Here is a 72089-nt window from a genome sequence, read left to right as displayed (position 1 = left end):
GCAAAATTCTTGCTATTATTTATGCAACAATACCCATTATGCTTTGTGCACTTTTCCTATATTTAGTATTCATGAACTGACTGCAGCAGTTCTACTAGAGTCCAAGCAGAAGAGTATATTGAACTGACCTCTAGGGCTCTTCTTGGGTGGCCTGTTCCATTGTCACACATAAAATATGAGGTACGCAGAGATAAAGCCAAAGCTGTCTCGAACAATGAATTGTAGGGTTTTCCTGAATCGTAATGAGTGACATTCTATTCACAAGAATGTGCGTTTTAGGAAAGAGCTACAAAATTGTTCAAATTCAGTGTAAGAAAGGGAAACTTATGAATGGGAGTTAGATGATTAGTGCAAGTGAAAAAGACAGTTTGAGTGGTTTACCTTTTGTGAATGTTCTGTTACAATACTGGAAGCCTGTAATGTCCCTCTTATCGTAGGAACTTGAGGGCAAAGTCTAGATACGTTTGCCACCATATACAGGATATCAGAAGGATCAGTGGACTGGTAACAAATTACATATCAGATGACGAGATGGTTATACATTATGTTTCTGAATTTCAGAAGGTTACCTATCGTGTAGAACACATGATTTATGTGAGTGGTTGTCTAGTATATAGGAGCAACACAGGCAAGAGCATAAACTTCATTTCTAGATATTAGACTTTCAATAATGATGCTTTCATTGGTAGGATGAGGAATGAGACAAGCATGCTTGATTGGGGTCATAGCCTGGGCCTGTTAGGGGCTGCTACCTCTACTACATTCTATTGCTGTGCTATTGCTGACATTTTCCTGAAGATATACTTCAGTATGGATATCAATGAGATTATTGTTTTTTGTTTAACCACTCACCATACAGAGGTAGAACCAAAATGTTGCATTTTCACTGTACAGTAGAAGTCACTACTTCACACAGCTATTTATTACCTATCATATTCCCCAAACCTTACAGTAATAAAAAAAATACACAAAAGACCATAGTGGGAAGGTTTACATTTGTTTACATTCAGAGCTGTGGGTTAGCTACCTCTCAGTATTGATTCATACACTGCCAGTAAAATGTCCAGTACTCTCTTGTCTACCGCAAGTGATGAACTGCCATGAGAAAAGACATGTTCCCAAATCATTATACTGATTGCAGAGTGTTTGTCTAATTTATGATTGGTAAGATTTAATGTTGACATGCTTTCAGAAACTCTTGTTGCTTGCCTGCCTCAATGGAAATTAGTGGTTAGAAGCCCCTAAAATGAAGAATCCACCATTGATGTACAGTAAATTGGATTTCAAGGAGACTCTACAAGACCCACATATTTAAGGCATTGTTATAATGATTCCTAAGCATTACTTGGATAGGGGGACATTAATGAAAAGGGAAAAGTGGATGTGTTTCTATGGAAACCAGATCCCAAGTAGCATTTTTCAAAATGCAAAGATGAATCTGACGGGTTCATGTGGGCAACTACTTCACCTATTTGGTAACCTCCTATAGTATTGGTTAGAAAGGTTTGTTACAGAGTTGCAAAGGTTCAACAAGAAGCCATAACAATCCAAAACAAGTTGATTTAGTTAATGGTACAAAAGTACTTTGCCAAGGGGGGGGTAAAGCAAAACACTGTATACCCTTTATGAAGCACATATATCATTATTTATCTGTTTTATTGCAGCTATACTGCATTTGTATTTTACACATATATAAACTCACCATACGTATTACTGTAGGGTCATTAGCCTTTTTGTATACAGTTCTTTATTATTTTTTTTTTTACAGCACAGAGCAGTGACCAGTGCTAGAGCTAAATGATGCAAAATATGTGCTTAATCAGTCTACACCATAGATATAAATGTATGTCAGTGCCTTCCAGGCTATGTTGTCATTGTATTGCTTATTAGCATTAAATTTGGTTAATCCATAAGTATCAAAGGGAGGGGATGTGGCACACTGTACTCATGTATGGGCCACACATTATGATGCTACATTGTGCTGGAAACTCTGCATAGGCTCTGACTGGTATTCAATGAAATAACATAATGTAGTCACATGGACTACATGGCTTCCTCTAACCTTCTTCTACTAAAAAGTTATTGTTTACTATATGCCACCACTTCTTTTGGTGTTATTTAGGAAATGATTCAGTTCACCTGTGTTATTCTGCCACCACATTGTATCTGTATTTATAGAAAGTGCCTTTGTGTGTCTGGGTCATGTCATTAGATGAGACCAGTTGAAGTTTCACAGTGTCTGTTCCATAACAAGACAAACTTAGTTTTCTGGGGTAAGGTTTTTATGATAATTGCTATGCAAGGATTTAAATAAAGTATTGTTTCTTCAAAACATGGCTTCCCCTCTCCTTACACATTGATTTAGTGCTTCGTGCAGACAGATCCATCTGAGACTAGCAGGTGCACGCAGCCTGTGTTACTATTATTATCCCTGTGCTGACTTTTTCCTACTGGAGTATTTTAGTTATCATCATCAGCTATTCTTGCTAGGAAATAAAGCCCTTTTCCATTCGCACTAGCTGCCATGCAAGGCTTTGTTTCTGAGGGAGGCCAATTAGTGTTACATAGGAAATGTACATGTAAAGATATAAAAATCTTCATACGGTCATTTGGTTATTATTTAAGGCAAAGCAATAAGTTAACTTTAAAGGCCAACTCCAGTTTATATATAAAAAAGACTCTCCGTTATGTGGAAAATAGTTTGCAAAGCACTACTCACCCTCTCAAGGCTCCAGTCCAACCCTCTGTGTCATCATTTGTTCCGATCACTGCCTACTACTGGACTGAATGAAGACATTTACTGTGAGCTATGGCTATGATGGACACACCCCCTGGGCTAGCCAACAGGTGGTTTTAATAGTTTTATAGTGAGCTACTAGTGGTAAAGCACTCATCAAATGGAACCACAGCATGAAGCAGTAGGTGGAGCTCTAGAGTTAAAGTTACTCAAACAAGGAATAGTGAGAACACCAGTCCTCATGAGTTAAATCTAGTCTTTTGGACAGATGGGCAACCTGATAGCCAGGGGTAGAAGGAATAATGGGACTTTTGACAAGTCAGTAAAATCTGTTTCCTGGAGTACAGTACAGGACAGAAGCTTCTTTAAATCAATACAACTGGGTTATATGCAGCTACCTCGAAGTGATTGAACACTAGCAAAATAAATACATTAATTAAAAAAAAAAAAAAGCTGCTGGTACATCTCCCGAATAATTTTTCCCATTTTCAGATTTTCAGTTTTTTAGCAAACAATAGGGAGAGCATAAGATCAGAGAGGGTGGGTCCTATACTGTACTCCAGGAAATGGGTTTTTACTACTAGGACAAAAATCCTTTTTTTCCTGATCGTACAGTGTAGGACATGGGCTTCATTAAATCATTATGACTAGCGTGTCCAATAGCGGTCCAAGGGAGGGGTGGGCAACAAAGCAAACAAAGGCAACATGCCCACATAACAAGCAAGTAAAAAAAAAAGCCTGACATACTCAGAGCGGTTTGTAGCACTTTATGCCAAAAACTGACATCAGAAGAGGCCTGAAGGTGCATCTCAAAGAACTTATAAAATATAGGAACAGAATCCCTGGTGGTAGCTTTGTAAATCTGAGACACAGATTCCCAATGCCGAAAAGCCCACTAACTGATCTGGTAGAATGTGCCTTAACAGTTAGGAGAGGAACCCTATTCTGCAGATCACAGGCTCTAACAATAACTTGTCTGATCCAGCTATTAATAGCCAAGCAAGATTATCATTATTATTATACAGAATTTATTTAGTGCCAACTGTTTGCGCAGCGCTTTACAATATAAAAGGGAGACAGTACAGTTACAATATAAAACAAGAGGGCCCGGCTCATAAGGGCTTACAATCTAATAGGGTGGGGCAAGTGGTAAAAAAAAGGTAATGACCGTGAGGTATCAGCTAAAGGAAGAAGTTCAGTTAAGTGGAGGTGGGATAGGCTTCCCTGAAGAGATGAGTTCTTAAGGATTTGTCTAAAGGTGGCCAGAGTAGGCGATAGCCAGCAGATTGAGGTAGAGAGTTTCAACAGATGGGAGAGGCTCTGGATCTGCAGATGGGCATGGGAGGCAAGAGAGCCAGAGAGTAGGAGGTTTGGGAGTAGTGGAAAGGACAGTTTGGGTGATAGATCCAGAGAAACCCTTGCAGGAGCCCTTCGTAAGCACAAAGAGGGAATGCGATTTCCTAATAGAGGCAGTAGGGAAGGGTAAACTTTCACAGCATGCAAAAACGTTCAGACAGTGGAGTGAAATTTCCCTAGGGTGGTGTTGGGAAGGCATGCTTCCTCTGATGATCATGTATCCTGCACTGAGAGGGTGTACAGGACTGCACCCCAGCCTGACAAGCTGGCATCTGTTGTAAGAACCGTCCATAACAGGGGAGAAGAGGGCTTTCTTAACACCGGCACTGGGTTGGAAATCCACCACGTTAAAAAGAATCTGGCCCAGTAATCGAGTGCGTTTGTCCCATACTGTCAGAATATGGAGTTGCAAAAGTCTGGAGTGAACTGGGTGTATGGCACAGCCAAGGAGGCAACAATGATACTCAATACCCTTGTGTAAACATGGCCTGAAGGCTTCCTCCTATCAGGGCCAAAGCTTCAGAATGAAGAGTCAGATGTTTTTAAGGTGCAGGAAGGTTATGGACACGGCCATGTCTAGGATCGGGCCCAGATACGCTAATCCGTGAGATAGGTCCAGCGATGACTTAATTAGAGCTCTGTAAAGTTAGTACCATCTGGGAAAATCCAGTCAAAATATTGTAAAGGTACCCCACAACATGAATCCTGAAGCATGGAGCAGATCCAAAACTGGGGCAAGCACCTTGGTGAGAACCTGAGGGGCTGTGGACAGGTCAAAAGGAAAAAGGCAATAAATTGGTAATGCTGCTCGCCCACCACAAAACAGCAGATAGTGCTGGTGTTGTGGAAAGATGGAATTTACGGATAGGTGACCCTGATATCTAAGGTGGCCAGAATATACCCCAGAAGGAGGGAAGCAATGACTGATCTGTTTTCCATGCAAAAACTGATCCTGAATAGGCTGGACTTCTCTATTTGGCTTTGTAGCCATAAGGAGGTTTCAGTGGAAACCTTGGAATCATTCAGCTGATGAAGGCTTGGAACAAGAGCTGCTGCACTGTAGTCAGGAGGCCTGCCCATGATGACGAGGAATTGGACAGGTTTGAAAGTATGAAGGGGGGGGGGGGGCAGAGTGCAAAACACCAGCTTGTAACCCTGGGAAATTATACTCCAGACCTGTGGCCCTTTGCTACCCTTGATCTGGCCCTTGGGGCACTATTCCTCCCAATGATATGAGGCACTGTTCCTCCCACTGACATCAACATTGGGACACTATTTCTTCCACTGATAGCAATGATGGGACACTGCTCCACCTCTTAAAGGGCCACCAACCCTGAGGCCATGTTTATTCTCACTGATGCTGGCCCAGGACATTTCTACCTCCACTGGCCACAATACAGCACCCCTAAAGTCTGAAGGAAATTAAACCGGCCCTTTTTGTTTGGCGACACCTGTTCTACACCCAAGCGTCTGAGACATCCCCTTAATTTAAGAAGTTCCCTGTGAAGAGGGTTTGGCACCAAACTTGGCTGTGTTGGAGGACCATCTTGAATTTAAACGCATTGTAGGGTGTGCCCCCCAAATATGTTCTTGTATATTGTAATAGACCCTGACCAGGTTTTTTTGGGCTGGAGCAACCCTCCCCCTCCTCATTACCTCTTATTTAGTGGCCACCAGTGCATAGGATGTATCCCCTTCAGTTCTCCCACATAGAGAAGTTCAGCTCCCATGGTTGAGACAGGTTTGTCCTCTTTGGGAACTGTGAGGGTTTTGATGAGGCAATACATAGCAGCATCCACCACAGGAAGTAATCACTTACGAATGAAACTTTCCTGAAAAAAATAAATACTGTTGGGTAAAATAATTTGGAGGAGAGAATAAATATTCTCCGACTGAGGACAGCCCCCATACAGGACCAGTTCTACCAGCAATAGACTAGCAAGGTCTTGGCTGGTTTAGGAAATTTAAGGGACTTCGTACTGGAAATCTTAGTCCTCTCCATACTCAGGCTGCTCCAACATTAACGCTGTACAGCATCAATAAGGACAGCTATCCTTTATCCTTTGGCTGAAAAACTAAAACTAAAGGACAGCTATCCTTTAGTTTGGCTGAAAAACTAGTAATAGGGTGATTTATCCTGATTTGATGTCTCAGGTGGCAAGGGATCCTCCTCTTAAAATTGCTACCTTCTACTTCAATACTACAATTGACTCAAGGGAGCGTTCAAAAGGTCAGGTGGAGAGGCTGGATTGGCACAGTTGTGATCTCTGCTGTCTAGTCTCTCAATAAGGCCAGTAATTCTGCCCCAGAAAACTGACAATTGTAGCAAAAAATGCCTCTCTAGACAAGGAAAATTAGACTGGATTGGTTGGAAGACCAGAAAAGGACAGGAAGTCAGAAAAAAGGGGTACTAGGGCTCTAAAAAAAAAAAAAAAAAAAATACCACCCTCAACAAGACTAAAATCTAAGCCTAAGCTGGCAAGTTCATCTGATCCTTTAATCCTTTGCTTATGACCTGCCATGCTTGTGAATTTGCTCCCAGAGGGGTCATTACAAACTATGCAACAGTAATGTAGGAAGGAGAATTCCTCAGTGTCAGGCACCTGTAGGTCACAGCAACCCAGGTATCACAATTTTGATTACCTGTGTGCCTACAGCATAGAGGGGACTGGGAGATGTTGTCAGCTCGAAGGCCAAAGAGGAAGAGCAATGACTCGCAGGTGCAGCAAGTCCCTCAGAAGCTAGGTGGTATAGCATAGGGTTTAGGCTGTGCATTCAAGTAATCCACAGCTGCACCAAGCACCACTAGGGCACTGCGCACAAGCGTAAAGTACCCTAAAGGTCTGCTGAAGGGGCATAAATGGTGCCAAATGTAAAACAAACAGCCGGTAACTGTCTCCCTCAGAAGTACCTGTTCTTGTCAGTGGTTTAGCAAAGGGGTTATGAAGACAAGGGCACCCTCAAGTCTGAATGGTTTCCGCCCTTATTACCTAGGTCACAGGAATTAACATAGGTTAACCCCTTCATGGCTTTTCCCTCCTCGATGTACTTGTCCCTGCATGGGTCTTCAGGGACATGGCTCAACATCAGGCAGACCATAACTGTGAACCTGTAAAGGACTCTGCAGCTATTCCATGCGTTGCAGTACATGCAAAGGGAAGTGCCCAAAGCAGAATCCAGTGCATGGCAGCAACATTACAGGTCGAACCCACGTCTTCCAAGTGTCGGGTCTGGGTATGGTTCTGTAAGGCTCTGCTGAGGAGTCAACCGATCCAGAAGCTGCATGAAAAGCTGCAGTGCAGCCGAGATCTTGATAGGTAAATTGGCTTGGAATATTCATCCAGAGAGGAAAAAACTCATTGTAAGAAGGTAAGCTTCTCTCAGCAGAGAGAAGAGGTCCATAACCAAAGGACTTAAAGGGGTTGTAAAGGTAAAAATTTTTTCACCTTAATGCATTCTATGCATTAAGGTGAAAAAACTTCTGACAGAACCGCCGCCCCCAGGCCCCCCGTTTTACTTACCTGACGCCTCGAAAGTCAGCTTCGCGTTCCCGACATCTGTTCCTCCGCTCACCCTGGCCGCTGATTGGCTGCAGTGGATGGATTGAAAGCAGCGCAGCCATTGGCTCGCGCTGCTGTCAATCACATCCGATGACGCGGCGCGCCGGGAGGCGGGGCCGAGTGATACAGCGAGCGGCTATAGCCGCCGGCTGTATCACGGGAGCGCGCCCGCAAGCACTCACCACCGTGCGAGGGAGCTCGCATTAAGGTGGTGAATGCTTGCGGGGAGGAGCTGAAACAGCCGCCGAGGGACCCCAGAAGACGAGGTTCGGGGCCACTCTGTGCAGAACGAGCTGCACAGTGAAGGTAAGTATAACATGTTTGTTATTTTTAAAAAAAAAAAAAAACACCTTTACAAACGCTTTAAGGTGTAGGAGTGATTACATGGAGGATGTCCTAGCAGCTTTTTTGCCAGTGTCCTTTTATTTGAAGCTGCATATTACCCAGTCATAATGATTTAAAGAAGGCTGCTTCTTGTACTGTACAATCAGGAAATGGTTATTAGCTGGATTAAAAAAAAAAAGAAAAAAAAAAATCTCCAGTCATGTGCTTGTCCTAATACTCAAAACCAGCCCTACTGTCAGGAACCATGAATCAGACTGAGACAGAAGTGCAGTAAAAATCACACTATTAAATAAAATGGTAAAATGGTAGAAACAGAACAAATGTAGTCAAAACATAGCCAGAGTTCGGTCACCAAGGCGGGTAGTCTGAACAAGCCAGAGAAACAGGGGTCCAGAGAAAAGTCTATCACAGGAAAACACAGCAGAGAAAGTCCCGATATGTTGACCAAGGCAAAGGCACAGACAATCTGATCCAGGGAGTTTATATAACCAGCAGCTCTAGCTGATGAGCAGGAAATGAAGACCAGGTGAGTCACTGTGGAATGCAGAGTCTTTGGCAATTAACCGACAGCTGAGCACAGAGCTCTGAAAAGGAAGGGCTGAGCCCAGCCCTGACACCTACCCAAATCACAGCTGCAGTCTGGTTGGCTGCCACAGGCAATTGTTTCCTTTCCACTAGTTTTATAAATCAGTCCCACTGGCTGCATATTTACACAGAGCAGTCACTGTACTGATTATACATAGTTTTATTTTTATGATGGGATAAACCTTTTAAAGAAAACGACACCCAAAACAAGTGTTTAAATTAAGCACTTTGCTTATGAGGCCTTGTGGGAAGGGCAAAAGATAAAAACTGTTGCAAAATCTCATCACTTGAAACCAAGGATTAAAGGGTAACACCACTTTCGTGGGTGAAAAAAAAAATAGCAAAAAAAAAAAAATATAGCGTATACACATGCAACACAAGTCATATTGTAATTGAATGTTATTAAAAATTACCTTTCTTTTCCAATCTGCAGCTCTGTAATTTTCGTAGTTTTCAGAAAACGCAATGCAAAATGGCTACCTGGAAGTATTCTGTACACAGAATGTGTACAGAATGCCCCCCCCCCCCAAGAAACAATTTCCTGCTTGTGTGATTGGTTCGTTGATTTTCCCAGAAGTCTACACTAAGATACAAGTCAGATTTCAGGCATCCTTTGCAACAAAAATTTAATTTTTGGGGGAGATTCTTCCATTAGGAAATCACATATAAAAGGGATGCAAGCCCTGCAGCTTTCCTCATTAGTGCAGGTGCAGCAGGTGATTGATAATTATGAAACCATTCCCATTAGACTCACTTTCCCACATTGATACAAACATACTGAGATTTCTTCAGAACAATAAAATATAGGAATCTGCAACAAAGTTTGTTAAAATCCTTGTAATGTACATAAATCACCCAGAGGGGAATGTTTACTCTTTAAAAGAAGCCAATTAATGGGGCAATTTATGGACCCTCAACCAAAATTCAAAAAGTCATAGGCGTTTTGGATCTTTAATAATAAACCTATGCATTTACACAAACACACAGGACCACCGACATTCTTCACAGTGAACAGATTAGTTCTAATAGCTGCTAATAATCTCAACTGTCGAAACAAAAACTAATTATTACAAATTAAATCACACATTAAAGGTGCACTAATACTCATTATAATAAACAAAATCATGTGTCAGATTAAAATTTCCACTAGAAGAGGTCTAATGACCTTCTGGAATTCATTACTAACAATTTATGTGGGAATACACAAAAAACATTAGAGCAATGCCAGAGCAGGCTGCATATTTTATACACTGACACCCCATCACTATACTGTCAAAGTACAGCTGTCATATAGGGATTCATACCATTGCTAAATTCTTTCAAAAATGTAATAGACCCTGACCAGGTTTTTTTGGGCTGGAGCACCCCTCCCCCTACCTCTTATTTAGTGGCTACCATTGCATAGGATTTAACAGGACAGGTTCCACTCAGAACAGGCCTCACCATGGTCGACCAAAGCAGTTGAGTGCACGTGCTCAGCTTCATATCCAGAGATTGTCTTTGGGAACTAGACATATGAATGCTGCCAGCATTGCTGCATTGGTTGAAGGGGTTGGGGGGGGGGGGGGTCAGCCTGTCATTGCCCAGACCATACGCTGCACACTGCATCAAATTGGTCTGCATGGCTGTTGTCCCAGAAGGAAGCCTCTTCTAAAGATGATGCACAAGAAAGCCCGCAAACAGTTTGCTGAAGACAATCAGACTAAGGACATGGATTACTGGAACCATGTCCTGTGGTCTGATGGGACCAAGATAAACTTATTTGGTTCAGATGGTGTCAAGCGTGTGTGGCGGCAACCAGGTGAGGTATACAAAGACAAGTGTGTCTTGCCTATAGTCAAGCATGGTGGTGGGAGTGTCAGTCTCAGGCTGCATGAGTGCTGCCGGCACTGGGGAGCTACAGTTCATTGAGGGAACCATGAATGCCAACATGTACTGTGACATACTGCAGCAGAGCATGAGCCCCCCTTCTGAGACTGGGCCCCAGGGCAGGATTCCAACATAATGACCCCAAACACACCTCCAAGATGACCACTGCTTTGTTAAAGGTGATGAGGGTAGGGGCGTGGCCTGAAGCTGCATGGCGTGAGGAGTGCACATCATCCTTTAACCCGATCCTGTGGGGCCAAATCATCCTCAAATCCAGCACAAATCACCTACATTATCCAGTGTAGTTCTTGTGCTCATGTCGTCACCGAAGCAAACCCCGGGAGCACTTGCAAAGCTGGACAAACACCGCCACGAGGAGCGGGACTCAGTGGGGGAAGATGACACCGCACCTGCTTCAGGGGAGGAAGCCCCGCTCTCCGGCGACACTGCTCGCATCCTGGATGCTGTCTCCCTCTGCCAGACAACCCTCACATCTAAAATTGAGGAGGTTAAGGTTGACATCTCCCTCATCCGTCAAGACATCGACAAACTGATCGAGAGGACAACCGAGACAGAACGCAGGATTGGACAGGTGGAAGATGATATCCCGCCACTGTAAGTCACCACAGAGTTTGTGGTGGAGCGCGCTTACCACCTGGCTGCAAGGCCCCCACCGCCTGGAGCCCCCCGTGTACCTTCATACCGTCCTGCGCCTCACCCGTGAAAAGGGCAACATCCCATTCGGCAATTCACACATAGCAGTGTTCCCAGACATCTCCGCCGAGGTCCAGAAAAGGAGGGCACAATTTTCAGAAGACAAGCGCCAGTTATGCAACCACCACCGAGCCTATGCCATGTTTTTCCCGGCGCGTCTTCGTGTGATCCGTGACGACAAGGCTCATTTATTTGAAGACCCCTCATCGGTCATCCCATGGCTGGAGAGACGGGATGCAGCTGCCCCTGCACCATCGTAACTCACAGCTCGAGTCCATCCACCACTGAACAACACTGGACTCGAACCCCGAGTCCCATGCCATGGATGTCCTTTCTAGAAACCGTGAGTTGGCTCTGCCCTGTCTCTCTCATACCCCTTCTGACTACATCTACGACACCCCCAGAAGTGCCGGGCATGCTGTTTCTGCCCCTCTCCCCGGCTCATTACATGACCGCTACACCGCTACCTCTGGTGCTCCAACAGCCATGTAAAGTCCCCCCCAACAAAGCACTTATCCAGCCACTCTTGAATAACATTCCTGCACCCCCCAGTACCTGTATGGGTACCTGTATGCTAGATCACCTAGCACTGTTGTGCACTTCTGATAACCTTTGTTCACCCCCAGAGGCGGCCGAGGACGCACCTGGACTCCCACTCCAATTGCATTCCCATGTTTTCATCTCCCCATCCCATAGACAATGGTGTACCTCGCTGCCGCATCAAGACACGTTTCCCTGGCCAGCAGCAGTCCCAACGGCCGTGGAGGGTTGCCACAAGTTTGATATGCCACGCTGGTCCAGAGTTGCCACAATTACTATATTTTTTTGGTTTTCTTTTTATTTTCTTCTATTTTTGCAGTGTCTGACATATTACGTACTGCAATATATATGTTGTTGTTTGCTAATGATTTCATCAGTCAACCCGCTCTCCTACATGGCTCCCAGAGGGTCTGCCGCAGACGCCTTGCCGCTTCCTCCGGCCCATCTGCAGGGCTCCACTATGCAATGTGAACCAGGGTCTATGGTTTATTGTATGTTTTCATCTAAGATGATTGTACTTTATGTGTGTGAAGGCACGGGCCACCCCCTGCTGATTTGACTGAATACCCAACTATTACTACTGCTAGGATGGCATCCCTTAAGCTAGTCACATGGAATGTGAGAGAGCTGAGAGTCAAGTCTAAAAGGCTCGCTGTCCTATCCCATCTTAAACGTATGAAAGCAGATATATCTGTTCTTGTAGAAACACACATTACGGGCCAAATGCAGATGGCACTCAAAAAAACCTTGGTGGGCTGGGTATACCAGGCCCCATATACTAACAACTCTAGAGGTGTTGCTATCCTTGTTGCCAAAACAGTTCAGTTTCAACTCCACAGCCTACAGTCGGATCGGCAGGGTAGGTTCCTCTTCCCACATGTCACCATAGGAGGTCTAGAGGTCCTCCTCCTAGCCTTCTACATTCCCCCGCCATTCCAATTCACTGCTATCAAGGAGGGCGTGGCCTTCATGAACAAACACCCCACAGTGCCTGCCATGTGGATGGGGGACTTCAATATGGTGACAGACCCCCTTCTAGACAGACTTCACCCGCCCACTACGACACCAACCCGGCCTGCACTGACTAGGTTTGGTAGATTCCTATTGGAATTTGCCATGTCAGACACCTGGAGACTCAAACATCCCACCATATCTGCATACGCCTGTTTCACCCCCTCACAGGCCGCTATGTCTCATATAGACATGGTAATGCTATCTCCCACCCTGATTCCGGACTTCCTTACAGTGGAGTTTGGTGTCAGGGTCACCCTTTGTTTGTCCTCTACCCCTCCGTCCCACGTATGGAGGCTAACTCCATTCTGGCTTACAGTCCTTACAGATCTGGAGGCCGTCCAGCAAGAGTGGACTCACTATTTTCATTCCAACACGGGATTGGCCTCGGTTGGGATAGTGTGGGAGGCATTTAAATCACATGCCAGCTTGATCCTCTACACACGCATAAACAGACACAAAGCCTCCCCCAAATTTATCCTACAGCAGGTCGAGGAAAGGCTGGACTCCCTCGAACAGGTTTTCCTCGCAAACCCGACACCCTCTAACTCTGCTCAACTACGCCTACACTCCAGACTCACAGACCATTTACATTTTGAAAAAGCTAAAAAAGGCATCTTTTTTAGCAAGCAGAGAACCTTCGAACATGGTGAGCGGGCCGGGAGACTTCTGCCTTACATGGCCCACTTAGATCAAAGCCCCCCGATGGTGGTTTAGCTCCGATTGGAAGCTGGAATTACCCTTACAGATCCAGATCAGGTAGTCCATGAGTTCAGACGCTTCTATTCCGACCTATACACCTCAAAGACTAGCTGTCCCCTGAGTGAACTACACCTACTCCTGCAAGACGTAGACTTCCCCTCCCTCACGGATCCCTAGATAGAACTCCTGGAAGCGCCCATCACTGAAGAACATATCGCGGAAGTGATAGCGAGCTTACCGACATTAAAAGCTCCAGGCTCTGATGGTCTCCCACTAGAATTTTACTCTCAATTCCAGGAGGTCCTCCTCCCCAAACTACAAGCACTATACTCCCATATTTACAAGTCCGGCACACTCCCGCGCACCATGGTATCGTCCTCATCCTGAAGCCAGGAAATGATCCCCTCTACCCTGAATCATACCGCCCCATCTCCCTCCTACAATTAGATGTCAAAATACTCGCCAAAATTCTAGCCCTAAGACTTAAAGTAATACTTAGCCTCATCCATGCCGATCAAACAGGCTTCATGCCCAATAAAAACACTGCATTTAATCTACGGAGACTATTCATGAATCTCCAAGCCACACATGACAATGTCGGCTCAAGGGTGATGGTTAGCCTGGATGCCGCCAAGGCATTTGATTCGGTGGAGTGGAGCTACCTGTGGGAATCTGCTACCTGCAGATTTGGCTTCAGCCCTAGGTTCATCAGGTGGCTCCAACTCTTCTACCAGGCTCTCACCGCCCGGATCCAGGTTAATGGCAAGACATCCAACCCCTTTTCTCTGTCCCGAGGAACTCGCCAGGGATACCCTATATCCCCTATGCTGTATGCACTGGCTGTTGAGCCTTTGGCCATTGCCATAAGGGCACACCCCGACATAAGGGACCTCCGCATGGGACAAGTGACTGAGGTGCTCAGTCTCTATGTGGACGAAATGCTCCTATATCTGGAAGACGCAGGCCCCTCACTGACAGCGGCCTTACATCTAATCCAAAAATTTGGCACTTTCTCGGGACTGCAGATTAATTGGACCAAATCTCAAATCCTTCCTATAGACATCACTGCCCCCACAGCCGAACAGGAGGCTCTCCCTCTAGTAAGGACCAACCAGCTTAAACATCTAGGTGTACAAAGTTCCCGCTCTCTTGCAGACTACACACATCTCAATCTAGAACCAATGTACAGTCTCCTTAAAAATAAAACCCAAGTCTGGTCCAGACTCCCCCTTGGAGTTATGGGCCGTATTAACTTAGTAAAGATGATCCTCCTCCCCAAACTACTCTACCTGTTTTGGCATCCCCCACTATATATCCCAGCCCACGTGTTCAGATCCATGGAATCCATACTCAACACATTTATATGGAGCCCCTCCAGACACAAACTATCATGGCAGACTTTAAAACGCCCCACTCACCTGGGGGGCACGACCCTACTCGACCTAGCATTATACTACATAGCCTCCCAATTGTCCCATTTCTACTACCTTAACAGACATGACAAGCTTCGTTACTCCATCTTAGTGTGTACATCGGCAACTGACGTGGTGGTCCATCCCTTCCAGTTACTCTTCTGTAAACACCAGGGTTCTCCCCACTCAGGAGATAGGTGACACATGTTACTACACCATAGCAAAATATGGCAACGTGCGCTAGCCATCATTGGATCTCCCCCTCTACACGCCCACACGCCACTTTGGAAAAATTCTCAACTTCCCTAACTGATGATCGTCCCAGACCACAAACTATGGGTAACCAAGAGAATCATATACTTGTCCCAGCTCATCACTGGAGGCGCTGTTAAGTCATTTCAGGCCCTCAAGGATGAATTTGCTCTTCCTAATCATATGTTATTCCGCTGCCTCCAGGTCTGACATGCCCTCCAGTCCCAATTCAGTACCTCTATCCCTAGGTTGGAATCAGTGACCCTGGCGCAGACCCCAAGAAATTAATCTCTTCCTTGTATAATCATCTTCTTCTGCCCTCGGCCACCACCCATGCATACAAGCTAAATGGGAGACTGACCTGGGGGAGATGGACGATGAACAATGGGGGGAAATACTGGAGGCTTGCAAAAAAGTGTCTCCTAAATTATCAGACCCACTTACCCACCTATATATCCTCCACAGATCTTACCTTACTCCTGCCCGTATATCCAAGTACAAACCAGATGCCAACACAACCTGTCCCAGGTGTGGCGACAATGTTAGCACCTTCTACCATCTGATATGGTCCTGCCCATCCATCCAGCGATATTGGTCACAAATTGTCAAATTCCTCCACGACTACATGGGTTCCCTTTTACCAGTATGCCCACGCCAATGCATGCTCGGCCTCCTTCCCCTCCCAGAGGAGGAGAAGCATCTGTCGGTTTTCTTGCAGGAAACCCTGTTCACTGCCAGAATGCAGATAGCCCAATTATGGCTCAGACCTACTCCCTCTACCATCCAGCAATGAAAGAGGGCTGTGAATCTCACCCTCCGCTATAAAAAAGTCCTGTACTCCCACCGGGGATGCCCCGATAAGTTCCATAAAATATGGGACAGATGGGTGGATGATTCCTCCATCTGCACTGACTAATGCCAACTGTTTCTCTAAACCTGCAATCATAAATACTTAGCAAGTATCACCATCACTCACTTATGTCATGATTTTTGTAAACGTATGCTCCCAATATAGATAGCGATGTTTAGAAATATCCCTGCAATTCATATGATATGTCAGACGACTCTGTACGAAATCTGTTTTATATACGTTTGGTGCCTGTTGCACCTTGCTTGTAACAACCCGCATTGACTTTTATACTCAAATAAATGTTATTCTTGATTAAAAAAAAAGAAGCTGAGGGTAAAGGTGATGGACTGGCCAAGCATATCTCTAGACCTAAACCCTACTGATCATCTGTGGGGCATCCTCAAACGGTAGGTGGAGGAGCGCAAGGTCTCTAACATCCACCAGCTCCGTGATGTCATCATGGAGGAGTGGAAGAGGACTTCAGTGGCAACCTGTGAAGATCTGGTGAACTCCATGCCCAAGAAGGTTAAGGCAGTGCTGGAAAATAATGGTGGGCACACAAAATATTGACACTTTAGGCCCAATTTGGACATTTTCACTTCGGGGTGTACTCACTTTTGTTGACAGTGGTTTAGACATTAATGGCTGAGTGTTGATGTATTTTGAGGGGACAGCAAATTTACATTGTTATACAAGCTGTATGCTCACTATTTTACATTTCTTCAGTGTTGTCACATGAAAAGATAGAATAAAATATTTACAAAAATGTGAGGGGTGTACTCACTTTTGCGAGTTACTGTATATACTGTATATTTCCCATTTACTATGGATAACAGACTTCACTCTATTTAAGTGTTTGTACTACCTAAACTTTTTTTTTTTTATATAGTTTTTGATAAAGTACTGAAGAGTTAAAACCCATTTAGGCCTATTTTTTGTATACCCATGTCCTGCTGGGGACATTTCATTTCTCTTCACTTCCTGTCCTGGAGACCCAACAGGAAAGGATAGGAAATATCTCTAAAGTGAGGGGAATTCCCAAAACAATAAAGCTACCAGAACGTTACAGAAACATTTGTCACCATTGCATGACTCAACTCTCACCTCTTGCCCCTGGTGACAGCTCAAAAATGTTTGCTCTCCTATCATTTTGTCTTGGTGCCAGTGATCATCAGGATATGCAGAGGGGTGAATTTCCTTAAGGAGAACCAAGACAGCAATATAAACCTGTCAGAGTGTCTTATGGGGCGTACACACGGTCTGACTTTTCGACCGGACTGGTCTGACGGACGCCGACAGACCAAATCCGGCAGACAATCTGATCGTGTGTGGGCTTCACCGGACCTTCAGCGGACTTTTCCAGTCACAAATCTGACGGACTTTAGATTTGGAACATGCTTCAAATCTTTACGTTGTAACTCCGCCGGACCCAGAAATCCGCTCGTCTGTATGCTAGTCCGACGGACAAAAAAACGACGCTAGGGCAGCTATTGGCTATCAACTTCCTTATTTTAGTCCGGTGTACGTCATCACGTATGACTTGAGATGACATACGTCATACAAGTCCCAAAAGGCTTGTTGACCACCCGGTCCGAACAATGTAACTTGTCAGATGTTGTCAGCATACAGTGGGAAGGGAGGGTGACATCACAGCTTCCACATCCATAAGCAACCCGACATGGGCCAAAACGGGTAAATCAAATGCCATGCGAGAAGAAAACTCACATAGCGTGATAACGTTTAAAATACTGGTTTATTAAAATATTAAAAAACAAACTCACATTTTGGAAGATCAAAAATAGCTTTGAACATCATATAGCGGCAATCGTGAGGGGTCCACGAGGGGTGGACCCCTCACGATTGCCGCTATATGATGTTTTTGATCTTCCAAAATGTGAGTTTGTTTTTTAATATTTTAATAAACCAGTATTTTAAACGTTATTACGCTATGTGAGTGTATGCTGATGACATCTGACAAGTTACATTGTTCGGACCGGGTGGTCAACAAGCCTTTTGGGACTTGTATGACGTATGTCATCTCAAGTCATTATCTTCCGGTAAGCCTTTTGATGTTCCTGGTGATGGCCCCGGGACCGATTTAGACCTTCTGTTCACCTGTGGTTCCCTCAGTATCAACTTACCTATCAGGTCCTGGAAATTAACTATCTATTCACTTGTGAACCTGGGAGTCGTATTTCCATCAGTTGTTACGCTTAACCTCCATAGACCTTTGGTGGTGGTTTTTCACATATTTTTTTCACAAATTTATACTATGGACTGTTGTGTTTAAGTTTTTCTCTATATTCAATTTAGGTCCTTTGGAATCATCACTGTTCTCATTACCAGTCATTGTTTATTTATTTTTTGACAATTAGGTTTATTATTTTTGTTTTACCTGTTTTAACTGTTTTTGCAGATCAACACTGCATATTTATATTGTGTAATCCATATCTATGGTAATTTTTAGTTTGTTCTAAACTTTATTCAATGTGTGTATACACCTAATTTTTTGATCTATATATTTGCTAGTTTATAGCGCTGCACTTTTATACATTTTTTGTCATTTTTTGCAATACGGCACTGCTTCATTTTAACTGACAATTGCGCGGTTTCTGCAATAATGCATATCCCCCCCCCCCAAAAAAAAATGTTATATATATAAAAAAATGTATTCATCAGTTTATTCTGCTACATATTTTTGGTAAAAATAAATAAATAAATAAATAAATAAAAAAATCGCAATAAGCATACATTGATTGGTTTGTGCAAAAGTTGTCGCGTCTACAAACTATGGGAAAGATTTATGGACTTTTATTTTATTTTTATTTTATTTTTTTTATGTTTTTACTGGTAATGGCAGCGATCTTCGATTTTTAGCAGGACTGCGAAATTGCTGCGGTACAAATCTGACCCCAAGTAACACTTTGAGGACCAGTGACATTATTCCATTGATCAGTGCTAAAAAAAAAAAAAAAAAGCACTGATCAATGCATAAACGACACTGACGCAGGGAAGGGGTTAACACTAGGGGGCGATCAAGGGGTTAACTTTGTTTCCTGGGTGTGTCCTAACTGTGTGGGGGTTGGGCTTCTCTGGCACACCACAGAGATCCCTGTTCCTGATCACTGGGGATCCCCCTTATTTACATAGGCAAATCCCCACTCTGCCTCTGTGTACCACAATCGCGGGCAGACATAGAGTCTACAGTTGTGCTCCCGCGACATGCAGCGGGCCCGTGCCCTTCTGCTGTATATATACAGTGGCTGATCGGCAAGTGGTTAAAGAGAAACTGCAGTCTGCTCACATAATTTGTAATAAAAACATCTTTGCCATTCTGAAGCTTTCCTCCAACCACTTTGCATATTATTTTATATATACTGTGTTTCTGTACTTGCCAAATATGCTGCAGAAATCTAACTCCACTATGTCTGGCTGCATCCATTTTAACTGTGGGCAGCTGAAGCTGCTGCCTGTTCACTTCCTGGATGTACAGACACACAGAGGCACACCTCCAGCTCTCATTGGCCCTCTTATGACTCATCTCCCCTCCCTTCCTGGCAAACTCTCATGAGAGTGAGAGAGAGAGCTGTGCAATAGGTCATAAGCCAAGCTAATGACCAGACAAGAAACATGAAGTGGGCTGTATAAGATATTTACTGGCAGAAAAAAAATGTTTTACCATCCAAAGTTAAAACAACAAGGGCTAGGGATTTAAGAGATGGAAAGATGAAAAACGACTGAAGGTCCGCTTCAAGACTTAAAGCACTTGGTCACTTGAATAGTTTGTCACCAGTACTGGGACAAGATTCTTTTAGCATTCAAGGTAAAATGGCCAAAGTACACCCCCCCCCCCTTTGGCACACTGCTCCTGTTAATGTGCTGTCCCTTTGCCTACCTTTTGGCCAACCCTGTCACAGTACCTGGATAAGCAAAAAGTAGGAGATTAGAAAAAATGCTTTATTTATGTTTTTAAATCTGGAGTTGTAACCCTCCATCCACCACTAAAACATGGCCAGTAACATACGGGGACTCCAACAAGAAAGCCACAGCGTGAGCCACTTCTTCCGCTTCACCAAACCTGCTCAGAGGGATACTTTGGCTCACCAAGTCCTTATCCAGGCTTGAAGTCATATCCGTGTGAATGAATCCTAAAAATTGATATACATAGTAAAATAAAGAAAGAAAGGGAGATTATTTAACTTATTAGAATTATTAATTATAAAGAATGGAGGCTCTACTGTATTTCTTGAACCCGATAAAGAAGTTCCATAAAATAACTAAGCAGTTTTAGAGTTTCACCCATCAGTAAAAAATATTTTTTTTAATAACATTCCCCTTATCAATTCCTTTCAGTTAGTTCTGAATTTTCCCTTTTTAATAGGTATCTCAACCCCAGCTCTAGATTTGTTTGATTCACTAACAGTTTTCTCCTGAAATAGTGCAAGTGCACTATTGAAGACATAAACCTTCTTGTCACTTTACATATTGGATGAAATGTAACAGACAACCAGAAGTTCCACGAATTGCATCACTCTAACAATTCTCAAGGGATGACCCCCCAGAAACCTTACCTGGACATAAGAGAGGCAGTAAGAACTCAATCAGGAACTGCTGAACAAAGAATTACAGATGGTAGAGAAATTGATCTTCTCTTCTGAAGCACAAACACTAAGGCTCAATTCACACCTATGCATGTTGCTTTTGAGCGTTTTTGGAGTTTTTTTTTTCATGCTTGCCACGTTTTTGAGCAGCGTTTTTGCATTTTTTTTTTTTTTTTTTTTTTTTACAGTTTTTTTTTTAAAAAAACGGCAAAAACGCTGCAAAAACGCTGCACTTGCGTTTTTGATGCTTGTCCATTGAATTCTATTACATGCAAAACGCTGCATTTTGCATGAAAAAAAGTCCCTGACCCTTTCCAAAAATGCAGAGATACAAAAAGGCATTGATGTGAACATGTTCCATAGGAACCCATGTTAAAAAATTCCCATGCATTTCTGCAAAATGCAAAATGCATCAAAAAACGCGCTAGTGTGAATGGAGCCTTAGAGCCCATTTGCAGATTTAGTGCTGTGTTTTAGCGTGTTAAAGAGGCTGTAAACCTCCACTGGTAAGTTGTACCTATAGGTAAGCCTATAATAAGGCTTACCTATTGGTGCTGAAAATATCCCCTAAACGTGCGCCGTTTAGGAGATATTTGCTGTACACTGTGCAGATGATGTTATCGGCGCATGAGCTGTGAAGAGGCGGCCGCCCGTGCCGTTTCTTCACTAGCAAGTGGTGTAACTGGTGGCTCCCACACGCATGCGTGGGAGTGATGTCACATGTCTCCGGCCAGTCACAGAGCCAGAGTCCGCGGCCCCGGAAGGAAGAGGGGCGAAGATGGATGTGGCCTGCAGTGGGGACAATGCGGGCTTCGTTTGCAGGTATCACATAATGTGCTAGTATGCGATACATACTAGCACATACTTCAAAAAGTTATGCTTTTACTTTGCAGGGGGAAAAAAAAGAAAGCAAAACCCATCAGGGTTTTTAATGAGGGTGTGTTAAAGTGTCGTTAAACCCACATCATAAAAAACTATCAATAAATGCTGTATTACATGCTGTTCATATTCACCCTGTCAGTATGAGATTTGTTTTCTGTATTCTGCAAAAAAACTGGTTGATCCTGCTGCTCTCTATCGCCATCTTCTGTTCATGTCCCCAATTCAGCTAGAGATTTTGCAGTTGTGGTGGCCACTTTGCACATGCTCGGTTTTCAGTGAGTTTTTATGTTGAGCATATCCTCCCTATCACAGCTGAGTAGCCCATGTGACTATAGAGTCACACGTGGGTGTATACACAGTAGTAAATTACATCACACTCCCTCCCTCCTCCATACCCACTAACTAGCTAAACACAATAGGGATGGGATATTACATGTAAATTGATGGAGGCTTCACCTCCCTCTTATTCTAAGACACAGGCTGGAGGGGCATGACACAGCCTGTGACTTGCAAAAATCCACCCACACCATGTTATTGTCACAAAATAATAAAGATTTGATTTCAAATATATATTTGTATGACAATTTAAAACAGTTTGTTGATGAAAATAATTTATTTTTCCTCTGCATTCCAAAGGCTGTTTTTTTTTTTTTTATTTTGAACATGTGACCAGCAGCAGAGGACTAGAAGCTCCCCTGCTTAGGTTTCCCTGCAGACAGGCTGGGAAATAGCTAGGTCATGTGACAGCTGTATATCGATTAGGAAAAAGGTACTTTAATTATTTTAATGAAAAAATAAATAAAAACATTCAAATGCCATCATCCATATACAGAAATAGACGGCACAATGTAAATTAAACAGTGTGTGTTTAGTATTTGTTTAACACTTGTTTTGGTTGTCAGCATGCTTAATGTGTTACTAAACCCACAGGGGTAAAAATCAGTCTGTATATGCAGTAACGCATGCTTGTTATACTCCCTGTGAAACCTAAGGGGTTAATCCTGCGCATTTGGTAAAAAGGCTGTTTGATACGGTCAATAGTAAATGGTTTGCCACGCACCACTTCCATTAAATGAGTATTGTGTATGGAGTGCTGATTTCTCTGTATCTGTGTTTTTATTAAGATACATATACAGTGGGGACGGAAAGTATTCAGACCCCCTTAAATTTTTCACTGTTTGTTATATTGCAGACATTTGCTAAAATAATGTAAGTTCATTTTTTTCCTCATTAATGTACACACAGCACCCCTTATTGACAGAAAAACACAGAATTGTTGACATTTTTGCAGATTTATTAAAAAAGAAAAACTGAAATATCAAATGGTCCTAAGTATTCAGACCCTTTGCTCAGTATTTAGTAGAAGCACCCTTTTGATCTAATACAGCCATGAGTCATTTAGGGAAAGATGCAACAAGTTTTTCACACCTGGATTTGGGGATCCTCTGCCATTCCTCCTTGCAGTTCTGTCAGGTTGGATGGTAAACGTTGGTGGACAGCCATTTTTAGGTCTCTCCAGAGATGCTCAATTGGGTTTAAGTCAGGGCTCTGGCTGGGCCATTCAAGAACAGTCACGGAGTTGTTGTGAAGCCACTCCATTATTTTAGCTGTGCGCTTAGGGTCATTGTCTTGTTGGAAGGTAAACCTTCGGCCCAGTCTGAGGTCCTGAGCACTCTGGAGAAGGTTTTCGTCCAGGATATCCCTGTACTTGGCCGCATTCATCTTTCCCTCGATTGCAACCAGTCGTCCTGTCCCTGCAGCTGAAAAACACCCCCACAGCAAGATGCTGCCACCACCATACTTCACTGTTGGGACTGTAGTGGACAGGTGATGAGCAGTGCCTGGTCTTCTCCACACATACCGCTTAGAATTAAAGCCAAAAAGTTCTATCTTGGTCTCATCAGACCAAAGAATCCTATTTCTCACCATCTTGGAGTCCTTCAGGCATTTTTTAGCAAACTCCATGCGGGCTTTCATGTGTCATGCGCTGAGGAGAGGCTTCCGTCGGGCCACTCTGCCATAAAGCCCCGACTGGTGGAGGGCTGCAGTGATGGTTGACTTTCTACAACTTTCTCCCATCTCCCGACTGCATCTCTGGAGCTCAGCCACAGTGATCTTTGGGTTCTTCTTTACCTCTCTCACCAAGGCTCTTCTCCCCCGATAGCTCAGTTTGGCTGGACGGCCAGCTCTAGGAAGGGTTCTGGTCGTCCCAAATGTCTTCCATTTAAGGATTATGGAGGCCACTGTGCTCTTAGGAACCTTAAGTGCAGCAGAAATTTTTTTTGTAACCTTGGCCAGATCTGTGCTTTGCCACAATTCTGTCTCTGAGCTCTTCAGGCAGTTCCTTTGACCTCATGATTCTCATTTGCTCTGACATGCACTGTGAGCTGTAAGGTCTTATATAGACAGGTGTGTGGCTTTCCTAATCAAGTCCAATAAGTATAATCAAACACAGCTGGACTCAAAGATGTAGAACCAAGGATGATCAGAAGAAATGGACAGGACCTGAGTTAAATATATGAGTGTCACAGCAAAGGGTCTGAATACTTAGGACCATGTGATATTTCAGTTTTTCCTTTTTTTAAAATATGCAAAAATGTCAATAATTCTGTGTTTTTCTGTCAATATGGGGTGCTGTGTGTACATTAATGAGGAAAAAAATGAACTTAAAGATTTTAGCAAATGGCTGCAATATAACAAAGAGTGAAAAATTTAAGGGGGTCTGAATACTTTCTGTCCCCACTGTATGTTGTCCTTAATTATAGATGGCTTTACCCTTCTAAGTGGTTGGGGGACTGGACGCCAATCATTCACCACTAAAGAAAAAAAGGTTTTCTTACCGGGGGCAACCACATTAACCCGTATGTTCTTCCTTGCAACTTCTTTAGCCAGGGATTTGGAGAATCCAACCAAGCCTTCCTTGCTGGCACTGTAAATACTCTGTCCAGCATTCCCTTTGTGGCCAACCACACTGCCTGCAAATTCAAAGAAGGGCTATCAGTCAACAACACAGAATGAAAGCAGCAGAAGATAAATAGATAAATAGAACACTGTGGGGTTGATTTACTAAAACTGTAGAGTGCAAAATCTTGTGCAGCTGTGCATGGTAGCCAATTAGCTTCTAATTTCAGCTTGTTCAATTAAGGTTTGACAAAAAAAAAAACTGGAAACCTGGTTTCTATGCAGAGCTGTACTAGATTTTGCACTCTTAGTAAGTCATCCCCTGTGAGGACGGTACTTCAAAAAAGGTCCATGCTCTCCCAAGTCATTCAACAATCCTTCCACATCTATCTGTGTGCTTTATTCCATGGAGAAATGGCAGGTGTCCCTACACCATGTCATACAAGTGAGCTTTATCTTACAGTCATATATTATTCGGCTTAGCCCTTCATTTAGCAGTGACTGTCTAATTCCTTGTTATACCGAACCACTTCCATTGTATCTATTCTTTTTATTAAAGACTATCATACACGTATCTACAATTTTACATGAATAATGTTATATGGCCAGTTTAGATGCAATTATACCTTAGTGGAATTCTTCAAATGAGTTTAGGATTAATTTTCTGTTAATTTACACTATTAAATACTCACTAAAAGGCAGATATCGCTATCTGTTTCCCATTATACTCCATTATGCCCGGCCTCACAATCCATGGTCTGCAATTTACAGCCCATTCATAAAATGCAAACCACAGTGTGGTACTGCATAGAGTTCTATCTGCCTGATGCGGAAGAAAGTGTTTATGTGATTTACAGGTCACGTGATCAGGTTCTCCTCCCATATTTCTTACAAACTCTCATTCATTTAATAGCCCTACACTGGCTTCAGACTCCCAAAGCTAAGTGCTAAGCAAAATCTACAAAACACATCACTTTTATTTTTTTGTGCCTATGGCATCCAATCAGCTTCTGTAATTTCTGTGTAGAAGAGCTCAGAAAGAAAGAAATGTTCTGATTGGTTGCTAAGAGGAACACAAACTGTTCTTATAAGCACACGTTTCGTACATTAGCAGTTTTATCCAATAATGGACATTCCTTCCTGCTGCTTCTTTACAGATTAATGGCGTTCTCGTCTTCTGGAGTTCTTACTAGACTTTGACTTTATTGGCAATGGATTGAACAAGAGCACACAACACATACAGCTAGAGACCCTGCAATATATTTTTGTTACCATGCTGTGTTAGAGTTTATAGAGCAACAGAATATGGAATTGTGTTTTTTATCTGTACAGAATACTCACTGTCATGTAGACATAAAAGCACAGCCTCTCTTAAGTCCAACACTTTCAGAAGTCACATGTGATAGTCATTCCTCTTTATGAAAAAGGATATGATCGCTTTGTTTATTTATTTATATAGAGAAGACACCTGCTTAGTGCAAGTTATCAGTCTCTGTACTTATATGGATCACTTGTCTGGTCAATACAGTCCTTCACTGAAAAAAGTTACGTTTGCCAAAAACATTAGCAATGATCCAATAACATTTCTATTCCATCTGGTATATGACACATCAGTAAAGAAAACAAATGTATGGAAATGGTTTTCATCTGGATTTCCTAAAGGATTATTTTACAATTTATCTGAATATTTTCAGATAAATGACATCTGCTATCACTGATGTTGTCCTTGAGTTATAGGTGTGTTTATTGAAGAGATTAATGATCGTGAAATTCCACTTTGAACAACTTGGACAGTGGCTCAAGAGATGAATTCCTACTATTTCAGCCTCAGAGGACTAAAATTTAACTTATACTTTTTTGAGCGAATAGCGCAAACTAATATTCTTGGAAATGGACTGCTCTATGTGTTTGTAGGGCTGGCAGATAAAGTGTGGGGTATATCTAAAAAGGTACATTAAAGGAGGAACTCTGGAAGCTGTGCCAAAAAAAAAAAAAAAAAAAAAAAAAAAAAAAAAAAAAAAAGGTATAGGACTAACCGCCAGCATTGCCTGTGGGCTCACTGTAGCTGATTTTTCTCAATTACTGAATTACCATGCATCTTTTTGTACTTTCCCAAAGAGAGAGATGTCCTACAGATATGGATCACCCATATATAATGAGAGAGGTCCTAACAAAATCAGATGGTTTGTGTTCGGTAGCTCTCCAAAAAATATGAGCCCCTCTCAAGGGACAAAGGCCTCATGCTTTCAGTTAAATATTTTATTTCTCCTATCAGTTCATTCTCCACAGGTATTACCTTTTGTTCCACCAGTCCCTGCCTATTCGATTGTAAGCGCCCAGGAGCAGGGCCCTTTCGATTGTAAGCTCCCAGGAGACGGGCCCTTTCGATTGTAAGCTCCCAGGAGAAGGGCCCTTTCGATTGTAAGCTCCCAGGAGCAGGGCCCTCCTAAACCTCTTGTATTGAATTGTATTGTTGCTTTATTGTCTTCCTTTATATTGTAAAGCGATGTGCAAACGGTTGGTGCTACTTCAATCCTGTATAGTAAAAATAATGAATTGGGAAGTCCTAATGCAGTAAAACCAAATAGGGCATCAAACAAATGTTCTCTACAATGTGTTTCAGGGGCTCAGCACTCCACCTTCATCAGGGGTAAAAAAAAATAGAAATAAAATAGTTATGAGCCAGACCCAGAGCAAAGCTCCTGGAAAATTGTAGTCCACATCCAAAGAGCAAGCTGCTCTACCGCTAATATGTTTGTTTGTTTTTTTTCAAGATTTTCCTTCTGGATTGGATATATTTTTCAAGAGCTTTGTTCTCAGTCCAACTGACATTCCATTTATTTTGGAGTCTTGGTGTTTTTTTATTGCCTGTTGTAATTTGTGAAATCAATAAAATACCACTTTTGACTCTAGGAACTCTTGTTTGGTGCCCACTTTGGTTGAAATGCTTTTCTTCTGCATTCTGTCTTGGTGTGGAGGCAGCCATCTTGGTAAAGGCAGGGCTTTGTTTCCTAACTCCAGAGTCTTCAGCTAGAACAATGAGCAGCATCACCAAATCTTACTCCAAATCCACCTACTTGAACAACCTGCCAACTGCCCTAACTCCATCTTTTGTTTATTCTGTCAAAGGTTATATTTGGGTAAATTGAAAGTGGCACTTACATACCTGAAGGGCTGATATACAGCTATCTCTTCTCTTCACAGGGCCTACAGCTCAAACTTTTGTAGCCAACAGTATATACGGTCCAAAACAATAGGTATGCTTCCAGAAGGTAGCAGATCAGGGGTTTATAAATACTTCTTTAGAGTTTTGTATACTATGGAATGGTACATATACTATAGTTCTTTTTTATGTATATCGTTGGGTTAATTTCCACAAACTGAGGCAGAATTTATGTTTTAAATGCAAATTAGACCACAGAAAATAAAGCTTGATTGGTTGCTATTAGCAACAGCCTATTTTTAAAGATAAAACTTTTTTTTTTAGTTTTGGATAAAGTGGGGAAGGTTAGCTCCTATGTTAACTTTTTATTGCTGTGTCCCTATTGGGGAGATTCAAGTGAGGGGAAATTCAAAATTTTAGAGTTGTCCCCACAAGAAGTGAGAGGAAATCATCCAACGAGAACAACTGTCTAAGGCTTCGTGTACACAGGACATTTGAAAACCTCTTCTGAATGCTGGAAACTTGACAGCTAGTAACCTACGGTTAAAATGTCTGGTTTGCCGCTTTTACATACCGCAATTAAGTATGTTTAGCGGCGGTTATCTGTGTTTCCTCCTCTCTCTTTCCTTGACGGTGGGTTAAGCTTGCAGGCAGCAGCATGTGGTGAAAATTGTGTTTTTGTTGTTTTTTCCACAGAATTTTTTTCCCCTTTAAAAACGATTATAAATGCAAACGTGCATAAACGCGGGTTACCGCTTTTACATGTGGTTTCAAGAATTTGAAATGTCAGTAAACTACAGTCCTGAACGCGATTTATCTGCTTTCAAAAATATGCCAGTAATCTCAACTGCCTCTAAACCGGGGGCCAGCAACCTGTAGATCGCCGACAGGCGACTAGTAGATCGTGGTCTGGGCTTGCTGACCCACCATTGCAAAGCATCAGAGTACAATATGGAGGAACTGCTTGTAAAGTTGGATCTGTAGTAAGGAGCAAGAGCCACATAAGCCAATGCCTCCTCTGTAGTGCTGGCTCCTGTCCCATGCCAAGTGATACCAACTACACTCCACCTCTCATCCCGGCTAGCGGTCTCCAGAGTAGTGCCAGCAGGAGGAAAGAAGAGATCTTCAGGTCAGAGTGAAGCAATACACTGGGCATAATAGTATAGGGCTGCTTGCACACTCATGTACTGCGGTTTACCCACACTGCGGGTGCAGTGCAGTGTACCTGCAGCTTTGCTGTGCTTAGCCATGGACTTCTATTAAATCCTGCACGATTGCGACATGGTAGCAATTGGAGGTTTAAATCAGGTGTGAGGAGGTGACACTGTGCCCGGTGATCTTTGACTTCTCCCATGTAGTTCAGGTAGATCTCCACCTCTTTAAGGTTGCCCACCCCTGCTCTAACCACTATAAACAACTGAGTGTACATGTACACATAAGATAACATTGAGGAGAGTTCGGGGGCTGATTAAAAAAACGCCCAACTGCTCCTAAACGTCAGTTTAGCAGGTGCAGTGTACATGAGGCCTAAGAAGGGTATTCTTCTCACTCCTTAAACATTTTAACTCCACTTTTCAGAAAGCATTAATAATGTAAATGTATTAAATGTATTTGTCTGCAGTGGCATGCTGCAATCACAGTCATTTTATTTAGCACCCAGTTACCTATATTGACAATAGCGCCACCCTGCTGCTGGACCATGCTTCGCAGTGCAATTTTACATGTATGTATCGGTCCTATGAGGTTAACGGAAAGCTGAGACAATATATCTTCTGACTTGGTTCTCATTAACAGTCCATCCCTGGAAAAATAATACACTTATTTTACTAGTCAAAACAACATAGCATTCACTTGTACTGCTCCCAAAAAATTGTGACCAGACTTTTAGCATTGGAATGATTCTCAGAGATAAAAGCAGGGGGCATTTGCTTAAGGTGGTCATAAATGATCACTTTGTAAAAAAGCAAAACAAAAAAACATTCAGCTTTTTAAATTTTTTTTTCCTCTTTTTTATAAGTGATCACCTTCCCTCTGTTCTCAGCTGCATTAGAGCTGGGTGGAGTATAAGCAGCAGGACACCAAGCTTCCCAGTGAAGCTTCTGAGGGGGGTGTGTCAGGAGAGCAGACTGATTTCCCAGCACAGCTAGAGAACTACCCAGGCTGTGCTCTCCTGCTTAGTGTGGTCAGTTTTTAAATCGGAAAGCAGAGGGACTAAGGAGAACACCATGGATTTTACACAAAGAAAGCAATAAAAGAGAACAGGATACTTTTCCATACACGTATATGTATATGGTACAGCAGGCACATATCAGGAATATGAAATGTTGGGGTAACAAACAATTTAAAGCCAGAGGAAATAGGCATTTGTGCTAAAGTAATTCATTTATTTTCTTAACATAGTAGCTGGGAAACAACTGCACTCAAGGGAAGCTATTCCTGTGACATTGCTCAAACACTAGGACATTTGTCCAATTTGAACGGAACACTGAAATGAATCACTCTCTTTAAATCAGTGCTCATTTAGTGCTGGTGTTCATGGTGCACCAATGATCTGTAGGCACACATACATGAGTGGTGGCAGCATGGTGGTAAGCAGTCATGTAGCTATTCTCCATGGATTGGAATCCAGTTATGAGATACAAGCTGCATTGTGTTTGTATGTCCTCCCAGTATTTGCATGAGTTTCCTCAAGGTGCTTTGGTTATCTTACATACAGTAATTGGAGAAATAATAGCAATTTGATGGAGTATGGACATTGATTCATGCTCATTTTTTATGATTAAAATGTGCAATTTGGTTGTTTTAACCTTTTCATAAAAGTTTTAAACTGCATAACACTATTAGGAGTGTCCTTTTATCTATCTAGATCTTGAAAATATTGGCCATTGAAGAGTAATATGTAAAGAGACATATTTGGAGGTCTGGCTTGGGAAAGGACAAGTTATTTAAGACTTTATTATGCTTAAAGTGGAAGTCCAGGCTATTACTAAACTTAAAACTGCTCTCATCCCTTTGCTAAATCCTATACTAACTACCCTGTAGAAGAAAGATGCTTATATTTACCTATTTTTAGGGCACTCCGGTCTGCGATTGGTTCCCAGCGTCGGCTTTGGGGGAGAGGTAGGACAGCCATCAATGGATTCCCCAATAGAAAGCCTTTAGGAGACATCACCATCCAGGCTGCAGCCGTTGTCTCTGCTCTCTCCTCTCCCCTAAAGCTGGCCATACTTATCTAGGTGGATGTAGCAACGGTCCGATGCTGCATCTGCCCCCTGGTGCCTCTAACAGTGAGAACCAAGTGACTGAACACCGCTGATCGCTTGGTTCTCACAGCTCCTCAAGCAGAGAGCTGATGACTGTCAGTCACAGCTCTTTGCTCTGCCCCCTCCTCACTCACTGGAGCGCTGGGCTGTGGAGGGGGCAGGAGCGGCCAGCGTAGGCTCTCAGCAGCTCGCTAAAAGGCTGAGCCGAATTTCGGTCCAGGGATCTGGGCGGATCCTGACTCCATGGTGGTGATGACGCTGAGCCTGGACCGACGCTGTGACTTCAGCCCGCTCTCTGCTGTAAACAGGTCACAGTAGTGGTGGTGTTTTGTTTTGGAGAACAGAACAGAAGACACACTCTCTGGAAGTGTGTTTTCACAGCGGTGTATTTTAAAGAAGAAAAAAATTACAATTATTGTTTTTTCTTTTGTTGATTTTTCATTTCTTTTTACTGAATATTCTTTATGTGGACACTTTAAGTGCTCATGTAGGTTTGGTGTTCATGATGCACCAATGATCTATAACCTCATATTCATTAATGGCGGCAGCATGATAGTTAGCAGCCATGCAGCTATTGAGTTTGTAAGTCCTCTCTGTATTTGGGTTTCCTCAAATGATCTGGAGAACATATTTGAAGTTTTACTGGCTTCATCCCAAACTAAGCCCTAGTGTGTGTATGAATGTGATAGGAAAGTTTGATTGAAAGCTTTACCTAGGGACAGATGTGATCAGATCTATGTACTCTCCAAAGCACTACTACTATATCCTCTATTAATAAATGCTTAAAATAAATAAGCCCCAAAAGCAAGGTAAAGGAAACATATCATGAAAAAACTAAACACAAGTTTAAACATGAATTGGTCATGGAGAAGCAGAACAGGAAGATTAAGCATGGGATTGGTATAAGGAAGTGATAGGAGACACATGGGGAGTGGGGTGACTTATCTGATGAATAGATATCTCAGAAGGGCAGACTCATGACTTGATCAAGTGGTGATCTTAAATGTAATTCAGATGCTCTAATGGATTACGTTAATTTTTGTTCTAGGCTTGCAGGTGCTGTTATTATCTGAATAAAGCAAAGTGTGATTGCTAGTATTTGGGATCAGATTCTTAGAAGTTTAGGAAAAAATTGGGGGGGGGGGGGGGGCTCTCAAAGCATAGATTGGATTATAATAAATTAGTAACATTACAAATTTTATGTAAACAATATTGTACCTAGGTCCCAAACAAGATTACTTCAAGATGAAATGCTAGAGCATATTTGGGTGTTCATAACATTTCAGGATTAGGTAGAGTGATTACGTTCCACTGTTAAGTTAGTGAAAAAGGTAAGGAGTAGGATACCAACGCATAAAAATATCAAGCTTATGGTGTCCATAAATGCTTCCATTTTATTATCTGATAAATTTCAGAAATCTATTGAATAGTCATAGCTATTCAAGTGTGTTTCTTTAGTGCAACATTTGTGCCGTAAAAATTTACATTTGTGCTGCTTTTATTTTTAAGATATTAGCAATTGTTTTTTCCAGACTTTGACATCACCCAACCCCCCCTACAACAGCTATAGGACTGGGCTGGTTGGTTAGTGCTGCGTTTGTGCCAATATTTAATCTTCCGTTCTATCTTTTATCGTTTTTGCGTTATTAATGATTTATTAAAGGTCACTCAGCCCCCCTACAACACCCAAAAGACACAAAACTGGGTTCGTTGGTTAGTGCTAGGTTTGTGCTGGTTTGTGCGGTTTAAATTTCTGTACTATCTTTTATCATTTTTGCATTATTAATGATGTATTAAAGGTTATCAAAGGTCACTCAGCCCCCCTACAACAGCTAAAAGACACAAAACTGGTCTTGTTGGTTAGTGCCACGTTTGTGCAGCTTGGTCCTGTTAAAATTTTTGTTTATGGTTTTTAAGTTATAACAGTTTTTTTTAATCAAACCCCACCCACTTTGCCCCCCTACAATCAGCACAAATAAAAAAATCTTGAGTTTCTTTAGTGCTATGTTTGTGCTGTAAAAATTTACATTTGTGCTGCTTTTATTTTTACGATATTAGCAATTGTTTTTTTCCAGACTATGACATTACCCAGCCCCCCTACAACAGCCAAAAGGACATAATTTTTTTCACATGCACTCTCATTTTGTATGTGAAAGAATAGTTTTAGACTGTTGAAGAAGTGCTGTCTGTGTGAAAGAGAAATGGTTAGCACATGATTCTCACATGTGGAGTGGGTTTGGTCAAATATAATGCATGATATCTCCAAAACCAAACCAGCACAAATGTTATTTTTGCAGCACAAATCAGCAAGAACAAATGGAATATTTGGTTTTAGATTTAATCACATGGGGTGCAAAGTGGGCGGGGGTGGGGTTTGATTAAATATAATGTCTAATATCTTCAAAGCCAAACTGGCACAGATGTTATTTTTTGCACAAGTTAGCACAAATGAATGGTGTGTTTGTTATAGTACCTAATAACATGGAAAGCCAAGTAGGTGGGGTTTGATCAAATAAAAACAAACTTTTACAATTAAAAAAAATCAAAGCAGCACACATATTCATTTTAACAGCACAAACGCAGCACTAACCAACCAACCCAGTTTCTTGTGTAGGGGGGCTGACTGACCTTTGGTAAATAGTAAACAACTGAAAAATAAAAAGCAGTGGAACTGAGATTTAAACAGCACAAAGGAGGCACCAATCAGCTCGGTTTCATGTCTTTGGTCTCTTGTAGGGGGGCTGGGTGACCTTTATAAAACCAATAATTGAAACAAAAGGAGATAGAGAGTAAAAAGGCACAAACCAGCCCAAACATGGCACTAACCAACCAGCCCGTTTTCATTTCTTTTGGCTGTTGTAGGAGGGGTCAGTGAAGGCTTGCCCATAGCACAAGTGATGTCTCCCGATGCATACATATGCGCATGCGCAGACTAGCAACTGGCCGTGCAGCTGAGCATGAGCCTGTCAACAATGCTGGCGCCAGACAGACTATATAAACAGGCTGCAATTTGGTGTGCAGCTTCTGTGTGTTCATTCCTGATTCCTGTGTTTGACCTCTGATCCTGACCCAGCTTGCTCCTGACCTCCGATTGACTGCTACCTGCCCTGACCTTGGCTTGTCTCTGGATTCTGCTTTTGCCTTCTGTTCTTGCCTGATCTACCACCCGTTGCTGACTTGGCTTGTGACCAGACTATCCTGTTGTCTGCCATCTATGCCTGATCTACCCGACAATTACCTGCATCCTGCTCATCCAGCCTACTACAGCTCTTCAGTCCAGCAAGGTCTCATCTGTCTCCTGCTTCCAGCTGCTTACCCACAGTCTGCCACCAGCCAAGCTCTGTGCCAGCTCTTCTGCCACCAGCCAGTTCTGCTGCCACATCCACCTGCTGACTGCTGCCACCATGCAGTCTACTGGACTGATCACAGGCACTCATACCCCGCTGTGCTCCCATGGCTGCTGTCTCACTATCAGTGGCTCCGAGCCAAAGCTCATTAACCAGGTACGTGACAGGAGGGCGGGGTGATGTCATCGTCTGGAAAAAACAATTGCTATTATCTTATAAAATGAAAGCAGCACACATTTAAATTTTTATGACACAAAAAAACACAAACGTACAGTGGCTTGCGAAAGTATTCGGCCCCCTTGAACTTTTCAACCTTTTGCCACATTTCAGGCTTCAAACATAAAGATATAAAATTTTAATTTTTTGTGAAGAATCACCAACAAGTGGGACACAATTGTGAAGTGGAACGAAATCTATTGGATTTTTGAAACTTTTTTAACTAATAAAAAAATGAAAAGTGGGGCGTGCAAAATTATTCGGCCCCCTTGCGTTAATACTTTGTAGAGCCACCTTTTGCTGCGATTACAGCTGCAAGTCGCTTGGGGTATGTCTCTATCAGTTTTGCACATCGAGAGACTGAAATTCCTGCCCATTCTTCCTTGTAAAACAGCTCGAGCTCAGTGAGGTTGGATGGAGAGCGTTTGTGAACAGCAGTTTTCAGCTCTTTCCACAGATTCTCGATTGGATTCAGGTCTGGACTTTGACTTGGCCATTCTAACACCTGGATACGTTTATTTGTGAACCATTCCTTTGTAGATTTTGCTGTATGTTTGGGATCATTGTCTTGTTGGAAGATAAATCTCCGTCCCAGTTTCAGGTCTTTTGCAGACTCCCAACAGGTTTTCATCCAGAATGGTCCTGTATTTGGCTGCATCCATCTTCCCCTCAATTTTAACCATCTTCCCTGTCCCTGCTGAAGAAAAGCAGGCCCAAACCATGATGCTGCCACCACCATGTTTCACGGTGGGGATGGTGTGTTGAGTGTGATGAGCTGTGTTGCTTTTACGCCAAACATATCGTTTTGCATTGTGGCCAAAAAGTTTGATTTTGGTTTCATCGGACCAGAGCACCTTCTTTCACATGTTTGGTGTGTCTCCCAGGTGGCTTGTGGCAAACTTTAGACAAGACTTTTTATGGATATCTTTGAGAAATGGCTTTCTTCTTGCCACTCTTCCATAAAGGCCAGATTTGTGCAGTGTACGACTGAATGTTGTCCTATGGACAGACTCTCCCACCTCAGCTGTAGTTCTCTGCAGTTCATCCAGAGTGATCATAGGCCTCTTGGCTGCATCTCTGATCAGTCTTCTCCTTGTCTGAGCTGAAAGTTTAGAGGGACAGCCAGGTCTTGGTAGATTTGCAGTGGTCTGATACTCCTTCCATTTCAAAATGATCGCTTGCACAGTGCTCCTTGGGATGTTTAAAGTTTGGGAAATCTTTTTGTATCCAAATCCGGCTTTAAACTTCTCCACAACAGTATTACGGACCCGCCTGGTGTGTTCCTTGGTCTTCATGATGCTCTCTGCGCTTTCAACAGAACCCTGAGACTATCACAGAGCAGGTGCATTTATACAGAGACTTGATTACACACAGGTGGATTCTATTTATCACCATCAGTCATTTAGGACAACATTGGATCATTCAGAGATCCTCGCTGAACTTCTGGAGTGAGTTTGCTGCACTGAAAGTAAAGGGGCCGAATAATTTTGCACGCACCACTTTTCAGTTTTTTAATTGCTAAAAAAGTTTAAAATATCCAATAGATTTCGTTCCACTTCACAATTGTGTCCCACTTGTTGGTGATTCTTCACAAAAAAATAAAATTTTATATCTTTATGTTTGAAGCCTGAAATGTGGCAAAAGGTTGAAAAGTTCAAGGGGGCCGAATACTTTCGCAAGCCACTGTAGCATTAAGAAATGGTATGTTTGGTTTTTAAGATTTAAAAACATGATGTGCAAAGTGGGTGGGGCTGTGATCAAATAAAAACAAGCTGTTATAACTAAAAAAAACATAACAGCACAAATAAAAATTTTAGCAGCACAAATGTGGCACTAACCAACCAGCCTGATTTTGTGTCTTTTGGGCGTTGTAGGGGGGCTGAGTGACCTTTAGTGACCTTTAATAAATCGTTAATGCAAAAAGGATAAAAGATAAAACAGATTTAAAAACCGCACAAACGCGGCACCAGCTAACCAGGTCTCATGTCTTCTGGCTGTTGTAGGAGGGCTGGGTGAGGTCATCGTCCTGAAAAAACTATTGCTAATATCTTAAAAATAAAAAGCAGCACAATGGGAACATTTTTTGGCACAAAAAAGCACAAATGTAGCACTAAAGAAACAGACTTGAGTTTTTATTTGTGCTGATTATAAGGGGGCAGTGTGGGTGGGGTAACTGTTATAACTTAAAGCGGTTGTAAACCCTGTTACACCACTTCCACCTACAGTTAAGCCTATACGTACCATGATTATCTCCTATACGTGCACAGTTTAGGAGATATTCACTGTATTCTCCTAGATTGTAAGCTCTAACGAGCAGGGCCCTCTGATTCCTCCTGTATTGAATTGTATTGTACTTGTACTGTCTGCCCTAATGTTGTAAAGCGCTGCGTAAACTGTCGGCGCTATATAAATCCTGTATAATAATAATAATAATAATAATATTATTCACATGTGCCGATGTCATCGGCACATGTGCACTGAAGAAACGGTCCACTCGTGCCATTTCTCCAGGAGCCGTGCCATGACCAGTGGCTCCTGCGCGCGTGGGAGTAACGTCATCGTGGCTCCAGCCAATCACAGCGCTGGAGCCCGCGAAAACCCATAAATATCTCTAGGAGACATGTCGCTGGTCACAGCTGTGTGCAGGAACCACTGCAACAGCTTCCATCTAAGGTAAGTATTTCATAGTGAGCTAGTATGCGATGCATACTAGCTCATTATGCCTTTGTTATGTTGGAACAGGAAGGGGCCACCCCCAAACTGTTCCCAGTTTGGGGATGAAATTTTCCAAAGTATCTCGGTATGCTGACACCTTAAGAGTTCCCTTCACTGAAACTAAAGGCCCAAGCCCAACCCCATACCATAATCCCTCCTTCACCAAATGATTTGCACCAGTGCACAAAGCAAGTCCTGACCTCAACCCGATAGAACACCTTTGGGATGAATTTAGGGCGGAGACTGAGAGCCAGGCCTTCTCATCCAACATCAGTGCCTGACCTCACAAATGCACTTTCTGGAAGAATGGTCAAACATTCCCATAGACACACTCCTAAACCTTGTGGTTTAAACCAGAAGAGTTGAATCTGTTATAGCTGCAAAGGCTGGGCCAACTCAATATTGAACCCTACAGACTAAGACTGGGATGCCATTAAAGTTCATGTGCGTGTAAAGGCAGGCGTCCCAATAATATAGTGTATGTCAGATTTTAGCCTGAGGCAGATCACATTTATGTACATAATGTGCTTAGGGAGACAGCTAAATTGCATCTCATAGGGTTTTGTGGGGCAGTCACCTATTTTCTTTGACTTCCACATTGCAACCAAAATGCCTCACCTGGAAAATAGACAGGTCATGTTGCGGTTAAAATGACAAGGATGAACTTATCAAGGAACGCTAATGTAGCAAACCGGAGATATTTATTTACCTGTATTCAGTGCCAACAAATTCAGCAGCACACTCCACTGTCCTTTCCACATGTATAACACGTAAACCTAGCAAAGGCAAGTCTGAGCTGACGTCAGTTTAATGCTAATGCCAAACACTGAGAGGTAATCCACACTAACAGAGGAAGAGCATACAAAACTTCCAAGTCAACTTAAAATGTAGCTAACGGCAAAACTTTTTTTGTTTTTTTTTTGTTTTGGTTGGAGTAAGGGAGGGTTATCACCCGTCAGTTTTTTGCAATCTGTGTCGCATTAAAGAGATTTCCCCTCACATCCTGTCCCATAGCCAAAACGGGAAAGTCCCTCCAAAGTGAGGGAATCCCTGGGTGTCACCAGAACTAGTGTCCCCATTGGAGGATTTCCCCTCTAGTAGTGTTCTGATGTCAACCCAAAATTTGACATTTTCTTTCACTTTCAATGATAATGGTAAACAGGACAAATAGAGAGGGTGAATCTCCCCAATGGGGGCACAGACAACAATAACAATCTACAGCAGTGGCCAAAAGTTGAGAATGACACAAATATTAATTTTCACATAGTCTGCTGCCTTTTTATGATGGCAATTTGCATATACTCCAGAATTTTATGAAGAGTGATCAGATGAATTGCAAAGTCCCTCTTTGCCATGAAAGTGAATTTAATCCCATAAAAAACATTTCCACTGTATTTGTGAAGAAGGCTTCAGGGCACACAAGAAAGTCCAGCAAGTGCCAGGATCGTCTCCTACAGTTGATTCAGTTGCGGGATCGGGGAACCACCAGTGCAGAGCTTGCTCAGGAATGGCAGCAGGCAGGTGTGAGTGCATCTGCACGCACAGTGAGGAGACTTTTGGAGTTTGGCTTGGTGTCAAGAAGGGCAGCAAAGAAGCCAGGAAAAACATCAGGGACAGACTGATATTCTGCAAAAGGTACAGGGATTGGACTGCTGAGGACTGGGGTAAAGTAATTTTCTCTATTGAATCCCCTTTCTGATTGTTTGGGGCATCTGGAAAAAAACCTTGTCTGGAGAAGAAAAGGTGAACGCTACCATCAGTCCTGTGGCATGCCAACAGTAAAGCATTCCGAGACCATTCATGTGCAAGGTTGCTTCTCAGCCAAGGGAGTGGGCTCACTCACAATTTTGCCTAAGAACACAGCCATGAATAAAGAATGGTACAAAAACATTCTTCTAACCATCCAAGAACAGTTTGACGACGATGCCTCTTCCAGCGTTATGGAGCACCCTGCCATAAGGCAAAAGTGATCACTAAGTGGCTCGGGAAACAAAACATTGCAATTTTGAGTCCATGGCCAGGAAACTCCCCAGACCTTAATCCCATTGAGAACCTGTGGTCAATCCTCAAGAGGGGGGTGAACAAAAAACCAACAAATTCTGACAAACTCCAAGCATTGATTATGCAAGTATGGGCTGCCATCAGTCAGGATGTGGCCCAGGAGTTGATTGACAGCATGCCAGGGCGAATTGCAGAGGTCTTGAAAAAGAAGGGACAACACTGCAAATATTGCCTCTTTGCATAAACTTTATGCAATTGTCAATAAGTCTTTGACACATATGAAATGATTGTAATTATACTTCAGTATACCATAGTAACATCTGACAAAAAGATCTAAAAACAAAGTAGCAGACTTTGTGAAAATTAATATTTGTGTCATTCTCAAAACGTTTGGCCACGGCTGTAATCCCTCTGCCTTTAGCCACATCTTAAACACTTACTTACTTACTTACATACCGTATTTATTGGCGTATAACACGCACTTTTTTCCCCTTAAAATCAGGGGAAAATCATGGGTGCGTGTTATACGACGATCCCCCGCCGATTGTGAGCCTCTCGGCGGCTATCGGGCGCTTTTGGCTGTTCTCTGCGGCTTTTGGCAGCTCTTGGCCGTTCTCGGCGTCTTTCGCCCACTCTCGCGTCAGCCGCCGAGAACAGCCGAGAGCGGCCGAGGGCCGCAGAGAACAGCCGAGAGCCGCCGAGATATACAGGACATCCGGCTCTGTATCTCGGTGGCGCCACTTTTAAACGGCAAGGTACTGACAGTGTACAGACTGTCTGCAAATGACACAGGGGCAAGGCTGCAATGATGGACAAGGCTGCAGATGGACACTGATAAGGCTGCATTGATGGGCATTTAAATGTACGTTTTTTTTCCTTAAACTTCCCTCCTAAAAGTTTTTTACCTTAAAATTCCCTCCTAAACTTGGGGTGCGTGTTATACGCCGATAAATATGGTATATATTATTAAAGTGTTGGTAAACTGAATTTTTAAACAATTGCTGACAGACAGGGCATTTATGACAGAAGAGACCCGGTATGTCTCTTCTGTCATAAAAGCTTCCTCCTGCCTGCTTGTGCACTGAGCCGCACATGCAGTGAAGATTTACAGCCCCAATAAAGTTGTCGTAGCCTCGCCATTTAAGCTGCCAAAAGCATGGAACCCAGAAAGAAGACTGGACAAAAATGGAAGCCCCAGGGTCCCGCTAGATCGATTTCACTGCAGTGCTGGAGGGTTTCTTTCGCAGGTAAGTCCGCCATAATGTCCTAATATGTCGTGCATACTGGCACAATGCATAACCACTGCAGTCCTGGAAGGATCTACCCCCTTCCTGCCCAAGCCCTTTTTTGCGATACAGCACTGTGTCGCTTTAACTGACAATTGCACGGTCGTGCAACGTTGTACAAAATTGACATCACAAATAGATCTTTCTGTTGTCGGTATTCGATCATCTCTGCAGTTTTTATTTTATGTGCTATTAAAAAAAAAAAAAAAAAAGCGACAATTTTGAAAAAAAAAAAAAAAGCAATATTTTTTTACTTTCTGCTATAATAAATATCCTAAAAGATAGATAGATAGATAGATAGATAGATAGATAGATAGATAGATAGATAGATAGATAGATAGATAGATAGATAGATAGATAGATAGATAGATTTTTGGTAAAAAAAAAAATAAATAAAATAATATCCCAAAAAGTGTATATTGATAAGTTTTGTGCAAAACTTATCGCCTCTACTAAATAGGGGATAGATTTATGGCATTTTTATTAATAATGTTTTTTTTAGTAATAGTAATGGCAGCGATCTGCGTTTTTTTTTTTGTTACTGCGACACTGCGGCAGACACATCGGACACTTGACACTATTTTGGGACAATTGGCATTTATACAGCGATCAGTGCTATAAAAATGCACTGATTACTGTGTAAATGTCACTGGCAGGGAAGGGGTTAAACACTAGCGGGCGATCAAGGGGTTAAGTGTGTTCCCTCAGTGTGTTCTAACTGTAAGGGGGGGGCTCACTAGAACATGACAGAGATCACTGCTCCCGATCACTGGGAGCAGTAGATCCCTGTCATGTTGCTAGGTAGAACAGGGAAATGCCTTGTTTATATCTCCCCGTCCTGCCTCTGCGTGCCACAATCGCGGGCCACCGAGTCCGCGCGACCAGCGGGCACGCTCCCGCGGCACGTGTGCTACAGGCATGCGCCCGCTAGCCGCCGATGATGGAGTGACATATGGGTACGTCGTTTTGCACACCCGTGGCACTTTGCCGACGTATATCGGCGTGAGCTGGTCGTTGGCAAGTAGTTAAAGTAGAATTCCAGGCAAAACTACTCTTATAAATAAATGCTAGGTGTTAGGAGGGGGGAGAGAAAATTTGTAAGAGTAACTAGATTTTGCCTGCAATTCTACTTTATCTGAAAAAAGTAACTTCTATTGCTCTCGGCCTCCTCCAAACCCCTTTTTTTTTGCTTTTGTGATTTGACTTCACGTTAAAGCGTGGCTATGTTTGTTCTCCATAGTCCCACTGGATGCAGGAACACAGCCACCCTGGCTTGCTTGCTCTTGAGATGGACTATTGGACTTGTAGTGTGCATAGAGCAGTGCACGTGACCACAACTTACATGCATTGCTCACTTCAAACAAACAGGAGTGAGGGGGCAAAGCAGAGGATCTCATGAAGGATATTACAAGAAGGCAAAAAAAAAAACAAAAAAACAGCAAGAAACAATTAAATGAAAAATATATTATAGAGCATTACGTTGTGAATGTGTATGGATTATTTTTGAAAAATAGGATATAATTTTGTGTCACTTAAACTGTATGTGCACATTTAAGTTTAAATCTACTTTGTGCTCTGGTAAAAAAAAAAAATATATATATATATTTATATATTGGGTTTGCACTCCTAAACTTTATCCATCAAGTTTTCCCATCACACCGAGCTGTTTTAGAATTAGATTTTCAGGCAGCGTCTGTCTAACGCAGCAAAGACGTTATCCACCGTGTAGGGAGGCTGCGCCACCTTCTGGTCAATTGGGGGAAATAAAGTTAATCTGAGGAGTAACAGAGGAATGACTATACATCATCCAGCTTGAGTGTCTTTGAATTTTTATAATCTGCCTGAAACATTAAAAAAAAAAGCCTAGAAAAGTATTTATATTCTGTTTTATGCTATGATTTTCTAATCAAGAAAGTACAAAATATGCTTGAAATGCCTATAAACGAAGTTAAAGTGATTGTAAAGGTTTTTTTATTTTTTTTTCAATGCTTTCCTGCCCTGGGCAAAGGTTTTTGCACAGAGCGGCCTCGATCCTCCTTTTCAGGTGTGTCCCAGTGGCGCTCCTGGATCCTCCTTTTCGGGTGCCCCAACGGAGAGCTGCATCCCATGGGGCACTCGTGTGGGCGCGTTCCGAATACCGTTGCTGTGTACATTGACACAGACAGCAGAACTCGGCCTTGCCCCCAGGCTCCCGTGTCACTGAATTTGATTGACAGCAGCGGGAGCCAATGGCTCCCGCTGCTATCAATCTATCCAATGAGGACCCGAGACAGCGGCTGGAGCCGCTGGGCTCCTGCTCATCGCTGAAATGATCGGGCTCAGGTAAGAAAAAGGGGAGCCCTAGGGGGGAGCTGCACTACAAAAGGTTTTTCACCTTAATGCATAGAATGTATTAAGGTGAAAAACCGTGAGACTTTACAACTCCTTTAATATTACGCCATACCATATTAGTTTAGTAATAAAACAATTAGAGGTGCACCGAATGAAAATTTTGGTGCCAAAACCGAAAATGCAGGATACACTTGGCCTTAAAACTAAAAATGACAGTTTTTAAAAATTATATTATATATATATATAAATATATAAATTGTATTGTATTCGACTTTTTAATTAATATCATTAATTTAAATGAATATGAATTTATTGTTGGCCATTATTATTATTATACAGGATTTATATATCTCCAACAATTTGCGCAGCCAGTACAGTTACAACACAATTCAATACAGGAGGAATCAGAGGGCCCTGTTCGTTATTGACACCTTTAGCGCAAGAACAGTTCAAGAAAAACTTATCCCTTTAAAAAAATCTATGTATGTTTTCATAATGGTCGTTGCGCTTCTGTTAAAAATCTTGCTTGCTGCATTTTTGGCCGGTTCAAAAAACTGCACCAAAGAAGCACCTCCCCGTTAAAATGCATTGAAAAAAGCGCACCAAAAATGCCCCCATGTTACGCTTTTGATGCGTTTGAGTCACATGACCTATGAAAAACACACCATAAAGACAGTAAAATCACTGCAAAATCACGTGTGTTTTCGGTGCTGTTATCAACATCTTTTTCTCTTATCGGCAAAACGCTGATAACACCGTTTTGTTATATGTTTTGGCGCATCTCTAATCTTTCGTACCTAATTTCCATTCTCTGTTTTGGCTTGCTGTGAAACATTGAGGAAAAATTGGACGATCGTTCTTCCAATTTTCTTATAGTGTGTACCCACTTTTAGGAAGTGTAATATCAGTCTGAGTGTCTTCTGGCAGGAAATATCAAACAATTAACATTCCCTGCCCAGTCCTGAGACAGAGTGTCTATACGAACCGCTATAACTCTCGTGGAAGACATTCGGTAGCGTTGATTTATGTGCCGCTCTACACTGAAGCTGTCATCCTCACTGTGTCTCAGCAGGGAAGTGCTGACACAGAGCCAGACACAACCCCTACAAAGCAAAGTCCTATACATCTACTCCTTAGTGTCTTACATAAAAATAACTTAAGTATACATTGGGGTGAAGTAAAAGTTATAAAAGCAATTGTGTAATTCTAATGGAAGTTCTTTTCTGATTTTTGTACAGATAACCTCTTAAAGAGACAATGTCATCAAGAAAGTCTTTTCAGCATGTTCACATAAATAAAACATCTACAACAAGCAATTACTGATGCTGCCATTGCATAGCACTTCACTATGCCTTTTATCAGTAAGTGCCGGTTCACACAGGGGCGGCACGACTTGCAGGTCGCCTTAGCGAGGCGACCTGCAAACGACTTCTGAGGCGACTTGCAAAACGACTTCTGTATAGAAGTCTATGCAAGTCGCCCCAAGTCGCCCCCAAAGTAGTACAGGAACCTTTTTCTAAGTCGGAGCGACTTGCGTCGCTCCTATTAGAACGGTTCCGTAGCACAGAACGGGAGGCGACTTGTCAGGCGACTAGGTCGCCTGACAAGTCGCCCCTATGTGAACCGAGCCTAAGAGCAATGTAGTTTTCTGCAACCTCTGATAATTCTGGACAGCCTGATCTGCTCCCTCTCTCCTTTCTCTTGGCCCACCAGGATGTCCAGTTGTATGTGAAGCCTCCAGCATGCTTCGAGTGACAGCCGAGAACAGTCTGCCTGTGGACACCATCAGATGTCATTGCCGTCACTGATAATGTACAGGTACTCACCCACACACAGATTTAGGCGTTGGAAGCTTCACAGGTAGCAGCCAGACATCTGGATAGCATCAGGGATAGTACAAGACCTTGCTATGGCAAGGACAGCATCAGAAAGTGATAATGCCAATTATTTGATGGATCTAAGTACAGTATCTTGCTAAGTGTTACCTGATGAGTGTTTCTTTAACTCTCTGCCCTGCCTAGATATCAGAACTGCATATAAATGCAAGCAGCCACCTTCCCAAAAGTTGTGCCTGACCCTCTCCCCTCCCTCCTCCCATCACTGGTGGATCATTAAGATGGACAGACTCATTAGTCTAGTCCATCAAGTCAAGGAAAGTTGCTATCAGCACTTTAAAGTGTAAGTTCACCTTCAGGAACTTTTCTAAAAAATCCCCCTGTGCAATTCTATATCCTCTAAATAGTACATACAGTATCAGCACACCTCCAGTTGTAAATGGTGCACATCCTCCCATTACAGATCTAGCTGCTGGAGGACCTCAAGTTGAGCTTAGCTAGACAAGGGGACTGTGCACATGCTGAGTTTGGACAGCCATGAATGGCAGGTGCTGAGCACAGCTGGGAGTAGGGAAGAGTGCACTGTGCGCACACACAGTCTGAGTGGCCCAGAGGAGCCGCTAGAGGGCGCATTATTTTAATGTTTAGCCTACACTGTAAATCACAGGACAAAGAGGGCTGATGAGCCAGCATTTTTTGTGGAGAGGTCTCCCAACAACTGCATTTGCAATGGGAGGACGTGCACCATTTACAACTGGAGGAACGCTTTTATGTACTATTCAGAGGTTAAAGAATCACATGGGGGATTTTTGGAAAATCTTCCTGAAGGTAAGTTTAACCACTTGACCACTGGGCACTTAAACCCCCTTAATAACCAGACCAATTTTCAGCTTTTGGTGCTCTCACATTTTGAATGACAATTACTCAGTCATGCAACACTGTATCTATATGAATTTTTTGTCCTTTTTTTCACACAAATAGAGCTTTCTTTTGGTGGTATTTAATCACCGCTGGGTTCTTTATTTTTTGCGCTATAAAAGAAAAAAGACCGAAAAATCTGTAAAAAAATTATATTTTCTTCGTTTCTGTTATAAAATTTTGAAAATTAGTAATTTTTCTTCATATATTTTTGCCAAAATTTATACCGCTACATATCTTTGGTAAAAATAACCCAAATTAGTGTATATTATTTGGTCTTTGTGAAAGTTATAGCGTCCACAAGCTATGGTGCCAATATCTGAAAATTGATCACACCTGAAGTACTGACTGCCTATCTCATTTCTTGAGACCCTAACATGCCAGAAAAGTACAAATACCCCCCAAATGACCCCTTTTTGGAAAGAAGACATTCCAAGGTATTTAGAAAGATGCATGGTGAGTTTTTTGAAGTTGTCATTTTTTCCCACAATTCTTTGCAAAATCAAGTTTTTTTTTTTTATTTTTTTTTTTTTTCACAAAATTGTCATATTAGCAGGTTATTTCTCACACACAGCATATGCATACCACAAATTACACCCCAAAACACATTCTGCTATTACTCCTGAGTATGGCGATACCACATGTGTGAGACTTTTACACAGCGTGGCCACATACAGAGGCCCAACATGCAGGGGAGCACCTTCAGGCATTCTGGAGCACCCAGGCCAATTCTGACATTTCTCTCCTACATGTAAAAATCATCATTTATTTGCTAGAAAATTACATAGAACCCCAAAACATTATATATGTTTTTTTAGCAAAGACCCTAGAAAATACAAAGCGGTCATTGCAACTTTTTATCTCGCACGATATTTGCGCAGCAATTTTTCGAACGCGTTTTTTTTGGAAAAAAAAATGTTTTTTGCTTTAAAAAAAACAAAACAGTAAGGTTAGCCCAATGTTTTTGCATAATATGAAAGATGAAGTTACGCCGAGTAAATAGATACCTAACATGTCACCTTTCAAAATTGCACACGCTTGTGGAATGGCGCCAAACTTCGTCACTTAAAAATCCCCATAGGCGACGCTTTAAAATTTTTTACTGGTTACAAATTTTGAGTTACAGAGGAGGTCTAGGGCCAAAATTATTGCTCTCGCTCTACCGATCGCAGCGATACCTCACATGTGTGGTTTGAACACCGTTTTCATATGTGGGCGGGACTTACGTATGCGTTCGCTTCTGCATGCGAGCACACGGGGACAGGGGCGCTTTAAAAAATGTTTTATTTTTTTTATTGTTCATTTTACTTTATTTATTTTAGTTTGACACTTTTTTCCCCCAAAAAATTTTTTTGATCACTTTTATTCCTATTACAAGGGATGTAAACATCCCTTGTAATAGGAATATGGCATGACAGGTCCTCTTTACAGTGAGATATGGGGTCAATAAGACCCCAAATCTCACCTCTAGGCTGTGCCTGAAATTCAAAAAAAAAAAAAAAAAAAAAAAAAAAAAAAAAGATCCTGGCTTCGATCGTAGCGGTGAGTCGGTAGAAGCACCGGAGGGCGGCGGGAGGGGGGGACGTCCCCTCTCGCCTCCCGTAAGAATGATCAAGCAGTGTAACAGCCGCTATGATCATTCTTATGGTGTAGGGAATCGCCGGCTGAAAAAGATGATATCTGAATGATGCCTGTAGCTGCACCCATCATTCAGATATCCCCGCACAAAGTCAAGGACATCGTATGACGGAAGGCCGGAAGTGGTTAAAACGCTTTTTTTTTTTTTAACACAAAGTTGTCCATTTATACAATATTTATAACACATAGCATGTACATATCAAAAATGACACCCCAAAATAGATTCTCCTACTCCTCCTGAGTACGGCGATACCACATGTGTGAGACTTCCACAGCCTGGCCACATACAGAGGCAGAGTATGGCTGAGCATGGCTGGGTATGGCTGAGCATGGCCGAGTATGGCTGAGCATGGCTGGGTATTGCAGAGTATCGCCGAGTATGACTGGGTATGGCAGAGTATGGCTGTGCATGGCTGAGCATGGCCGGGTATGGCTGAGCATGGCCGAGTATGGCTGAGCATGGCTGGGTATTGCAGAGTATCGCCGAGTATGACTGGGTATGGCAGAGTATGACTGGGTATCACCGAGTATTGCAGAGTATGGCTGGGTATTGCGGGGTATTGCAGAGTATTGCAGGTTATGGCAGAGTATTGCAGATTTTTGCGGGGTATTGCAGAGCATGGCTGGGTATGGCAGAGTATGGCAGAGTATGGCTGGGTATCACTGAGTATTGCAGAGTATGGCTGGGTATCACTGAGTATTGCAGAGTATGGCTGGGTATCACTGAGTTTTGCAGAGTATGGCTGGGTATCACTGAGTATTGCAGAGTATGGCTGGGTATCACTGAGTATTGCAGAGTATGGCTGGGTATCACTGAGTATGGCTGGGTATCGCGGGGTATGGCAGAGTATTGCGGGATATTGCGGGGTATTGCAGGGTATGGCAGTGTATTGCGGGGTATTTCAGGGTATTGCAGGGTATGGCAGAGTATTGCGGGGTATTGCGGGGTATGGCAGAGTATTGCGGGGTATTCCAGGGTATGGCAGAGTATTGCGGGGTATTCCAGGGTATGGCAGAGTATTGCGGGGTATTCCAGGGTATGGCAGAGTATTGCGGGGTATTCCAGGGTATGGCAGAGTATTGCGGGGTATTCCAGGGTATGGCAGAGTATTGCGGGGTATTCCAGGGTATGGCAGAGTATTGCGGAGTATGGCGGGGTATTGCGGAGTATGGCGGGGTATTGCAGGGTATGGCAGAGTTTAGCAGAGTATGGCGGGGTATTGCGGAGTATGGCAGAGTATTGTGGGGTATTGCAGGGTATGGCAGAGTATTGCAGGGTATGGCAGAGTATTGCAGGGGTATTGCAGGGTATGGCAGAGTATTGCAGGGGTATTGCAGGGTATGGCAGAGTATTGCAGGGGTATTGCAGGGTATGGCAGAGTATTGCAGGGGTATTGTGGGGCATACCAGAGTACTGTGGGGCATTGCAGAGGGCATTGCAGGGCATGCATAGTAGTGGGGATGGCTGAGCATGGATGGATGGATGGATGGCTGGATGTCTCTGTGCAGCGCTGTGGGCACTACACATGCAGCCCACAACGCTGCAGCCATCCATCCATCCCCCTCTCCGCTCACAGTGTACCGATCGGTACACAGAGGGGAGGAGAGGAACCGGCGTCATCAGATGACGCCGGTTTGTTTACATGTGATCGCTCCGTCATTTGACGGAGCGATCACATGGTAAACGGCCGCGATCAGCGGCCATTTACCGGGATCTGTGATGCGCCGGTGTCTTGTCAAATACAGTCCCCTATCATATAGTGTCCTCCCTGTACTGCGCAGGCGCAGTACGGAGGACAAACGAGACGCCGAAAGTCTCCGAAGTTTAACAGCTGATCATCAGCTGTACACGGCGCCTGCGCTTTTATTCTCACCCTATGTCCAGGATCATTCCCTACTATCCAAGTGGACATAGAGTGAGAATAAATAGTTGCCGAGCGCAGCGAGGCCGTGCCCGAAGCGTGGCGAGCGAAGCGAGCCCGCGAGGGGCCCTCTTACACAGCCATCGCTAAGAACTGCCGAAGCGCCGTGTACAGCTGATGGTCAGCTGATCAACTTCGGACATTTTCGGCATCTCCTTCTGCTCCGTACTGCGCAAGCGCTGCGCCTGCGCAGTACGGAGCGGACACTATCCGATAGGAGGACACTATATGGCAGAACACCGGGTCCTCTGGACCCGGCGGTCACGGATGCTCTCGAGTGCGCGCCCTAGGGGGCGCGCGAGAGCAGAATTCTGGGAGGACGTCCCTGGACGTCCTCCCAGAGTTAAACAACCGCCCTGTAGCCGTCATTTGGCTATGGGCCGGTTGTTAAGCGGTTAAAGTGGTTGTAAAGGCAGAAGTAAGGTAATAAAACCTTCTGCATGCAGCTCCCCCCTAGCCCCACCCTAAATACATACCTGAGCCTGATGTTGATCCAGTGAGGTACATGAGAGCCGAGGCTCTCTCGGGTCTCTCGCTCTTGATTGGCGGGGCCAAGTCCTACTCTGTGTGTCTTATGGACACTCAGAACGGGGCTCAGGGGCAAGCACACACCAGTGCCCCACCCCCATAGCAAGTGGCTTGCTATGAGGGCACTCAGCAAAGGGGGGGGTGGGGTCAGGTGGAGCCAAAACCACTGCACAGAGAAGGTAAGGATGACATGTTTGTTTTGTTTTTTTTGTTTTTTTTAAATACCAAGCCTTTACTATTAAGTAAATGACTAATACAAGTCATAAACTTGCTTTTATATCCAATCTCCCTTAAAGAAATCATGTTTGTGCAGGGTTGTTACCTGTAAAAACCTCTTTTGTGTAGCGATCCAAAAAACCTGAGGCTACTCCAGTGTGCCACCATCTTGAATATAACGTCATTAGTCCCAGCCATCTCAGAGCTGTCATTTAAGTTATGCTCTACAGTAATCTCATTTGCCTCTCCCTGGCAACTGCATATAAAATTATGTAGGGGGGGTTGTGTGAGCACAGGTAGCAATTAGAAAATCTCAGAAAGAAGAGGAGAGGGCTATAAAATGCAAGAAGAGGTGGGGCTGTGCTAGAGACTTTACCCTTCGTGGCATAGTCAAATTACTTCTCAATTTCAAAGGCACATTCCAATCAAATAAAAATGTTTATGGAAAGGAAAAGTGGCAAAAAAAGCTTAAAAGAATAACAAAAAAACAAAAACAAAAAAAAAAAAACAACACAACATCCCCCCTGGGAGTTATTAACAGCTGTTTGTCTGTGCCCTTGTGCAGTGAATCTGTATGGGAGTGGTTTTATAATTATCAGTCAGCTGCTGCACCTGCAGGGCTCTACAGAGAATATTGGCAAGGTCTGTATCCCTTTAGATTTGATTACCCTTTGAGCGTATCTCACCAAAAATGATGTTTTTGTTGCAGGGGATGCTCAAAGTCTGATTTGTATCTTAGCGCAGACTTCTGAGAAAATCGGTGAGCCAAAAGGATATGACAAATCTGGGGGGGGGGGGGGGGGCGGGCATTATGTACACCATCTGTGTGCAGAACACCTCCAGGTAGCCATATTGCATTTTACAGAAAACTACAGCTCTGTAGATTGAAAAGGAAAAGTAATTTTTAATAACATTCAATTAACCACTTGCTGCCCCTAGGAATATATATGACGTCCTGGACTTTGAATGGAAATATCTGAATGATGCCTGCAGCTACATGCATTATTCAGATATCTTTTTTCTCAGCCGGCGATTCCCTCACATGTAAAAGTCATGATAGTGGCTTGAAGCATGTGCTTCTGATGACGTCATTTACTATGGCGAAACATGTCAAGCAAGGATACACAGTGTGTTGGAGCAAGCTTTACAGCAAGTTTTAGGTGCTATATAGTAAGCTTATCGCTGTTTTGGAGAATTTGTGAAGACCTTTTACGTCCCATCAGTGATTATAGCAAGCTGTTGTTATCCTTTTTGCTGAGAACTGCTTTTAAACATTTTTAACGTTTTTCAATAAACCATGCTGGTTTATGCTATGTGGAGCCCGTTTTTCTTTTATTTTTAAATGCCATTTGTCCATCTGGAGCACGGAGAGTGGAAGGGAGTTATCGGCTGGAGTCTGTAAGTGGAGCCTGTGATCGCTGAGATCTGATTGTTGGTTGGACCTTGCAGAGCGTAGGGGAGCAGAGGGTCCCTCTCTGGGCTGTTCCTTGGGACCACCAAGGAGGGCCGGTTCCCGTTTCCATGGGTCTTTGAGACCATAAAGTGCATTTGACCTCTCTTGCTATATGGTAATGGGGGTCAACTCCATTTGGTGAGTAGGAATTGCATCTGTTAATGAATCGGCTGGAAGCACCTACATTTGTTGTATCTTTCACTGAGGGATAGCAAGAAATTCCCCTGTATATGAATTGGCTGGAAATACCAACCTTTGTTGTATCATTCACTGTGGGATATACAGCACGTTAGGGCTGGGAAAAAAATCGATTTCAATCTTGAATCGAGTTGAGAGGTCAAATCGATTCAAAATTTAAGCAAATCGATTTTTTGAGATTTTTTTTTTCACCGCGCCGGTCCCGAGGCGCTGCGGGCAAGGAGTTTTTAGGTGAGGCCGCGGCTTTGGCCTAGTCCGCGAGGCCGGACGCCACGGACTAGGCCGCAGCCGCGGCCTCGCCTAAAAGCTCATGCCCGCAGCGCCTCAGGACCGGCACGGTTTCCAAAGAAAAAAAAAAAAACAACTCGATTCGAATCATGAATCGAGTTTTTTTTAAGAGAATCGAAGATTTTTTTTTTTTTTTAAGAAAATCTCCCAGCCCTACAGCACGTTCATATTTGAGCAAGGGCATTTACTTCCCCTTTTTGCTACATTACCATCTTTTTGGTTTGACTTTTTTTCAATGGATACATATTTTACTCCCATTATATATACAATTGTGTTTGGATTGTTAAATGTAAATTTTTTGTAGAGGATCGTTTCACTATTTACTTTTATATATTATTAGGCACATTGTTAGTGCTGTTTTGTTTGTAGGATTTTCCTAAGACACCATTTTCACGTTCATCACCAAATTAAAACAGCATAGAGTTTTTGTTAAATCACTGTTTATCCTAGGCGTGTTTTGTGTTTTTATTTTTTTTAAAAAAAGATAGATAGATAGATAGATAGATAGATAGATAGATAGATAGATAGATAGATAGATAGATGTTCTAAGTATTTTTCTGGCAATAATACCCACAGATTTTGATTTTTTACATGTATGATTGAAATGTCAGAATTGGCCTGGTAGGCAAGTGGTTAAAATACGACTGTCGCAATTGTATATGCTATATATTTTTTTTTTGCTATTTTTTACGCTATAAAAGTGGAGTTACCCTTTAAAATGCTTGCTTTTTCTGTGCTTTTACCACAACTTGTTGTTGACAGGGTCTCTTTAAGTGGATTTTAATAAAAAAAACAAAAAAAACAAACAACCACTATCCCATCGACTGTGGTTTCTGTTCCATGCACCTCCCAGATATTACTGGAACAATGACATGCAACTATTGATTTATGGCAGCTTGCTAATGGAATTCAGACCATTTTTTATCTTGGAAGGTACTTTGGTCTGCTAAGCAACATCTCTAATTAATATGATGTAAAAGATTACGCAACACTGTAAAAGGAGAGCCAAATGTCATGGTTTAATGATGGGAGCATGTAGGAAAAGAAATTTCAGAGTTATACACATTGCATGGTAAGCCATTGTACACCCATTCAAATTTAACTTTGTCCTCCTGTTACTGTAGTCTGCAGATTTTATTCCTGTGCCATACACTTCCACATCTAGTTTGCATCAACTGTTCTGGAGCTGCAGAACATGATCAGGCCATCAAAAGAATAATAATCAAAAACTCAATAATCAGACACTTCCAGGTGAAGGCGGCATGCTTAGAGCTTGACTTGATAATGTATGACAATGGATAAAAGGAGACAGTATGTGAAAGTGAATTGCAAAGCTACCAAAAAAAATCTTTTTTTTTTTTTCCCCACACAGATTAGGTAGCAAGAGAGGGGAGCAAACTTTAAGGATTTCTTTTGTACAAAATATGTACACATGGGCTACTGATAAGGCAGCACAGCCAGCCCTCCTGTACCAGGCCGGGTCCCATCAGTTCAAAAGAGGGGCCTGGACACCTGCTGAGCAGGATAGCCAGTTTTACTGCCTTGTGACTCCTGTGGATCCCCCTGCAGCTATGCCGGCTTTCTCCCTCCGGCTGCTCTGCAGGGGGATCGGATCTACATACGCACACTGTCCAGACTTTGGAGCAGAAGGAACAGCTGCAGCGTAAAGGTGCACCGAAATGAAAATTCCGGTGCTGAAACCGAAAATTCTGAATGCACTTGGCTGAAACCAAAATTGACGGTCTCTAACCACTAGGCGCCCGCTCTATAGCCGAAAGACGGCTACAGTGCGGCGCTCAATTGCTGGGAGGGTGTCCCTGAACGTCCTCCTGTTTACTGCTTCCCTGTGCGCCACTGCGGGCGCGCATCAGGGAAATTCTGTGTTGGCCGTGTCCCTTGGACACAGCCAATCACAGATCATGCTAGATGGCCAATCACAGCGGTCATTTAGCACTCGATCGCCGTGTCCAATGAGAGATGATCTCAAGTGTAAACATATGAGATCATCTCTCATTGCCGGCTCTCCCTCCTCACACAGAGACTGCGTGTGAGGAGGGAGAGCGACCTGTGCTGCAGCGTGAGTGAAAACAGTAAAAAAAAACAAAAAAACACTGTAAATACTGTGCCCACAGTACCTGTCCCCAGTGCCACCTGTTCCCAGTGTCACCTGTCCCCAGTGCCATGTATTAATGCCACCTGTCATCAGTGCCACATATTGGTGCCACCTGTCATCAGTGCCACATATTATTGCAACCTTTCATCAGTGCCACGTATTAGTGCTATCTGTCATCAGTGCCACGTGTCATCAGTGCCACGTATTAGTGCCATCTGTCATCAGTGTCACGTGTCATTGTTCTGGTGCTCCAGGGCCTTCAAAAGTGTAATAGGTAGTCAACAAGTTAGATGTGTAATTTATGCTCCTAGAACCCCTGATGGTGCTCCCTGCATGTTGGGCCTCTCTATGTGGCTAGGCTGTGAAAAAGTCCCACACATGTGGTATCGCCGTACTCGGGAGGTGTAGCAGAATGTATTTTGGGGCGTCATTTGTGGTATACACATGTCATGTGTGAGAAATAACCTATTACAATGACAATTTTGTGGGAAAAAAAAATCTTCATTTTGCAAAGAATTGTGGGAAAAAATGACATCAAAAAGCTCACCATACATCTTACTAAATACCTTGGAATGTCTACTTTCAAAAAAGGGGTCATTTGGGGGGTATTTGTACTTTCCTGACTTGTTCAGGTCACAAGAAATGAGATAGACCACCAGTACATCAGATGTGATCAGTTTTCTATGATTTGCACCACAGCTTGTAGCCTCTCTAACTTTCACAAAGACCAAATAATATCCACTAATTTGGGTTATTTTTACCAAAGATATGTAGCAGTACAAATTGTGGTCAAAATTTATGAAGAAAAATTAATAATTTGCAAAATTTTATCACAGAAACTAAGAAAAATGTGGGGGTTATATTCAAAATTTTCGGTATTTTTATTTATAGCGCAAAATATAAAAAACCCAGAAGCAATCAAATACCACCAAAAGAAAGCTCTATTTATATGAAAAAAGGACAAAACATTCATTTGGGTACAGTATTACATGACTGAGTAATTGTCATTCAAAGTGTGAGAGCGCTGAATGCTGAAAATTGGTCTGGGCAGGAGGGGGGTTTAAGTGCCCAGTAGGCAAGTGGTTAAGAAATATATATATTTTTATAAATAATTGTATAATATTGGATTTAATTATCATGTATTTAAATTAATATGAATTGATTGTCAGCCATTATCAGCACCTTCTGAAGCAGTGTTAAAAATCCTGCTTGCTGCATTTTTGGTGCATATTTGGCTAGTTAAAAAAACGCACTAAAAACGCACCTCCCAATTGAACACATCAAAAATACACCTGTGTTGTGTTTTTGATGCATTTTTTGAGTCACATGACCTATGAAAAACACACGCCATAAGCATGGTAAAATTGCACCAAAATCGCAGACATTTTCGGCAGCCATTATCGGTGGCTTTTTTTCTTTTGACACAGCGCTGAAAACCCAATTTTTGGCCAAAATTTCGATGCATCACTACTGCAGAGTCTCTGCCTTTGCCTCCCCCTCTGATATCATCTTGAGTGCCGGTCTGGTCGGGGCAGAGAATCTCGGCGGCTGCCACCCAGCCGAGTGCATGACAGCGGTCTGGAGGCTGTCCTCTCCCCTGCCTGGAGCAGGGACTCATCTGCCTCACTGCAGTGCTTTTACTTGGTACACTGCACAATGGGCTTGTGCTGTCTGTCCCGACCCCCCCCACCGTTTTTGTTTAGACACATATGGAGTTAGCGGCATACCTCTAGCACTAGCTGCTTTTTTTTATTTTTTATTACCCAATGTGTTAGTTTATTGCATGGTTCAGTGATTGTACCTTATGTATTTAGTGTCTCCTTAGCATTCCTAAATATCAGCTGGAGAATGACTTTCTGCATACTTTTATCTAGCACCAGCTGGGATCCAAAACTCCTTCCTTTCTTGGATTAAACGCTATAATTTGGGCATCATATGGCACTCCAATTTTCAGTTATCTTGAATGGAATAGTGCTTCTGCTGGAGGAGATGAATGTGAAGGGGATATGGGGGGTGGGGGTTGTTGCTAGAGGTCGATATTTGGCGTTTTTTACTTAATCGGCTGATTGTGCTGATAAAAAAGGCCAATTATAACTTCAGCGGGACTTGCAAATGACTTCTGTAATAGAAGCCAATGCAAGTTGCCTGAAGTTTTCTGTGGAGAGACTTCTCTCCTCTCTGGGCAGCCTGCCAAGTCTGATAAGAAGAAACATTGTACCTCTTCTTGGTTCTTTTATCAATGAGCTGAACTCATAGAAGCTCTGAGTTTAACCATTTAAACACTAAATCTTTTCTGACACTTGTTGCTTACAAGTAAAAATCCTGTATTTTCTGCTAGAAAATCACTTAGAACCCCCAAACATTACATATATATATATTTTTTAGCAGAGACCCTAGGGAATAAAATAGCGGTTGTTGCAATATTTTATGTCACACGGTATTTTCGCAGCGGTCTTTCAAACTTAATTTTTAAAAAAAAAATACACTAATGAATTAAAAAAAAAAAAAAAACTAAGCAGTAAAGTTAGCCGATTTTTTTTCGTCCAAAAGTTTTGATTACCTGTTTTTGTGTATTTAATATTTAAGATATAGTATGTTTTTTTTGTTATCTAAATTATACATACAAGTGAACTGATTGGAGGTTTGTTTTGTTTAACCACTTCCCGCCCGCCCTATGGCGGATTGACGTCCGGGAAGTGGTTCTGTTATCCTGACTGGATGTCATATGACGTCCAGCAGGATAACATGCCGCAGCGCGCCCCCGGGGGCGTGCATCGCGGCGATCGGTGGATCGGTGTGTCAGTCTGACACACCGCTACACCGATCTTTGTAAAGAGCCTCCGGTGGAGGCTCTTTACCACGTGATCAGCCGTGTCCAATCACGGCTGATCACGCTGTCAATAGGAAGAGCCGTTGATCGGCTCTTCCTCACTCGCGTCTGACAGACGCGAGCAGAGGAGAGCCGATCGGCGGCTCTCCTGGCAGGGGGGGTGGGGGGGTCTGCGCTGATTGTTTATCAGCGCAGCCCCCCCGCAGATCACCACACTGGACCACCAGGGATCGCCACTAGGACCACCAGGGAAGGGGCAACATGTGGATGGCCAGGTATGTACCCCATGGCCATCCACATGTGCCCATTGTGCCAAATCTGTGCCAATCAGTGCCCACAAATGGGCACTGATTGGCACCATTATGTTGCAGTGATGCCCAGCAATGCCACCCTTAGGGGCATCACTGCAAACAAGCAGTGTCATCAGTGCCACCCATCAGTGTCCATTCGTGCCACCTGTCAGTGCCCATCCGTGCCCATCAGTGCCCATCTATCATTGCCCATCCGTGCCCATCTGTACCAACTATCAGTGCCACCCATAAGTAACCATTAATGCCACCTATGAGTGCCCATCAATGCCACCTATGAGTGCCCATCAGTGCCGCATACCAGTGCCACCTATCAGTGCCCATCAGTGCCACCTATCAGTGCCCATCAGTGCCGCCTATGAGTGCCCATCAGTGCCGCCTATCAGTGCCCATCAGTGCCCGTCAGTGCCACCTCATCAGTGCCACCTCATCGGTGCCCATCAGTGCCGCCATATCAGTGCCCATCAGTGCAGCCATATCAGTGCCCGTCATTGAAGAAGAAAACTTACTTATTTACAAAAAGTTAACAGAAACAAAGAAAAACTAGTTTTTTTTCAAAATTTTTGGTCTTTTTTTTTTGTTGCGCAAAAAATAAAAACCGCAGAGGTGATCAAATACCACCAAAAGAAAGCTCTATTTGTGGGAACAAAATGATAAAAAATTTGTTTGGGTACAGTGTAGCATGACTGCGCAATTGTCATTCAAACTGCGACAGCGCTGAAAATTGGCCTGGGTGGGAAGGTGTCTAAGTGCTTGGTATTGAAGTGGTTAATAAATGTTTAAATGTAAAAAATTTTCTGTATCACTTATTACTTAAGGTTGCTTTCACACTGGAGCGGGCAGGCGTTGACGGTAAAACGCTGCTAGTTTTAGCGGCGCTTTACCGTCATTTTAGCGGCGCTATTCGGCTGCTAGCGGAGCCCTATTACCCAGCTAGCGGCCGAGGAAGGGGTTAAATGCGCCCCTGAATCGCTGCTGCTGAAACGCTTTGCAGGCGCTTCGACAGCGGTGCACATTCATTTCAATGGGCAGGATTGGTGGAGCAGCGGTATGCACCGCTCCAAAGATGCTGCTTGCAGGCCTTTTTTTTAACATCCTGCCAGCGCATCGCCTCAGTGTGAAAGCCGTTTTACAGGCACTTTACAGGCGCTATTTTTAGCCCAAAAGCGCCTGAAAAACTCCCCAGTGTGAAAGGGGTCTAACTGTTAGATTTTATGAGATGAAGGGGAAAAAATAAAAATAAAAAAATAATCGGCCTAATATATCGGCATCATATATCGGCCACCGCGATTTCTAAATATCGGCATCGGCCAGAGAAAAACCCATATTGGTCGACCTCTAGTTGTTGCTGCAGTGAAGCTACAGAAAGTACAGGTTTGAAAAAAGAAAAAGCGCTTTTTCTTTTTTCTTATTTGTTTTTGTTTTCTCTTTTCCTTGTCAAAAATTCAATAAAAATTGTATTTGAAAAAAGAAAGTACAGGTTTTGGTGTGGGGGTGAATGTGCCAGGAGCCAGTGTGCTGGTAGACACTAGCGGTTGCAGCAATTTACATTAAAAAAAAAAAAAAAAGTGTCATGTGGCAGCGGTAGCGAGGGTACGATTTCTGCCATGGCTGCAAAGCATAGCATCACGACCATGGCATTTTTGCGAAAATATCATTTGTTTTTTCGGAGGGTGGGGCCCTGTCAGGTAGGCTGTATAGTGCCCAGTGATTTCTAACAGCAGCCCTGTATGTACAAGTTTCAATAAAGGAAATTCTACATTGAACCAACAGTCTTAATAAAAAGATTTACAGGACTTCAGTGAAAGCTAATGACTTTGGAATAAACAATGAACATTATACAATCAGAAAAAAAGGGTAAAGAGCAAAAGGCATGGTCACTAAGATTTCAGAAATGGGGTCATTTCCATGAGCCCTTTCCTAGAGGAGCTTACAATCTAATATCCCAACCACTATTATTTAATTTATGGGTAGGGTTGTGGAACAAATCTAATTCATGCACAGAAAGCACAAATGAGGAAAAGAATGTAAAAACTCTAGGCTAACAGTGTTTTCCGGGGGCACCATAATTCAGGAACCCAGTGTTGCAAAGCAAGAGTACACAATATAATTCTGGCATAGTCTAGGCCTATAAGTGGCATTGTAGCTTTATTCCTGATTTGGTTTAGAAGACATACCTATTTATGCCAGCAGCATTGACCAGGTAGTTAACATGACCGAAACTTCTCACAATTTCCTGAAATGTGTGTTGTACTTCTTGTTCTTTAGTGATATCACAGCCAAGAGCCAGATGAGCTGTACAACAGATTACACAGAAAAAAAAATAAAGAATGCCATACATAACACAAGATCAACACCACACCATAAAAAGCTTCTAATACGTTTACAAATGCTATTACTACAATTCAAGTATTGTCAATAAGCAATAGTCCCACGAGGCTTTAGACATGATAAATCCAAGTGCTTATTTCTCACCATTGTATAGGCATTACTCTTCTTACTTTCACATGTCATTATGGCATGTAGCCCCTGTGATAGATACAAATTATCTGATATATCAAACAAAGCAGAAAGCACAGATCATACTAGCTTCATGAAGCCTGTACTGTCATTTATTATATATATATATATATATATATATATATATATATATATATATATATATATATATATATATATATATAAAACAAAAATTGGCACAGTACACAAAATTCACTGTTCGTAAGAGGGACATAACATCCAAAAAGGACAACGCCAGCATCCAGGGATAACAATCAACAGTAGACACAGAAAAATGGCTGACGCATTTCTAGAGTCTCACCCCCTTTTATCCAAATCTGATATGTGCAGCGTGATCTTCTGCTACTGCGGAAGGCTGCTTTAGTTTGTTTATAGGCTACCTAGATAACCTTGCATGCGCAGTACTATTTAGTGCAGCTGCAGAAAGCTGGTCTAGGCACATTCTGGATTTTTCACAACTCCCAGCAGCCTCACATGCACATAAATAGACGACTGTTTGCTGTATGGAGGACACCAGCAGGTCCATGGGGCATTCTAGGCTCCCGTAGCAACCTGGGCTAAGGTCATAAGAAGACCCAGCATTGGAGAATTGATAAATTAGAAGTTCTCTCTCATGTATCCTAGAGAAGGGCCCTACGTAAACTACTTTGGGCATGCAATGACTAGGCTCTGATGAAAAGGGATAGGGACTCACAATACTGGGCCTATTCTGGCACTTCTCTCCTTCATGTAAAAATCATCATCTTTTGCTAGAAAATTACTCAGAACCCCCAAACATTATACATGTTTTTTTTATCAGACATCCTAGGGAATAAAATGGCGGTCATTGCAACTTTTTATCTCACATGGTATTTGCACAATCATTTTTCAAACGCCTTTTTTTTTGGAAAAAAATCGGTTTCATGAATTAAAAAAAAATAACAAAACAGTAAAGTTAGCCCAATTTTTTTGTATAATGTGAAAGATGATGTTACGCCGAGTAAATAGATACCTAGCATGTCATGCTTTAAAATTGCGCACAATCATGGAATGGCCCCAAACTTCATTACTAGTTTGGAGTTACAGAGGAGGCCTAGTGCTAGAATTGTTGCACATGCTCTAACGCACGCGGCAATACCTCACATGTGTGGTTTGAGTGGCGTTTACATATGTGGGTGGGACATACGTGTGCGTTCGCTTCTGAGCGCGAGCTACCAGGGATAAGGGCGTTTTAAATTTTTTTTATTATTATTTTATTAAATTTTTTTTATTTCTACACTTTTTTTTACATTTTTTTTTTTTCGATCACTTTTATTCCTATTACAAGGACGGTAGGGCTGAAACAACTGATCGATTAATCGACAACTAATCGATTATGAAATGAATCGATTACTATTTTCATAATCGATTATTTGGCCACTAAAATAATGGGGTTAAAAAAAAAAAAAAAAAACTAAAATGAGCCCTTTATAGTACAAAAAGAGCAAATAATCTCTACTGCAAATATTACTTTCAAGGTTCTACACTAAAAAAAAAATAACCCCTTACAGTAGTGATTATCTGCTTTTTTGTACTATAAAGGGCTAATTTTAGTTTTTTTTAACCCCATTATGTTACTAAACATCTTAGACCTGGTTCACATCTATGTGTTTTTTGGTACTTTTTGCAGAAATGCACTACAGTTCATTTACATGGTTTCCTATGGGACAGGTTCACGCAAAACGGTGCTTTTTTGGTTCAATATGCTTCAATAGAGAAGCTGCAGAAAAGCATGTAATGCGTTTTTGCAGTAATTTGTGTTTTTTAATCTGCCCAACAACAAACTGGCCAAAAAAAATCCAAAAATGCAAATCACAGCAAAATCACGTGCACAAAAATCAAAACGCACAGCAAAAAGCACTGCAGAAACAGATTAAAAGCAAACTGCATAGGTGTGTACCGAGCCTTATGCTGGCCACACCGATCAATTTTCTGACGAGAATATTCAGACCAAAAATCTTTGTACATTCGCTGAATGAAAGAACAAACGTTCTTAAAATGACATTTTTTTGAAGGAAGACATTGTTTTAGTTTTTAATAAAAAAAAAATTTGATGACTGAGTCTGATGATATTTCCCAGATTCACCCTTTAACCACTTAAGGACCAGCCTCGTTTTGGATTTTAGGTGTTTACATGTTTAAAACAGGTTTTTCTGCTAGAAAATTACTTAGAACCCCCAAACATTATATATGGTTTTTCTTCTAACACCCTAGAGAATACAATGGCGATCATTGCAATACTTTTTTTTGCACCGTATTTGCGCAGCGGTCTTATAAGCGCACTTTTTTTGGAAAAAATTCACTTTTTTGAAAAAAATAAATAAAACAACAGTAAAGTTATCCCAATTTTTTTTTATATTGTGAAATATAATGTTACGCCAAGTAAATTGATACCCAACATGTCATGCTTGAAAATTGCGCCCGCTCGTGGAATGGCGTCAAACTTTTACCCTCAAAAATCTCCATAGGCGACGTTTAAAAAATTCTACAGGTTGCATATTTTGCGCTACAGAGGAGGTCTAGAGCTAGAATTATTGCTCTCGCTCTACCGGTCGCGGCGATACCTCACATGTATGGTTTGACCACCGTTTTCATATGCGGGCACTACTCGCGTATGCGTTCGCTTCTGCGCGCGAGCTCGTCGGGACAGGGGGGTTTTAAAAATTTTTTTTTTAATTTTTATTATTTATTTTACAATATTTTATTTATTTTTACACTGTTTAAAAAAAAAAAAAATGTGTCACTTTTATTCCTATTACAAGGAATGTAAACATCCCTTGTAATAGAAAAAAGCATGGCAGCATGGCATGGGGTCAAAAAGACCTCAGATCTCATATTTACACTAAAATGCAATAAAAAAAAAAAAAAGTCATTTAGAAAAATGACATTTGAAAAAATATGCCTTTAAGAGGCGTGGACAGAAGTGACGTTTTGACGTCGCTTCCGCCCAGCAGTGTCATGGAAACGAGTGAGCACCATCTTGGCCTCACTCGTCTCCAGACAAACCACTGAGCAGGACGCGATCGCCTCCGCCGCTACCGACGGCTCCGGTAAGCGGCGGAGGGCACCGGATCGCGGCGGGAGGGGGGGGGCCCCTCTCCCGCCACCGATAAAAGTGATCTCGCGGCGAATCCGCCGCAGGGACCACTTTTATCTGAAAGCCGGCCGCCGCACAAAAACGGGGATACCGGGGTTATGGCAGCTAACTGCTGCCATAACAACGATATCCCCGTTCAAAATTAGGACGTACATAGTCATGCGGCGGTCGGGAAGTGGTTAATAGTATATACAGTATATCTCCTCTAATAGTTTATACAGTATATCTCCTCTAATAGTATATACAGTACATCTCCTCTAATAGTATATACAGTATATCTCTTCTGTCTGGTATGCTCAGAGTGGATTCGATATTTTGCTCCCTAACCATATAGTTGGTTATTTATATTTACCACTGCATGGAGATATTTAAGAATAAATTACCTTTTTTTAAAAACTTTACACATTAACTAAATTATACACCACACTTTTTTTAAGGTTATTAACCGAATAATCGATTAATCGAAACAATAATCGGCCAACTAATCGATTATGAAAATAATCGTTAGTTGCAGCCCTAAAGGACGGTAAACATCCCTTGTAATAGGAATCTATGTGACAGGTCCTCTTTATGGAGAGATGTGGGGTCAATAAGACCCCACATCTCTCCTCCAGGCTGGAAAGCATGAGATCGGGAAAAAAAAAAAAAAAAATTCACCGATCTCATGCCGACAGCCGCGATCGCGGCTTCGTTTATTTCCGGGTACCCAGGCGTGACGTCATAATGTCGCGCCCTGGCCTCTGACGGTCATAGAGATGACTGGTGACCATCTGGTCACCAGTCATCTCTATCGTCCTCATCCGGCGCCAGCCGATTCTTTCTCTGGGCCCCTGATGGCACGGGAGAGCCCGGAGAAGCACCGGATGGTGGCGGGAGGGGGGGACATTCCCTCCCGTCGCCTATAAGAACGATCAAGTGGTGGAACTGCCGATATGATCGTTCTTATCGTGCACAGAATCGCCGGCTGCAAGGAATGATATCTGAATGATGCATCTAGCTGCAGGCATCATTCAGATGTCCCCCCTAAAAATCAAGGACGTCATTTTACTATGGCCAGGTATTGAAGTGGTTTTAAATATTATGCCTCTAAACCTGTGCTAGTCACAGCCTTCTTCCACAAAGAAGTGGTAGAATTGAATTTTTCTGTTAATGTATGTCCTACTTACACTTTGTATTACTGTGCTTCGATTTGGTGCTTTTCGTGCAAAATTTTTCCACAAAAAAAAAAAAAAAAAAAAAAAAAGCTCCTCCTATCGAACAGTATGCGTTTATGTGCACAACAAAACAAAAGTTTATTTCATGTTTTATATATAAAATGACATAAAGGATATGTGTCTTGAAGCCAGTGCGCTCTGTGTTTTCGGTTTTGCAATGTATGCAGATGATGTGCAAAATAAAGACAACCACAGTTTCTGTTAAAATGCTTTTTAGGGTCCCCATTCCTCTAATGGCCATACATTAGTTGGAAGAAAGCGAACAAAAACTTTAAGATACTCCAGTGGGATGCAAGCACAGACAACAATCTGTAGCAAACTTAGAAGCCCCCTCAGCACCAGCACTTGAGACAAAATGGTTACTAGCCCAGTCAACCATATCAGAAATGCTCTTTCCCAGGCCAAACTTTATGTCAATCCACTCTGACTATAGTGTACAATATATGTGAAGCACTGCATAAATTGACAGCGCTATAGAAATACCTGAAATATTATTATTATTATTAATAATGGTACAGGAGATTTGGTTGTTTGCAACCGACACTTTATTAGTTTGTATATTTTTAAGTTATGTTTAGATATTGGCATACTATTATAAAGTTAGAAACAGTAGCGGCTGGTAAAGTTTTGGGATGGGGGGGCCAGACCCCGTCCTTCCTTTTTGACCCCTCCCACTTGGCAAAAATGGGCGTGGTTTCAGTAAATAGTGGGCGTGGCCTGAAGGGTGTGGCTCTAAGGGTGTGTGGTTAGCGTCTGAGATGAACGTGAGAGGGAGTGAGAGAGGGAGGGACAGCAGGCCCAGATCCTACACAACAATAGAAATAGGTGTATTCTAGAAAGTTTAAAAATCAGCAGATAAAGATACTCCAAACACCTGGTGTTAGAGCTTCAATCATCCCGGCACCATGGTTGTTATGGTGTCAGGATGATTGAAGCGCATTATTTCTACTATTACATTGTTATATAAAACTTAATCATTCAACTCACCATAATGCAGAATCAGTGGGAGCCCCAAGCATGTCACCTGCCACATCGCCTGCCACCAGGTGCCCCCAGCGGATCCCCTCGTTACATCAGGTGCCCCCAGCGGAGCCCCTCCTTACATCAGTGTCCCCACAGCACAGCCCTCCCTCATGTCGCGTCTGTCTCTCCCCTTCAGCTGCAGCTACTTCCTGTCTTTCTCCATGTGTTCAGTGGAGAGGGGAGGAGGGGGGAGATGGGGATTAGCGGCCGGGCGCCCCCTATGGACGGGCCGCCACTGGTTAGAAACTATAGAAAAGGGTTGGGTTTGGCCTTCTGACGGCCTTGGTTCTTTTCCCCTCTTTTTTTTCTTCCTGCTTTTTCTGTTTCTTGGTAACAAAAACCGTACCCCACGATATAGGTCGTGATTCAAGATAATCCCTCTGTCAACTCTACATATCTTCTTTGGAATGGGAGGGTACCCTGATTGAGCTTTTGAGTATCCTACATGCAGGCTTGGAGCATGCTTATTGTATCCTGATATTTACTGCTAATCTGTTTTACGACTTGATCCAGGGAAACCTTTGATATTTACTGTGAGTGCCTTATCTGCATGTTGACCTTGCTTATATCTTCGTCCTGCGTTGTGAGATTATATATATATTTCTTACTTGCTGAAAGACCATTTCCTTTGTTACAGTTATTAAAACTTTAATAGAAAAATATTGAAACAAAAACTATAGAAAAGGCTTTTTCAATAATTTTTTTACCAGTATAATAAAATCAAATCATTGCCCTCTGCACAGCCTCACTAAATAAAGTTACTTTCAATGATAAGGCAAGTTAAGTCTGTAGAAATTTACCTGCAGCCCCGTATTTATTGCGCTGCACCAGACACCTCTTCTTTGTCTCGGTGCTTAGTCAGACATGATCAGCGTATGACTTAACATAAGTGTCCTTTTACTTGCCCTAAGGCTCTGTATTATGTGCCTGGGAACATGCCCTTCTACTATACAATAGGGGTGCTGAAATTAATCGCTGCATCGCGATTTGGGTGTCCCCATCGATGCATGCGATCCGAAAAATCGATTTCTTGCCCCGCCCCCTCCCGGGAGAGCGCTCCGTGAGTAAAGCTGTTACTAGTGTGTGTATATATTCCGCTCATGTGACTCCCGGCCGCGCCGGGAGTCAAAGCTTTGCGCACGGAGCGCTCTCCCGGGAGAATTCCCTGCTGACCAAGTCAGGAGAGACGTGAGAACACCGGCGGCTGGAATGGAGATCGGGGGGAGATGGTCAGCATGTAAGTACAGAGGGGGAGGGGGGGCGCTGTGACACAAGTCCATATCATAGAATTGTCTTCTATGTGCCTTCATCCCACCACAACTCTGCATTATTGTGCGCAGTCTCTGACCATCTCCTGTGCCATGTGCGCAGTCTCTGACCATCTCCTGTAGCATGTCCGCAGTCTCTGACCATCTCCTGTAGCATGTCCGCAGTCTCTGACCATCTCCTGTAGCATGTCCGCAGTCTCTGACCATCTCCTGTAGCATGTCCGCAGTCTCTGACCATCTCCTGTAGCATGTCCGCAGTCTCTGACCATCTCCTGTAGCACGTCTGCAGTCTGACCATCTACTGTAGCATGTCCGCAGTCCCTGATCATCTCATGTAGCATGTCTGCAGTCTCTGATCATCTCCTGTAGCATGTCCGCAGGCTCTGACAATCTCCTGTAGCATGTTCGCAGCCTCTGATCGTCTCCTGTAGTATGTCTGCAGTCTCTGACCATCTCCTTTAGTATTTTGGAAGAGAGCCTGGAGCTCCTCTGCTGTCTCTATTTTCTTAAGAACAGATAGAATTAAAAAAATTCTGCGGACTTGCGCTGTAATCGTGATGCATCGCGCAATCGAATCGAATCGCTGACTTGATAATCGTAATCAAATCGAATCGTGAGGCCAGTGAAGATGCGCACCCCTACTATACAAAGGGTCAGTGACTGTCGAATCACAGAAAAACACAAAATCACTTTGCCTTCTATTTACAAACCTTTAAGTTCTCCAGCAGTAGCTGAGGCGGCTTCTAGATTTCTTGAAATAATAGCAACTTTATAGTCTTTTTGAACTAGTAGCTTGGCAATGGCTTTTCCAATCCCTCTGGATCCTCCAAAGACAGCACACACTTTACTCATCTAGAATACACAACAAAATTTTACATACATTTTTTTTTTTTTAACAATGATCGCAAGAAAAGACATTTTACATGTAGATTTGTTTTCTGTAACCATCAAGAAAATCCATGAAGGTAATTTGCCGTTAATTTATTCAGTTTGTCACATTATCACGAAATTACTATATGAACATTCATATTTAACCACTTCCAGCCCTTAGGTTATACTGGCTGCCGTGATCCTGGTATTAAAATTTTCAGCTAGCGATTGTCTTTCATGTAAAAGTGATCGAGTGGCTCTAAATCCACCCGATCACTTTTACTGGGCACTGAAGGGCCCCACTCCCCTTCTACCACCATTCCTGGGCTCACCTGTGCTACTGGGGAGCCCGGGACCACTGCATGCAGTCAGAGAACAGGGAGGAACATCTGTTGTTCGTTTCCCTTCTTCTGTGACGATTGAAGCCAGAAGTAACATGTATTACATAATTTCCCGTTTTGGCTCTTTGTTTACTGGCTCAGGCATGTTCGCAACTCCATGCGCCCATGCCCGCCAGGAAGCTGACACTGTGCAGCCCTAATCACAGGTAGTAAGACATTCCCCGATCTGGGCAGGGAAGTGTCTCATTGCAGTTGCGAACACATCTGAGCCCATCCTTACTGGCCAATATAGGCCAGTGAAGTAGGCAATCAAACCAATCTCGGCTTGATCAGCTGCTTTGGAGGGCAGAGGAGAGATTAGGGGTCTAACAGTCCCCAGGTCTATTCATAAAGAGGACCTGTCACTTCCCAGCTATCATAAGAACTGTTGTTCATCCCTTGTGATAGCAATAAAGTTAAATAAAAAAATGAAAAGAAAGTGTGAAAAGATAAAATACATTTTAAATATTATTTATATTAATATAAATAATATTAATATATTTATATAATATTTTTATTATATTTGTTATATTATAGAATATAATATTTATATTAATATTTTAATAAAATATCAAGTAGCCCTGTTCCCCCCATGCTCTTGTGCAAATGCGAATGTGCACGTAGGTCCCGCGTGCATAATAACAAATACACACACCCACACAGGTTGAACTGGACGGACTGGTGTCTGCATTCAACCCTTTACAACTATGTAAATATGTTTATGAAAACGGTCATTGTACCACACTTGTGAGGTATCCCCGCGAGCATCGGCATGACAGCAATATTTATAGCACCAGGGCTCATGTCTAACTCTAAACTGGTAAACTGTAAACTCTTTTAAAGTGTGGCCTATAGAAATTTGTAGGCCCTAAAATTTTCGCCTGTGTGAAATTTTAAATCTTGACATGCTTGCTATCCATTTACTCGGCACAACATAATTTTTTATACCTGTAATAAGTAGCAAAATAGTGTAGTGCTCCTCTAAGTGCCAAAAACAATGCAATATTCTTCCCCAGCATCAATGCTTGTGCTAAACAATATGATACATCCAAAAACCTGTATTTACATTAATATCTTATGTAAGTCAAATGTGCAAATACACCAACATAAATATCTTGTAGTTGCACCATAAATCATCTCATGTACCCATACAGTGTGCAAGAAAGGTCTTGCAAAAGTCCCAAAGTATGAATCACATAAAAATTCCCTGCAGCCTCACTCCACAAACTCTGTGAATCAACAGCATTGGGATATCCACACTGTGTCACCCATGGGCACTCTTGGATGTGCGCTCAAAGATTTTAGTGGACGTCGGTGTTAAACAGGAGGTCAGATACAGCTTTAGAATTCAGGTTCCAGGGGTCTCTCTCTTATTTACAGTATATCCATCTTCTGTTGCTGCTTGGGAACTCAAATAATCCCAAAAAAACATAAAAAGTACTCCATAGTGCTCACTGATTGTTTAATAAGAAAGAGCTTACAATGTTGCACTGACATCTGTGTAGATATGTACTGTACATGCGATTCCACAGTATCTGCAATAGTTACCAGGCCGATAGTACCCCTAAGCGGTGCTGCGGGCCCACCCAGCATAATGACGGTGATGGACCACGTGGTTGAAGAATTCCCAGCCCTGTAGCGACAAGTATACAAGGAGCGTGTACACGTGCGGCTGTAGGGAATGCCTAAACCCCTTAGGATTGGCCCAGTACAATGAGTGTTTTGGGCACTTGGGAGGAGCAGTGCACTATTTTGTTGTTTATTGTTATTCATGTATTAAACTGAGTATCAGAACGGGGAAGAAAAGGCTGGTCTAGGTATTTCAAAAACTGCTGATCTACTGGGATTTTCACACACAACCATCTCTAATGCCGCGAACACACGAGCGGACTTTACGGCAGACTTGGTCCGACGAACTTTCCGACGGACTTTGTAGCGTAGGTGCGCCGGACTTACAAACGGATGGACTTGGACACACACGATCACACCAAAGTCCGACGGATTCGTACGTGATGACGTACGACCCAACTAAAACAAGGAAGTTGATAGCCAGTAGCCAATAGCTGCCCTAGCGTTGGTTTTTGTCCGTCGGACTAGTATACAGACGAGCGGACTTTTCGACCGGACTTGAGTCCGTAGGAAAGATTTGAAACAGGTTTCATTTCTAGGTCCGTCCAACTTTTGGGAAAAAAAAGTCCGCTGGAGCCCACACATTATGCGACAGAGTCCGGTCTGCCTGACCAAGTCTGCCGTGAAGTCCGCTCGTGTGTACGCGGCATAAGGTTTACAGAGAATGGTCCGAAAAAGAGAAAGTATCCAGTGAGCGGCAGTTGTGTGGAAGAAAATGCCTTGTTGATATCAGAGGTCAGAGGAGAATGGACAGACTGGTTGGGTATGATAGAAAGGCAACAGTAACTCAAATAACCACTCCTTACAACCAAAGTATACAGAATACCATCTCTGAATGCACAACACATTGAACCTTGAAGCAGATGGGCTACAGCAGCAGAAAACCACACTGGGTGCCACTCCTGTCAGTTAAGAACAGAAGACTGAGGCTACAATTCGCACAGGCTCACCAAAATGGACAATAGAAGATTGGAAAAACATTGCCTGGTCTGATGAGCCTCCATTTCAGTTGCGACATTCAGATGGTAGGGTCAGAATTCAGCTTAAACAACATGAAAGCATGGATCCATCCTGCCTTGTATCATCGGTTCAGGCTGGTGTTGTAATGTGTGGGGGATATTTTCTTGGTACACTTAGTACCAATTGAGCATAATTTAACCACTTGCCGCCCGTCGACCATCAAATGAGGGAGAGACAGTGCGGCTCTTATTCTAGGTGGACGTCATATGCGTCGCGGCTCTTTAAATGTGTGATCGGCTGTGTCCAATCACATGTAAACGAGGAAGAGCTGTAAATCAGCTCTCCTTGCCTCACACTAACAGAGTGTGAGGCAAGGAGAGCTTATCAGCAGCATCTCCTCGCAGGGGAGAACAGGGAAGGTAATCAGGGCACCGATCATCAGTGCTCTGATTACAGAAAAAGCTGCAGCAGTGCCAATAGTGTCCATAAATGCCACCAATCAGTGCCCATAAGTGACACAAATCAATGCACATTACTGGTGTCAGTCAGTGCCTGCTCATCGGTGCTGCCTATCAATTCCCATCAGTGCGGCCCATCAAAGCCGCCTATCCATGCCCACCAGTGCAGCTTAATAGTGCCGCCTCATTAGCGCACATCAGTAAAGGAGAAAAAAATTATTTATTTACAAAATTTACTGACAGAAACTAAGAATAACTTTTTTTTTCTTCAAAGGTTTCAGTCTTATTTTTACCAAAAAAAAAACAAAAAAAACAGCAGTAATTAAATACCACCAAAAGAAAGCTCTATGTGTGAAGAATGATTAAAAATGTCACATGGTTACAGTGTAGCATGACTGTCAATTGTCATTCAAAGTGTGACAGTGATGAAAGCTGAAAATTGGCCTGGGCAGGAAGGGGGTGAAAGTGCCTGGTATTGAGGTGGTTAAACGCCACGGCCTACCGTATTGTTGCTGACCATGTCCATCCCTTTATGACTACAGTGTACCCATCTTCTGATGTCTACATCCAGCAGGATAATGCACCATATCACAAAGCTCAAATCCTCTCACCACTGATTTCTTGAACATGAGGTCACTGTACTCCAATGGCCTCCACAGTCACCAGATCTCAATCCAATAGAGCACCTTGGGGATGTGGTGGAATGGGAGATTCGCATCATGGATGTGCAGCCGACAAATCTGCAGCAACTGTGTGATGCCATCATGTCAATATGGACCAAAATCTCTGAGGAATGTTTCTATGCCATGAAGAATTAGGTTCTGAAGGCAAAAGGGGGGTCCAAGCCGGTACCAGCAAGGTGTACCTAATAATAAAGTGTCTGGTGAGTGTGTATTGCACCGTGCTCTCAGTTATAGCCCTTCTCTCCATTCCCTTTACAGAGCAGATAATAATCAACACAAGTCTTTATATAATAGAGCTAGCACTCCTCTCCACCCAAGTCCCACAATGCATCAGTACTGTACTGGTCACCACCAATGCTTCCTACAGCTTCACTAGTCCCACAATGCATCAGTACTGTACTGGTCACCAGTGCTTCCTACAGCTTCACTAGACCCACAATGCATCAGTACTGTACTGGTCACCAGTGCTTCCTACAGCTTCACTCCTATCCTTATACTGGACACAATCCAGCGCCCCCTCCAATCTACATGTATGTCAGACTCCTCAGAAGTTCCTGCAGTTATATTGTACAGAGTGGAGGTCACAGCTTTGTTACTGCTGCTCCCTCCATCGCCTTTGTAGATGAATCATAAACCATGACAGTACCACTCTGTAGGGCTGCCTTCCAGTCTGTCCTTCGTGTACAAACCAGCTCCACACCTCTTCCTGTGTTCCAAGCCTCGCTCTGGCTCCTGGTGATCTCACAGCTCACGTGACTGCATTTTCTTCTGTATAGAGCGCTCTTCCTCATGTGGTGAAACGACACAGTCTAGTCTGTGAACTGCACTCGCCTCTCCCTTGTTATTAAAGATAAGAAGTCTAGGCAAGCTGTGAGACAGTAGCTGTGCTACAACTACAAGCACCAGGGCAGGCACAGCATGGCTCACACTGAGACTGGCTAGTATTAGAGCCAAATACACACAGGTTACATACGCCGCCATCGTTAGAGCGAGAGCAATAATTCTAGTACTAAGCCTCCTCTGTAACTCTAAACATGTAACCTGTAAAAAAAATGTTAAAGTGTCACCTATGGGGATTTATAA

The 72089-nt window shown here is 42.8% G+C and overlaps 2 protein-coding genes across 5 annotated transcripts in view; one reads left to right on the top strand and one right to left on the bottom strand.

Moving 5' to 3' along the window:
* The window catches only part of PALLD (palladin, cytoskeletal associated protein), a 486054-nt gene extending 483722 nt beyond the window's left edge, over positions 1-2332 (top strand). For all 3 annotated transcript variants that reach the window (XM_073606212.1, XM_073606220.1, XM_073606231.1), the window contains one exon: positions 1-2332. This exon is cut by the window's left edge and continues 887 nt beyond it. The gene's annotated coding sequence lies outside the window, so the exon portion shown is untranslated.
* A 17537-nt stretch (positions 2333-19869) lies between these two features.
* On the bottom strand, positions 19870-71840 carry CBR4 (carbonyl reductase 4). Of its 2 annotated transcripts, none has more exons than XM_073606202.1 (6): positions 71707-71840; positions 66737-66878; positions 59064-59181; positions 29145-29281; positions 24257-24391; positions 19870-20081 (listed from the first exon to the last, which is right to left on the bottom strand). In XM_073606202.1, the coding sequence occupies exons 2-6, from the start codon at positions 66876-66878 to the stop codon at positions 19903-19905; spliced, it is 711 nt and encodes a 236-aa protein (XP_073462303.1). In that variant the 5' UTR covers positions 71707-71840; the 3' UTR covers positions 19870-19902. The 2 variants fall into 2 exon arrangements, with proteins under 2 accessions (XP_073462303.1, XP_073462295.1); XM_073606194.1 differs by having other exon boundaries at positions 71653-71797.
* Between the last annotated feature and the right edge of the window lie 249 nt (positions 71841-72089).

Source organism: Aquarana catesbeiana, linkage group LG01 (assembly GCF_042186555.1).
Source record: "Aquarana catesbeiana isolate 2022-GZ linkage group LG01, ASM4218655v1, whole genome shotgun sequence".
NCBI classification, from domain to species: Eukaryota; Metazoa; Chordata; class Amphibia; order Anura; family Ranidae; genus Aquarana; species Aquarana catesbeiana.
The sequence above is the reverse complement of the archived record's forward strand: the minus strand, read 5'-3'. Positions and strand labels throughout refer to the sequence as shown.

Coding starts and splice junctions, on each gene's coding strand:
- CBR4 (XM_073606202.1), bottom strand. CDS start 66,878: ATGAGTAAAGTGTGTGCTGTCTTTGGAGGATCCAGAGGGATTGGAAAA. Junction 59,182..66,736: donor TACTGCTGGAGAACTTAAAG/GTTTGTAAATAG, acceptor TCTGTTGTACAG/CTCATCTGGCTCTTGGCTGT. Junction 29,282..59,063: donor AATGCTGCTGGCATAAATAG/GTATGTCTTCTA, acceptor TTATTTTTCCAG/GGATGGACTGTTAATGAGAA.